Source organism: Phoenix dactylifera, chromosome 2 (genome assembly GCF_051530095.1).
Source record: "Phoenix dactylifera cultivar Ajwa chromosome 2, Ajwa_hap1_PhDact_Kaust_v1.1, whole genome shotgun sequence".
Lineage (NCBI taxonomy): Eukaryota > Viridiplantae > Streptophyta > Magnoliopsida > Arecales > Arecaceae > Phoenix > Phoenix dactylifera.
Window position 1 is genome coordinate 36,614,068 of NC_143191.1, and position 56,827 is coordinate 36,670,894.

Below are 56,827 nucleotides of genomic sequence, written 5' to 3' on the forward strand. Positions count from 1 at the left end.
ATTAGAATTTGGGGACGGCGGGATTGAGGTTCACAGAGCTGAAGTCGGCTCGGCTTCGGGCCGAGGTCGGACGGGCTTGGAGGTTGTGGCATGCGCTTGACGAGGTCGGCTCGGTCTCTGGCGGAGGGCGCCTCAGTTTCTGGCCGAGGTCGCCTCCTTCTGTCGAGGTCGGTTCGATCTCTGGCTGAGGTTGGTTCGTTTGGTGGGGTTTGGGTGGTTCCGTACTGGAGTAGAACGATCCATTTTACCTCCCATCAGTACACAAACACATTTTCTGCGATTCTTAAGACTTAAAACACAGCAAATAATGGCCCACTCAAAATCAAAATGAGGTTAAAGTACCACATAGCTGGTTTATAGTCTACTCTCTTCTAATCTCTGAGGAAAAAAAAAGACTAAAGAGGATAGAAAAAAAAAAGAACCATAATAATTCTTAAGTAACTACAGATAGGACATGCCTACAAGCCTTTTTTTTCATCCTCTTTCAACGCTATGCTTAGAATGGGGTGCCAAGGCCTTCAACTTTTGGGCAATGGATCCATTGTTCATACACTGAAGGACCATTCAGATCATGTCAATTTCATCACAACGACATCCGCGATGTAGAATTTGTAACGATTCGATGTCCTTGAGCACCTCAATGAAAGTGATCTAAAGAACCTCCTCTATAAAAGGAGGGTAACACGCGGTTGCTCGCCTAGAATAAATGTTTAACTTCTCTAACTTGAATTTTTTGAAATCAGAAGCAACTCCCAATAATTAGTTTTCAGGAGCTAGGAGAAAGGACATTATCCAAGAGAAAGCAAAACATAGGTCTTGTTTTCACCATATTCTTGCTTTGTCTGAGAATCTTGGAGAGCTCCACCTGCGATCACTTGCTCATTTCCTTAGGTTGGCATGGCTTCAAGGTTTTTAAAAAAGATTTGTTTTCTCGTTTTTTTTGTTTTATGTCTTCTTCATTTCTTTGTTTGTAAGATGTAGTCCAACGTTCAAATTCTAGTGGTGGCATCTCGCCTTCATTTCTTCCTCCACCATTTTGGATCAAATCAATCCTCAGCTTGTGATCTTCGCAGAGAAAGAAGGAATGGTTTTGAGGCAGCCGGCATCCCAGTCAATACGGCATAAAACTTTTCAATTCAAACTTTTTGACCGTTGCTCATTATTCTTGGGAGGACGTCCGCATATATATATATATATATATATTCATTAGAAATTAGAGTTACATTATGTATAACATGATCCTGATCAATGTATATATGCTGGTTCCCATCCTAGTTTAAGAAGAGGGTCAAGTGTTTGACCCATAAATAAACCGTTTATCTAATATTTGAATGATATTTGTGTTTCAAATTAGTTCAGCACAAGATTTAACCTCCACCTAATGAACTGCTTTGTGATGTCATTTTTTCGCATTTGATGCGGAATATAAGTTACTTTTGCAGCCTTGGATCCAGCAACTTTGAATGGAATCGAAAAACTGAGCTCCAATTTCAAGCACACTCGAGTCCTGAGCGCCATGCGCTCAAACCTTGGAGACAAGGTGTGTTGATAGTAATCTCCAATGAAAAGATATTGTTTTGTTAACATGCTAAGGTGAAATCTAATATTTGGTGCATTCCTAATAGTCTGTGATCTCAAACCAACAATTTTCACATTACACCATGATCACTAATATAAATTTGCAAGCTAGTGTTCTCATATAGAATGAATTGCCATGCAGCTGAGGCCTCCTCTGGCTCTCAAAAGTGAGAACTATGACCAACCAAAATGACAGCTCTGAATTCTTAGTTGGGGATGGCCTATGGTTCTGAGCATTTTAATGCACCTTATACATTGTATCTGATATATGTGGGTCATTGGAGGATTGCACATCTCTATCCATTTCTTGTATCTTTTGAGCGGAGTACTTGAGATTGTGACGAGTACTGGATTATGATTCAGTCTTGCATTTTTTGAGATTTAAAATCGAGGATAAATTACAACCCACCTACCCTCAAGATTAGAAGTAAATTATACTGACACCCAATAGTTTAAAAAAAGTTATGCTTATCTCTCCGAGGTTAATTTCTTATTCAATACTTTAATCTATAACAGAACATTAATCAAATTGGTTAACCTTAAATAGAACCCAAATGTAGCACAAAAAAAAAAAACCCAATAACCTTAAATGATATAGTAGCCATCCAAAAATATAAGAATATGTGTGTATCCTCCTCTCCACTTAAGAATAATTTTGACTTTTCATATAAGGTATTTAGTTTCACTAGCGCCGTTAATTTAATTGGATGTAAGTGTACATTTTATAAACTATTAGATGTAAGTGAAATAAATGTAAATCTCAAAAGGTTTCTATAATTTATTCTAAAATAAATATCGTTCAAAGTTGAAAGTTGGCACCTCTTGATGGCCACAATTTCATTGGCATGGCATGTGTTGCTCCAAGAACCCAACCATGTTGTTAGTTTTAGATGGTCATGATCCAAACTAGTGTTGGCAGAATCGGTACCGGGCACCATACCGGTAGTCCGATGGGACGAGTCGGTATGGGCCTACGTAGTATCATGCCGAGTCCGTACCGACACAATAGAGGATGCAAGGGAGAGAGAAAACGAGAGAGAGGAAGGAAGAGACAGAGAAGGAGGGAGGCTGGTGGAGGGCCCTCGAAGGCCGACAACTCGAATAGGAGGTGAAGAAAACCTCTGTGGCAGAAAAATATGACGGATCCCCTATTTCGTTCGAAACAGAGGTCTTGCCCTTTTTTTTATTTTGAAATTTTTAAGTAAAGTCAGCAAATCGCTTGCTGACTTCACTTAAAAATTACAAAAGATAAAAAAAAACCGCCGGGACAGCTTAGAACGGCCGGAATTGTCGGGTTCAGAAAGGTTACCCTGATCCAAATTGTGGTATGCATGCTGGTTCCATGGATTTGCTTAATAATTGCCCAGCAATTGATCCTCAAACGGCTATTTTACCGGACGGATCATTAATGAAATACATGCCGTCGTACTCGAATACTGTAGACATGTATATGTTGGCTTCTGAAATAAATTTCTTCCAGTAAGATGATTCATTACCGCTGAGCAAAAACTTAATTTTGAAAGAGAAGGATGCTGTGGATGAAATAAGTTGTGTCCTGTAAATATGTACAGAGTTTATTCTAATGATCATAGGTGTAAAAAGATGTACCTGTTCGTCTCGTCGCACTTTTAGTTTTCTCTATTGATTTACAGATCTTGATCAAGTTATTGTTTAAAGTGAATGCATCAACAGGATTGCTGGCTTCGTTATGGCGCTGGAAATTAATCAACTGTATGGATTCATATTTTACAAACTCTTTTTTTTGGGGGGTAAGGAATAGTTAAACTTTGCTTACAGTTGATATTATCATGAGAATTCACGTTAATCAACTCCTAGTTTTTGGCAGAAGAAAATGGCTACGTATCATTTCCATTCTAAGAATATATATGGAAGATGCTCCTAGCACATGTGGTGAAGCACAAACATGCGTACCGGATTACTGGTATAGATCATGTTGCCGCCAAAATCCAACCTAATAGAGATGGATAAATTGACAAACGATAGTTGGTTAGCGTCCAGGAACAAGATTTACCATATTCGAAGCCAAATCGCGAGCCAAACTTTCGAAGACCATAACTTGATCATACGACACTAAAAAAAGATGATTTTTATTTGAAATTAGATAATATTTTGAGATCTATAACTTACATCCAACTCCTAGAAAGTTAAAATGGGCCAAAATTTTATTATTTGGGCCTAATACGGGCTGGTCAAATAAAAGTTTCCTTTTAAGAAGATACTTTAAACGAAAGTATCTTTCAATGTGAAAAAAAATAGGTAAATTACTAGAAGGTAAAGTTAATGTAGAAGTCAAGATCTATCTCTTGTAGGATTTTAGTTTTTTTCTTGATTATTTCTATTAGTCGTATTTATTTTTGGAATCTAGTCCTATTAAAACTAGGAAAGAAATCCAACTTGAATTGAGCAAGGGAGTGATGCAGCGAGAAAAGAAAGAAAAAGCAATTTGATCACGAGGTTATACTTCGAAGATCAACACACAAATAGAAGAAAACTAAATTGAAGAATTCTTCACTTAGTTAAAGAAATTCTCTGGAAAATAACTTTATTAGTATCTCCAAGGTTGTCCCTTATAATCTATTACATGCATATTTAGGATATGGTACTCTAACCCTAATTCGAGCATTAAATTCGATGTAGAATCATACTCAAAATAAGACTTGATAATAAAAAAATATACTAGAATTATTCTAGTACAAATATGGCAATGTGACTAAAATTTGATAGTCTTTAATAATAAATTTGTAAGCAAATATGTCAAAAACCTCTAAAACCCATTCACTTGCACGCTCGCTCATGGAAGGGAAATAAATCAAAATTTTGCTTACTGTAGTTTTTGACCATGAATCCGCTGGCTCCTTCAATGCTTGGAATGGTCTAGTTGGTCATATACTCATTGATTGTACCTTGTAAATAGAGGCTATATACCTTAGTTTATGATGTGTAGATCATCAATGAAAAAAAAGAGATATAAACCCTACTTTTATAATTTTTTATTTTTTTCTAAATTTCTTTTGAGAGATTCGATCTAAATGGGTTGAGGGGACATAACATTAGTGGATATACCAAGGAAGAATGTTGAAAGCTTCATCCTAAGTTGCAGTCGAGGAGAAAAAAGCTGAAGAATAAGAATTCCAAGAAGAAAGGGAAGGCGGTCCTCAATCATACAGAGATTAAGAAGTTGCTTGAGCTTGAGCAAGCAGACTCAAAAGTGAGCTTAATGGCGAGAAAACCTGAGACAATAATTGAGGCAGACCTAGTGGCACAAGAGCTACTCTTCCACTTAAAGATCCAAGTGAAACAGAGCATCATCAGGGCTATTGTAGATCTTGAAAGCCAAAAGAATCTTATCTCTAACAATCTAGTTCAGAAGCTAGGATTGCAAACTAAGACTTTTTCACATCCCTACTTCTCTATTGGATTCAGAAAGATGTCAAGTCGAAGATCACTAAATAGTGTATCTTCATATTTGCAATTGCTAAGAAGTAGAAGGACAAGGTAACATATGAAGTAGTTCCTTTGGATGTTTTCCATGTTATCTTTAGGAAATCGTACCTTTGGAATCAAGATGCAGTCTTCTACGGGGGACAAAGGAAAGAGTTCATGATCAATACCTCTAAAATACAAGAAAGCATACATATTGCAGCCGCAAACCCAACAAAGCGACTTGTTCATGCCTGCAACAAGTTTGTGATGATGATATGGAAACCGATACTACTGATGAGAGGCCACATTCTCATTTCTTAGTTCCATCCATTGAGATCGAGATAGAGGGGAAGTCGCCTTCGTTATCGTCAACAAGGATGACAAGGAGCATCTCTACCACAAAATCTAGATATGGAAATAGGATAAGCGATTTGTTGAGATCTAAAAGCAAAGAAGATTAAGATCGAGAAAGGGCACTGGACTGTGTCATCAAGAGGAAGGTCCTAGAAATCAGGCATGGAAGGATCCGGTCATTTCGGATTGGCCAAAAGGATCAGTCGCGAGATGGGGAAGCAGTATTTCTTCACCTTCAATTTTGATTTAATAGAAGCTAAATCTCCTAAATAGGAAGAGCCCTAATCCAGGAGGATCACTAGACTTGATGTAGACCATTTTGGCCACTACACAAAGGGCTAGATAGGGTCCAAGAGCAAGATCCACCACATTGAAAGCCAAATCATGAGCTAAACTTCTTAAGGCCCTAACTTGGTTCTATACCTTCCGAAAAGATAATCTTTTCATTGAAATTTGGTAAGATTTCAAGATCTATAACTTAGGGCCGACCCCTAAGGGGTTAAAATGGGTCGAAATTCGTTCATTTGAGCTTTGAAACGGGCTTGTCAAACCATTTTTGTTCAGAAAAGATTTTACCCAAACATATCTCTCAATCCATGAAAAATTAGGCATAGAAGGCAAAGTTGATGTAAAAGTCAAGATCTGTCTCCTATAAGATTTTAGTTTTTTTTTGCGATTATTCCTATCAGTCATACTTGTTTTTAGATCTAGTTCTACTACAATTAGATAAGGAATCCGACCCAAATATAAATACGGGCATGTAACAACCCCAAATTTTTTTTTTTTTTTTATATAAAAAAGGGATAGAATAGTCCTTTAAAATTGATATAAGGGGTAAAATTGGAAGGAATCAAAAGATAATGGCATAATTGCAGATATATCGAAGTGGCGAGGGCAAAATGGGAATTTAATAATATTAAACAAAGGATGAATAGTGCTTTGATGTGATTTAAAGAGGGGTTTTACTGTGGCGTTGGAATGAACCGAGAAAGAGAAGGAAGGGGGGAAATCTCAGGCGGTGGAAACACAGAGAGAAAAGAAAGAAAGAAAAAGAGAAGAAGAAGAAGAAGAAAGAAGAAGAGGAAGGGGATTCAAGGAGGAAAGGGATCCCGGTTGCACTTCCAGCTGAAGGGAAAAACGTAGATCTCCTTTCCCTCTACGCAAGGACCTCGATTTTCAAAAAGAAAAAGGTAAATATCCGTCCCTATCTAGTCTTTTGATGACATTAGGCTATACAAAGGGTGGATATAGTCTAGAGGGGTCGGATAAGGGTTGTAGAGGCGGTTAAAAGAGGAAGAATCGGATTTTGACAAATTTTTCCGGCACTACGGAAAAACTATGTCGAAGTCCCAACTTCGGCGAATTATTTAGGGGGTCAAACGACCTCCGATAGTAATGCATGTTACCTCTTTGGAATCCCCTATGAGTGTAGAATGTTAGGTAAAAATTTCATCAAATCTGGAGTTTGGAAAGTGGATCAAACCCGGGATGAAGTAACCGGCTGTCGGTCCGGGTTACTGTTCATCCGAGTGGGAAAATAAGAAATTTTATGCCAAAATAGGGTATTAAGCCTAGATTAGGCTAAGAGAAACCTTGTACTCGTGCAAGGGAGTCCCTAATACACATAAATGATGAGTTAATTAATAGAAAAGGAAAAAGAGAAAGAAAAGAAAAGATTTAGGGAACGGGGGAGTTGAATCAATTAAAGTTCTCTATATTATAATTGGCACGTAGATTATGGCCCTTGATACAAGACTAAATGTATTGTAAATGCATGTCACAGTTGGGCAAGAAGCTAGGGAACAAGAGGAAGAAGTTCTCCACTGCCTGCTGTAGATTTTTGGAGGCGTATCAGGGCTGTGCCGGATTGACAGGTGAGTGGAAGTCATGTACTTTGCACCATGAGCTTCCTTAATTCATTTTCATGAATGTCGCTAAGTGTGAATTGATTCCACTTGAGCATATTGATTGATATTGTAGTAGATTCCTCTATAATCTTGATTCTCCATGCTTGATTATTCTGTACATGCATTTGAGGAAACATTGAGAGGAATTACGAGGGGTTGATGAGTAATCAAATTGGATCTGAATTGTGAAATGATTTCTTTTGTAAATTGATTTCATTTCCTCTATTTCAAAGACTTGTGAGTGGTAGCCTTGATTATACTCTTTTATGAGTAGTTAAATTGAATCTGAATTGTGAAATGATTTCTTTTGTAAATTGATTTCATTTCTTCTATTTCAAAGACTTGTAAGTGGTAGCCTTGATTATACTCCTTTATGAGTAATTAAATTGGATCTGAATTGTGAAATGATTTCTTTTGTAAATTGATTTCATTTCTTCTATTTCAAAGACTTGTAAGTGGTAGCCTTGATTATACTCTTTATGAGTAATTAAATTGGATCTGAATTGTGAAATGACTTCTTTTGTAAATTGATTTCATTTCCTCTATTTCAAAGATTTGTAGAGCCCATTTCAGTGGTATATTGAGTTGCATTGTACATCCTTGACCCCTCACTCCCAACCCTGATGTTAGTTTATGATTGGGTCGGAGTCGAGTGAGCGGTAGTCTTGATCATACTCCTTTTTAGTAGAGTATTGGGAGGGTGCATTATGGCATTTATGCATGGCTTGGCAGTATCTGCAGGACACCTATAGTCGATGGGGGTTGAACATCGGCCTTTGTGCACATAGTAGCCTTCTGGGTGGGCGGAGCCCAGTCCCTTCCTAGGGGGGGACACGGCCCTAGGCGTAGGATCGGCCGGTCCTACGACTTATATTCTGCTTGCCGCCGGGCATAGTAAGACCCCGCGAGGTGCAGTATGGCTTTCCGCGGATGTAGAATTCCCGCGAGGTGCCGTTTAGTATGTAGATATGAGATGGATTTCTGTTCTGGATACTGGCCTGTATTTATATGATCAATGTGGTGTCTTATCCTGCATATGCATGTGACAGTGGGGAGTTGTTGCTGGTTCGCCTGGGGCGTAAAACCCACCTTCCGACAGCTGTCTAGCATTTATGTTATCGGTATGGTATCTTATCCTGCATATGCATGTGACAGTAGGGAGTTGTTGCTGGTTCGCCTGGGGCGTAAAACCCACCTCCCGACAGCTGTCTAGCATTTATGTTATCGGTATGGTGTCTTATCCTGCATATGCATGTGACAGTAGGGAGTTGTTGCTGGTTCGCCTGGGGCGTAAAACCCACCTTCCGACAGCTGTCTAGTGATGATTTACATATTGGTGTGGTGTCATATTCGATGTATGCATATGGCAGTAGGGAGTTGTTGCTGGTTCGCCTGGGGCGTAAAACCCACCTCCCGATAGCTGTCTTGTTGATGATTCAGCCTATTGACACCTGATTTATATGATTCAGTACTATGACCTGTTGAACATATTCGTGAGTAGCATATATGTTGACTTGATTATTCCATATATGCTTCAGATGAGTTGATATTGATTGTGGTGATATTGATGATTTACTCCATATTCTTTATGTTGAGTTCATGTTCATCTTGTTATTGATCTTGAGATTTCATCTCGAGCCATGATTATATTCTGTCTCATGTGCATAGTACTCTCTACTCCACTCACTGAGTATTTATATACTCACTCCCCAGTTTGATGTTTTTGATTGCAGGAATGGTATTGTATAGAGAGGAACAGGATTAGTGGTTGCCTGCTAGCTGTGCCGCTCCATAGTATAGTATAGTATAATGTAGATAGAGGTTTATCCCCTTTTGGTGTATTATAAACCTTCTATTATATATAGTGCATAGTTACAGTCATAGATCCTGTTGTGGATATGGGTTTGACCATGGATGGATTGGGAAGCAGGTATATATATATGTGTGCAGATCAGTTGTGTGCCTGTGATAATGTATTGCTATATATTGTCCAGGTTTATATGTGACAGATTATGTGATTGCTGCTCTGACAGGTAGTGTGTTGTATGTATTGAGATAATCCTGACAGGTCACTATAGGAAAAGTGATCATTTTGTGCGTGCATCATGCTAAATTTTTCAAGATTCATTGATGATTGATAGGTAGTAGGGTTCTACGCGGTGGCTGGTGGCCTTATGCCTACCCGCACCCTAGGACCGTCGCGGCGGCCCGCCGGGAACGGGGCGGGGGTCGTGACACTTAGTTTATAGTGTTGTGGATCGTTAATAAAAAAAAAAGAACGTAAACCCTACTTTCACAATTTTCCACCTATTTTCTAATTTTTTTTGAAAGATTCATGGTGATCTTTCTTTCTACCTAATTGGATCATCCAACGTTTAAGTCAGAGAGCGTTTCTTGGTAGGAGAAGAGGAAGAGGAATATAAAGATAATAGAGAGTTTAGGAATGTCGATATTAGAGATGCTTCAGTCAATAGAGGACTCATATCTTTCTTATAGGGGCTCATAGCCTATTTATAGTTGCAGGATTCCAAATATTCTGCAAATTGTATCTTAACAACTTCGAGTCGTGTTGTAATCGTCTAGGATTGAAATGTAATCACCCAAATATTCCGCATAATCTTCGGAGGTTATTATGATAATCTTCATCTATGGCTTGATGGAGAAAATAGTTTCCTATATAGGGCTGGAAAACTGCTAGCCAAGGTGAGAGGATTTAGATCATCATGGAGCTTATGCCGGGCTAAAAGAGTGTTCGAGTTATGAGGCTTCGAGAAATTATTGGTTGGACCATATCTGCTGCTGAGCTAATGGACCAGTCCAATCATGAAGCAATATGAACAAAGACAAACAAAAAGGAAATAAGCACAATACCAGCGCATTTGTGTAGGTTGCTTCGTGGTTGGACTGGTCCACCAACTCATCGGTGGATGTGGTCCAACTAAAACTTTCATGTGAGGCTTTATCACGAAGGTCTTTTTATCTATTCATCCGCCTTCACGACCTGAATGAAGTCAATTTAGTTCGAGGGAGTGCCACATCAGCTTTAAGTTGAACCAACAGGATGATGCCATGTCATTAGGCTCGTTTTCCCGGCACAAACGTATACGCCGAATAAATGCGGTACATGAATCGGCCGCTGCCCCATGATGGGTGGCAATAGATCTCTTTGGGTTCCGGAGTCGGGTTCTGGAGTTTTCCCCACACAAACAGTCGATCACATGTATGGTGATCCAACGGTCATGATGAACCTACCACATCACATTATTAATGATCCCTCCCGCGAAATACTCTTGTTTAAACTTATTCCTCTAGGACACTACAACGAGGTCGAGAATTCTTAGATACACGCCATTTTATGACAAGAACTCTCCTTTCACCCTATTTTGCTAGGAGACAGTTTAAAGTGCGTGTATTCGAAAAAAGGAGTACTTTTATCAACTTTCTTGTTTTAACCTCTGCGCAATATGAGGAGGGCGAGGGAAGGCTTGGAGAGGAGGTGGTCGTTAGAATAAAACTCGCGGTTACCATCGCCGGAGAGACCGGCTGGGGCTTTTTCTCTCTCCTCTCGTCCTCGTCCTCCTCCTTCAGTGGCGGTCTCAGAGGGCAGGAAGGTAGGGCTAGGGTTTGGATTTTGGTTTCGACGGGCGGGGGGATGGGCACTCTCCAGACCTGGCGGAAGGCCTACGGAGCCATCAAGGACTCCACCAAGGTCGGCCTTGCCAAGGTCAACAGCGAATTCAAGGTTCGTCGCATTCCTCCTTTCGATCTCTTCTTCTTCTTCTTCTTCTTTTCTCTAGTTCTTTGAATTTGATCGGTTTCTGGCGTCTGATCTGTTCTTGCTCGTGTTTTCTTGATTGATTTGATGGAAGGATCTGGACATTGCGATCGTGAAGGCGACGAACCATGTCGAGTGCCCCCCGAAGGAACGGCATGTTAGAAGTGAGTTGATTTGGTGCCGGATTGTCGATTGCTGGTTTATTTTCTTTATTTACCAATTGGAATTTGTCATTTTTTGGTCCATGATGGTGAAATTTGGTTGGTAGATTATTAATTTGTTGTGATTGATAAATTAATCTTGAAATTTTTGAATATTTGTTATCCGAGTTCTTCTGTAAATCGGAGTATGATTTCAAGTTTCAGCTTTTTTGGTAATTAGGTAGATATCTATATTTAATGGTTTTATTTTTTTTAATTTTTTTCTCCAGAAATATTTGCTGCTACATCGGCAGTTCGCCCGCGGGGTGATATAGCTTATTGCATATATGCCCTTGCGAGAAGGCTATCCAAGACACGCAACTGGACGGTATTTTTATTCTTCTTCGGAAAAGAAAGAATCGTTTTAATTTAATATGTATATCGCTGCAACATATTGTTAGTGATATTTTATTTTGTTATTGGGGATGTGCTGTAACTATATACCCATAGCCAGTTGATTAACTAGCTTTTTTTCCCCAATTCTGTAGGCTATAGATCTGATCATCTGAAAATGTGTTGCTTGTAAAAGAAGGTCATTCGTGTTTGTGGCTGATGGTTAGCATAACAAAATGGGGAGGGAGATGGTGTCTGGCATGACAAGGTTCAGTTTAAGTGAAAACTCGTCTTGGTCTTCCTATTTTTCTGCAAAACTGTTTGCAAGAATAATCTTTTTAAAATCTTCTTCGACAAATACAAGGCAATTTATTTTTCAAATCTTTATGCTTTCTCTTTGGAAGAAAGAATACCGATATTAAATGTGCAAAATAGGTAGAGTACAGGCATTATGTTAAGGTGGTTTACAGAACAAAAACAAATATAAAAGATAAGGTGCCTGCTAAGTTTTACTTGTTTGAAACTATGCTTTTGGTGCACAATTGTTTCTTATTATTGAAAATTTTCTTTTACATAGTATTTTAATCATGCTACGTGATTGATAGAAATAGACTTCATAAATATTTAGACCTTGAATTTGTTGAGGGGAGTGTTTGGGGTAGGAGTGTTGGTGACAGTTTAATATAAGTCTTGGAATGAATAAACTCCTCGATTTGGATCACAGTTGCCAGGAAACACGTGTTCCATTCGGCCCAGTGTTTTCTGGAAAAATGACTAGGAACTAGATATAATTCAGTTTCTCCAGGAGGAATGGACAAGAAACACACTGTGAAATGACTGGAGTAACAAAGAAAAAACTCATGGAATTACAGGAAATGCGTGCAAATATTTAGGATGCACCTGATGCATCAAAAAATTATAAAATTCTGTGACTTTTACATGCTTTAATGTTGCAAGTTATGATTTGATAATATGAGGAAATTGTGGAACTAAATTTCATAGAAGCCTTAAAACCATGAAGTTAGGAATTTTGCACTTTGAGAAAAGTTTACCAAGTTCAGATTTTTCTCTCCTGGAAACTTATATATGTTTTTTTTTTTTTTTTTTGATGAAAACTTCTACATGTTTTCCATTTTTCATTTCTGAACCTTCTCTTTTTGACAACCAGAAAGGATGAAGTTGTGATTTTGATATTAAAAACCTTCAAACACAGCCTTGTAATTATTGAAAAACACTGCAATGTACCCACTCCCACATATTCTGATAAGCTGCTCTGATTCCTTGATGGGACCTTTATTTCCTGCTTCTCATTGATGTAACGTTTTCCATACCTGTTTCCCTTGGGGTATATTTGATTACAAGGAAATACATGGAAAAAGAAAAGGAAAAAGATAATATGTTCTATGGAAAAGGAAATATTTTCTAGAGATCTATAAATAAGCTTTCCAAAATTGTCATTTTTTGTTGAAATAAAGTAATGGAAAACTAAATTTTTCCTAGAGAATTAAGTTTTTCTGACAAGCAATTGAACTTACCTGTAGTGGTAGTTAGTACATTATTAGCATAGTTTGACCTTTTCATTAGCATAGCTTTTAATAGGAATTACAGTTGACATTATTTTAATTGTGCATTGATGAATTTGTTCATTCCTGTCAAAGTCCTATGCAGCTTCATTTCTTTCTTAACGATAGTTTGTATTTTAATATTTTTTTGACCATTGTTAACTATTCATATACAAGGTTGACAATAATCAATATGATAGTTGTTGCTCTTGGCTTGTCATCTAAGTTGGATTACTTTTGGGTCTGCAAGTATCTTGGTACAGATATAGGTTTTAGGAAAAGATTATGTTATTCTCTAAACCGCTCTTTACTGAACTCTTATATGGGGTATATGATGTTTATATTACTAACAGTTAATAAAGAATTATAATTTTTTGATATACTTTTTAACTTTCATGGTGGTCAAAGCTAACTCTTTGATTTCAATGGGTAAATGATCTTTCACTGTGCTCCATCATCCTTTAACATGACTTGTTCCCATTGCAGATGGGATGAACTTACACCAATTAAATCTTTAGTTAATTCTAGAGCTTTAAATCAGTTGAATTTGAGCTTCATATAATTATCATGTGTAATGAAGTTTTAGCAACTATCAGATTTAGCAAAGTTAGTATAGTGTGACAGTGTCCATCTCTCTTCCAGATGAATAATTATATGTTGATGAAATTCCACAGGTTGCATTGAAAGCATTAATAGTTATTCACAGGATATTGAGAGAGGGTGATCCTACATTCAGAGAGGAGATGTTGAATTATTCTCATAGAGGAAATATTTTACAAATCTCAAACTTCAAGGATGATTCAAGTCCTTTAGGTTAATTTCTATGACTCTGTCTGCTACATATATATGTTTGTATTTACCAGAGAAACTTTGGTTTTGTTCATGCCATTTTTTCCCCTTGTAGCTTGGGATTGCTCTGCATGGGTCCGAACTTATGCGCTCTTCCTAGAGGAACGGCTCGAGTGTTTTAGGGTTTTAAAATATGATATTGAATCAGAGCGCCTGATGAGGTCTCCTCAGGGGGCTCCCAAGGTGCTTTGGATGTTTTGTATTTTTCCTGATTTTATGTGATGTAATAAAAATCATTATAATTTTATTCTTCTGTTTTCATTTTCAATGCAAATTTTCAGGGGCATAGTAGAACAAGGACTTTAGGTTGCGTGGATTTGCTAGAGCAGTTGCCGGCCTTGCAAAAGCTATTATTTCGCCTTGTCAGCTGCCAGGTGGTGATTCATGCATAACCATTATATTTTAATATTAGTAAAATTGAAGAATTGTCAATTAGTTGTATATCTGATACCTGCTTCTTCACTTCATTCTATTTATCTCTTTTTCCTGATTTACCATCTTCATTTATTGTAGCCTGAAGGAGCAGCATGCGGAAACTACCTTATTCAGTATGCACTAGCTCTGGTATGCATTCCTTTTATCTTTTTTAAAGCAATCTAATTATTGTGATAAGCATTAGATTATGCATCACTATGATCTAGAAGTAGGTTTTTTTAAAAAAAATTGAATTATCTTTACTAATTTTAATTGTATTAGCAGTCCAACTGTAGTTTAGGTATTCTATTACTCAGTATCATTCTCTTTTCAGTTGATTTTTAATGTTATTTTGCAGAATGAGTTTAAAACCAGACCGTGGCTTTCTAAGTTGTCTTATGACTTTTTGGTGATTTATGTGTCCTTTAGTTTTTTTTAGGATCAAGAGTTTGTTTTAAGTAGGAAGTGTGAGGATTCGAACTTTGATAATACAATTAGCTAGGAAGATTTAATTGTATATTTGTATTATTAGTAGCATGGTTGCAAGATTAATATCAGAAGTCTTCAGATGCACGTTTAAAGGAATGACAAATCTGAATAAGTATTCAGTAGTGGTCTCAGAATTTCTTTTTTCCTATTTTCTTATGGTGTCGGACTCCGTGTTTTGAAGTGATGACTCCAACAACAAATAAAGATGTGTAGACTGCTGTGGATGGTGAGGATCCAAGCCAGTTATTTCTTTTCTTCATATTGTATTAACATTTTGTTTTATTTTTTAATTTGTCTTCTGTAATTCTTAAACTAAGCCCTTTGAAACCATTTTATTTTCTGGAGTTTTAAAATTTGTACCATAAAGTACCTTCTAAAATAGCAAAGCCGTTAGTTGCAATCCCTTTACACTTCACTTTTAATTGAAACTCAGTTCCTTTCAGAAAATTTCAAAATCCTGAACTTGTGTTACATTTTTTGCGAGTTTTAGAAACCTTATTCTAATCTTTTCCCATCCCTATTGCGGTCTTAATTCTAACCTGGGTCCTTACATGGGAAGTACATGTGACATTAATTAAGCTTTTCAATCACCTAAACCTCAACCCTAGCCCATATTTCCTTATTTTCTTTTATAGAGGATTTTTTTTTCTAATATGTTAGATTTCCATTTTGATCTCTGTTTTCTTTCTCATTATCACGAGGCTATGTGTGCCAGGATGCTGTTTCCATATCTTTTCTGGTTTATTTGGTAGGAAAAGGAAAAGAGTAATTTTTCAAAGATCAAGAAAAAAGTGCCTTTTCTCCTTGATATAGGCTTAGAGAGTGTTTCGATCTTTCTTCTCTCTTAGCATTGGTCTGCCAAATAGTCCAAGGATTTCCCTGTTACTAATTTTGCCTAACGTTTGCCAACCATTGTCTCTATCAACTGAGGTTGGTCAAACTTTTGTTTGTCCATTTCATGTGAATGTCGGGCAAATCATGTTCTTTTTTATCCTTTCTTTATACTCTTCCTCACTTTACAGGTTCTTAAAATAGCTACTCCCACATTATACCCTGTGAAAAAGAAAAGGATGAAAAGAAGTAATCAGGATTGACTAGGATGCACTTACTATACAAAGGAATCATTTTATTTCTCAGATATAAAAATGAAACTTATGGCATTTTCCAATCTTTGTTATTTAGGTTTTGAAAGAGAGCTTCAAAATCTACTGTGCGATTAATGATGGGATCATCAATCTCGTAGATATGGTATTATCATTTTAACTGGTTACATATCTTTTTTATTGGTGCTGGGATCTCCAATCTCTAGCTTTCTTTCTCCATTCAACCTCTTAATTTGATGCAGTTCTTTGAGATGTCAAAATATGATGCCATCAAAGCCCTAGATATCTATAAAAGAGCCGGGCAGCAGGTATCAGTTTTTCTTCTCAAAAATCTTGTTGCATTTGTGGCAGAGAAATGCCATCAAAACAGAAGTCTTAGTTGAAATTATCTCATTGATGATTTTACTTGGCAGAGAAATTATCTTTTATTGAGCTTTGTCTTATGATTCTTCACAGGCAGAAAATCTTTCTGATTTCTATGAGTTTTGCAAGTGTTTGGATCTTGCCAGGAATTTTCAGTTTCCAACTCTCAGACAGGTTTTACTTACTTCCCTTTTTTCATGTATGGTTATATACATTTCTTAATTAACAAGCTCCAACCCACTTATATGGGGTTTATATAAGGCTGAACTAGACTCTTTACGGTTAAGTATTCTAGAACTGGTTCTAAATGTGATTTCAACCATTGAATTGGTGCCATGTTCCGATTAAGGCATCTTTAGACGAGAGAGGAGCTTGCAGTGAAATTTAGAAGGCCAGTTGGCAGGTCTGGAGACCTACTTGCCAATTGATGGGTAGATTATTTTATTTATCCACCATTTTGCTGCTTATGGTGATTTCTTTTGCGGATTGACCTTTTCCACAGCCACCTCCTTCATTTGTAGCAACAATGGAGGAATACGTTAGAGAAGCACCTCGAGTCGGTTCTGAATCAAGCAAGGCACTTGTAAGTACATTCAAGTTTGGAATGTATGAAACTTATTTTAGATTTCTGTACTGGTATTACAGTTTTGAGCTGCTAGTAGTTTGATGATATTCTTTAGTATATTTTCCATGTTTTGCATTTAGAGTTTAAGAATGCTACTGGTGATTGAGATGTCAAAGTATTTATTTTTCAACTTAAAAGGGAAACCAATTCCTATTACGGGTAGAAAGATACAAATTGAAACAAATAGTTCTCGTGGTCCAGAATCCAAAAAATTAGAGTGTGGAACATTGAATAGCTTGTATCCATAGAACATCTGACGTGACATAGATAATAAATAAATAGGAGTTATTTACATATATATCCTATTTATTTTATTTTCGGGTTGCTAACTCAACGGTAGAGTACTCGGCTTTTAAGTGCGACTATGATCTTTTACACATTTGGATGAAGCAACAGATTCGTCCAGACTATTGGTAGAGTCTATAAGACCACGACTGATCCTCAAAGGTAATGAATGGAAAAAACAGCATGTCGTAATAAAATATTATAATTTTGTTTTAAGTGAAAATCTTCTCATTCTTCCTTGCTTCTTGGTCATGGATTGATGAAGATAGCTTGATCATGTCCTTTCTTTATACTATTTCTTTTGCCTTCTCAGATACTTAGATTTTCCCATTCAACGGCTTTTGTGTGATCTCCTTGATTAATGTTTTTAGATATAGATTTTGCAGTGAACCTAATTTTTGAATTGTTGGCGTCAGTGAGTTTATTAATAGTTTTACTAGACGTGTAGTGTGTGTGACGGAATCAAGAAATTGAGTATTTGATAGATGGATGTGATCCCACCAATGAAATCCTTGGAGACCAGGTTTTTTATGGATATTATATTATATAAATTAATTTATACACCTATTAGTGGTGGTTGTGCTTTGTGTTTTCTTTTTGAAAAAATAATATGGAGCTACAGCATAAAGAGAGCACCTTGACATAAGATTTCATTTTCATATTTATTACGCTTATTGGACTGGACTGTTTAAATTTTCTCATTCTTAAGGTGTTTGGTCATGGCTTCATGAAAGGCCCATATATCAGTCATTAACAATCTGTTCTGGTTTATTAAGTTCTTTGGCATTCATATTGTCTTTCTTTTTTCCCGCCTCTGCTTATTTCTTCTGAGAGAAGGCTCAGTTAAACTAAGGTGCACTTGATATGGTTAATTGTAATAATGAACCTTGAAGTTTGCAACTCTCATACACTTTTTTTTTTGTCTTTCTTGATTAGCTTGCTGGAAGGATTATGTCATTTCAATTCATAATTAGTCTCTCTCCTGTTACTATCAGTAGGAAATAAAGTAAAAAGAATATACATATGCGTATTTCTTACATAATGGCATTCTTCTGATAGAGGCTTTTCAGGAACATGTATAAATTAATTGTAACTTAATCTTCACCAATTTTGAATAGGAATATCAAGAAACAAACTTACTAACTTACAATCAAGAAGAAGAAGAAGCTCCTCCTCCTTCAGAGAGTGAAAAAGCTCCTGTGGAAGAGGAGAAAGAGCCTCCTTCAGAGGCCGAAGAACCACCAGAAACTACCCCTAAGCCTGAAACTCAACCTGCGACTACTGGAGATTTATTGGTGGTTTTCTTATCTCCTTTTATATCTTATTTTGCGATGGGTCTACGATTCAAGATTTAAAGTCATCTCTCCTGTCATCATGCAGGGTTTGGACGAAATTAATCCTGCCGCAGCTGAGCTTGAGCAAAGCAATGCATTGGCTCTAGCCATCATCGAGCCTGGTAGTTCTCTGCAATTTTTACTGATCTTTAAATCAAGCCTCGATTTTTGCAGTCATTGATGTGCCTAGTGTTAACTATGTGCAAATGGAGATCTGTTTCCGTTTTGTTATACTTGAATATGAGGGCGTGCCTCAACCAAAGAAATTCATGCGCAAGCACAAAAAATCTTTTAATTTAGATATTTGATCCTCTCTGCTTTTCACTAGTAGATGAGCAGATCTATTATTCTTTTCTGCATAATTTAACATTGTTTTGTTTATTTGCAGGGGATGGTTCAAAGCCCACAGCAACTCGTGACTTGCTTGGTGGTGGAACTGATTCTTCAGGATGGGAGTTAGCACTGGTCACTACTCCAAGCAGCAACACCAGCTATGTGGTTGAAAGCAAATTGGTTTGCAATTCTTGCGCTTTATCATACTTCATTCCATTTATTGAAATTTCACTCAAACTTTTCTATAACGATTTACCAAATTCATCATTTCTGTGCGAATTCAGTTCCATAGGAAATAGAGATCATTTATTTAGTCTAGTTTACGAAGCTGGTAAAGTTTCCAGGGACATGAATCCCCAATTCTGATTCAGTTATATTGTTTGGCGCGAACAGGCTGGTGGGTTTGACAAGCTCTTGCTTGATAGCCTGTATGAAGATGCATCCAGGAGACAACAGATTGGGGCAGATGCCAATCCATTCAACTCCAGGGACCCGTTTGCCATGTCCAACAGCATCGCACCTCCGCCCAATGTCCAGATGGCTTTAATGGCGCAGCAGCAACAACAGTATTATTATCAGCAGCAACAGCAGCAACAACAACAACAGCAGTACCATCAGCAGCAGCATATGATGATGGTTCCACACACTTCTCAACCTCAATATCCTTATCCCCAGATGGGCTCTGCAAATCCTTTCAGCGATCCATTTGGCAGCTTCCCTCAAGGTGCTCCACAACAAGGAAACTCAAATTTGATTTGAGAAGGTCATTTCCTGTTTCCCCTTCCCCTTCCCCTTCCACCCCCCCCCCCCCCCCCCCCCCCCCCCCCCCCCCCCCCCCTTCAAAAGCATTGTATTTTTTTCCCTATTTTTTATAATATTATTCTAAAAGGTCACCCTGTGGTGCATTGAGTGGAGCTTCTTGTATAGTCGAGCCTGTTATAGAGGTTTCTCATGGCCAAGTATTCTTTCATTCTTTGTAATCGGTAAATCATTGTCTACCGATCCAGGACTCCATTTGGCTGTATTCATGATACTTTGGCAAACATAATAGTGCACTTTGATATATGCCGGCGTCTGACAGTTTTATTATCATTCATTCTGTTCTAACATAGCAAGACCATTCAGGATTTCACCTCATTCATCCGCTTCCTCGTCTAGCCTGGCAAGAGGCTTTCAATAAATTCATCCCAAAAGTGTGCAACAATTACTTGAGTTTTTATTGTTTTGAGGATCGTTTTTGTTGTGTGACAAAAGATATCTGTTCTACCGACCCATGAACAAAATCTGTTGACGTTGGATGTCATGTTACCATCACACTCTGTTTTCTACTAACATTGGTCGCAAGATTAGCCGACTGACGCATGTTTCCTAGTCCGTGGTGCAAGTTTTAGTAGAGCAGAGTGAGTGGTGATTGGGACATGTTCTATTGATGGTTTTTCATTTCTATGACAAAACCATGATGATACTTGATGATGCTGTCCTACAACACAAAATGAGCATATATGATCTAATCTTGATGGAATCCACCCAATAGGAACAAAACTTACTACTTGGCATTGAAGGGCAGGCTCATATGTGACATCCATGAACTACATGCATCTCAATGCCCCTTTTCTCTTCTCATCCAGCAAATCCAATGGTGCTAGTCTTACCCAAAAAAATGATCATATATGATCTAATCTTGATGGAATCCACCCAATAGGAACAAAACTTACTACCTGCCATTGAAGCCTTGTGCAGGCTCGTATGCGACATCCATGAACTACATGCACCCTCGTTGCATGTGAAAGTATCGAACAAGTGCATAGATGTACATCTGGAGACACCCAGCGACATAATGTCACGAAGAGAGCTACCGTACGAGCCATTCATATCAGATTTACGCATTTCTTTTGAACCATCTTTACAAAAACAAGCTAAATTCATTAGCGCAACTAGATAATTATGAATCATCATACTCAAATTTAGTTTCTCTTCTAGATCAGGCACTACATTCAAAATTCAGCCAAGTACTAGAGATGGTAGTGTAACACGGATCAAAAAAAAGTAAAAAAAATTGCACGTCAGCGTATAACTTATTTGTATCACAAAACCATTATTCCAATAATACGGACACATGAATCAACAACCAGTTCATGCGTATGGTAGGGCCTCCTTTCCCGCATACATTTTGTATACGGGACAATCCGTACGGGAGCATTGGAAAACACTGGGCGCCGGATACCATTACCAGCTCGCGACCCACTGGAAAGACTGGAATCTCTCGTGCCCCCTTAGAAGAGCCGCGCATTATTCCAACCACCGGGTGACCCAAACCCAGGTGTCTTACACGCTTCCTTCTCGGAACCAACCACAAACTCGAACCCTCGAGATCGCCCATTCCCTATAAATAATTAAATACCTCCCTTTCCTGTTTTTGGCCTGTCGTTTCTTCTCCATATCCCCCTCTGTTCTCTCTCGCTCTCTCTTGCCCGTTGCAATGGCGCGCATCCTTTCTCAAACCCTTGCCCGGCAGTCCCAAACCCTAGTCCACGATCCAACCAGAGCGCGCCTCCTCCCGCCGCCGCCCAACCGCCTCGAGGGCCACCGCGGCCGGGCAAGCCGGCCGGAGAAGGCCCTGCTCGTGGAGGTGGACCTGGAGACGGAGGCGGCCGGGCCGGATGTGGAGGTCCTTGGGATGCGCCGCCTCGAGGACGCCATCCACGGGATTATTGTCCGCCGATCCGCCCCCGACTGGCTCCCCTTCATCCCGGGCGCCTCCTACTGGGTCCCGCCGCGGAAGCGGCCCTACGGCGTGGTGGAGCTCATCGGCAGGCTCGCGAATCCGATGACGGAAGAGGAGGTCCTCTCGCTCACTAGCGTCCGCGGCTGGCCCTCGTCCGCCTTTTTCGTGGAAGGTAGCGTTGCGAGATGTCAGATCCCTTTCTTAGATGGTTTCGTAGATTGGCTGATTTCTTCATTGATGATTTAATCATAAAAAAATATTTTTTAGCTAATTATCTGTTAATCTATTCAGTATAAGAATTTATTTCATTATTCCTGGTGAAATTGACAACCTTTTTCTTGAATGGCGTGGGACGTTATTCTGCGATTCTATTTTGGAGTTTCTGCTGGTTCATTTGGACTACTGATGGACGATAATAATGGCTTTTGGTTTGTGTTTGGTGACCATATTGATCTATAGATTTGAGGAAAAGAGTGGTGTTTCAGGCAGGTCTCTGGGAAATCCTATTATTTGATGCTACAATTCTGTTTACAAGATGGGTTTGTAGCGTTTCGTTTTGGTGATTATAAAGGTCTAGATTTTCTTCATCTCCAAAAAATTGTGTAATGGAATATTAGTTGAATGAAATATATCCGGACTTCCTACAAAAAAGAAAGAATAGATTCTTAAAGTCGGAGGTTCCTCTTTTTCTGGGCAGAAATCTACTTATTTGGATCTTTGTATTAGATTTGCTTTCTATAATATCATTTGGGAGCAGACTAGGTCACCTCATGGTGCAATGTTGTGCTGATGCATGCATGTTGAGTATTACCCTGTTTATATTGGATGTGTGTCATGATAGACATGGCTCTTTGAACAACATATTCAGTGGCTGTTATCAATTTGGCATATATTTATATATATAAATATATATAGAATATGGCCTACTATTTAACTACAAGGCAGCTGTTTTTCGTTTTTGGTATATATAACTGCTTTGGGCAATATGTGTTAGGGGTTGTTATTGCTGTTTCTTGAATCATATAGCTTGGGATTTGTCTATAAATTTCCTATGTTCCCCAAAATTCCTGGTAAACTGTAGAAGGGATTGGTTCATACCTCTTAGCATTAGTCTCTTGTGGCAATACTGCAAGGTGATCGGTATTTCACCAGCTCAGTGAGTATTACGAATAACTCATCTGAGGATATATCTGTTTCAATCTCATATTTGAAACTTACACAGGTGATGAATCTCAAAATGTCTTTCACAAATGGTGCCATTGGAGCTTATCTATCAAGACCACTTGGATTGCTCAAGTGGAAATAGGGCCGTTTGAAGCTATGAAGTTCGACCATGCTGTCTTATTCTAAAAAGCTGTATAACTAAAAAAATTTCTTTTTTTTTTTTTGTCTCTCATCCCTAAATTATTGAGGATACATTTTTGCTAAATGCTTCCCAAGTCCCAACGTCTGAATACTGATATGAAGAGTAGATACTATTTTTATTGGTTCTCTATCTTTAACCTATGACAAGTTGCAATAAATTCTTTTCCTCAATTTGCTCTCCTACTTTTCTAGATGTGGCAAGCACCACAAAATTATCCCGGTAATTTAAAATTTGGAATTTATGGACTCGCGATACATTGACCATCCTTGTTCTGTTATCCACAAGTTATCTTGGTAACAACTAGCCTGATGTACTTTGAGGACCTATACAAGCATGTGTTTAGTCCAACATTGGTTATTTGCTTGGTAGATGTTGGATACTTATACATGATAAAGAAACTCAAATAATACCTTTCGGCTAGCCTTTTTGAGTAAGGTCTTGGGTTATGACAAATGGTATTAGAGCGGACCAGCCTATGGCTTATGTGGACAAGAGGACGCTGCAACATAGATATATTTGAGCTGACCATGAGCTGATCATGATATTTGTGATTGAATTTGGATTTTTAGTCTGGCGAGGACGTTAGGGCTTAAACGGGCATAGTATGTGATGAGCCATGTTGGCGTGTGTTTAGTCTCACATCGGTTATTTGCTAGGTAGATTTTGAGTACTTATATAAGATCAATGAACCCAAATAATACCTTTCGACTAGCCTTTTTGAGTGAAGTCTTGAGTTGTGATTAATGGTATCAACCTGTGGGTTATGGGTCCACCATGCTTCCGCTGCCCCACTCTGATAATATATAAGTACCCAAGATCCCGAGACTTGTGGATTAATCATAACTCAGAACCTTACCCAAAAAGGCTAATCAAAAAGTATTATTTGGGTTCTTTGATTCTATATAGGTACTCAAGATCTATCCAGCGAATAACTGATGTGGAACTAAACACACGCCTGCATGGGTCATCACATGAGGCTGGTTAAAAATAGTAGGGTTGCTTTTGTTGGCAAGTTGGCATATCTAATTCTTTGTGATGTTTCTTTTATCATTCTTGTAACTTAATAGTTATTATGATTTTATTCTTCATGAAGTTAAAGTTGATTGTTATGGAGTCCATCATCAGTATAAATTTAAAGATTTTGGGATTTAATTGAAATGTTCCAATAATATGTCTTTCTTTTTTTGGGTGGAAAAAAGTTCCAATAATATGTCAAGAAGAAAAAGAAAATTAGAATTACATGATTGTTTGGTTGTAGTTCGAAGTGAAACAGGTAACTAAAACTTGGGGACATGTTCCAGGTAAAGGAAGTGTTTGATGCAACATAGGCCATGCATAAAACATGCTCGAGGGAAGTAATACAGCCTATAATGTGAAGCACCATTTTTTCCCTAGGGGTTGGGGAAGGGAGAGGAGTGTTATTCATTCATTCTTTTTTTTTTGTGTGTGTGTGTGTGTGTGTGTGTTTGGGTGGGGGGTTATTTATTTATAATATTTGGGGAGTGCGGAAGGTGGATGCTGGGATGAGGTGAGAGTTTCTCAAAATCAAGATGAATCATGATTGAAATATACAAATTCTTGGTTCGAAATTGAGAAAGAGGATTTAATAATTTAAATTGTCAGAAAGATGATTCATTTGTTGTTTCATAGCCATGCACAAAGCATGTTTCTTTCTTGTTTCTTTTGTGCTTAGAAAAAAAACTCTACTGTTACAAGGAATCACCTTTGATTCATGTGTTCCATTTGTAAACATTAAAGAACAAACGAAGAGGTGAGATGTTTATCCCATCCTTCTACTAGTAGTTACTTTTTTGTTGTAGGTACTTTGACTCATTACTTCATGAATTACAGGCGTGTCTCCACATCCAGCGAAGAAGGGCCTGGAGAAAGCTTCTGCACAGTCTGATGATGAAGAAAGCTGACTGGTATCGGACTGAGAAGCAGGGTGAGTAATTTTTGTTGGCATCCATTAGGATTAGCCATCATCTTATTTTTAGTTCCATGGATTTGACGGGGAGATAACTTCCCTGCATTGGATTTATGGCAGTACAATGATGATATATTAGCGTTGTGAATATAAATGAGCGAGTTAGGGAGTCATCAATTAGTTGTTTCATTGTGCATTCCTGTCAATCTTTCTGGTTTGCGGACAATATAAACAGAGACAAACTTGTTCTTCTGTGCAAGTTGAAATTGGGGCATATCAGAATTCAATATCTGGCATTGGCTCTGTTAGTTCTGGTTGGCTACCAGGAGGTTGAACCATCTCTCTCTAATGTGCAGGCTCTGCGGCAATGTAGATTTTGGATAATGCTAAGCCCTCCAGAAGCTCAGTGCAAGTTGTACATATAGGGAGGAAGGGAGGCTGACGACGGATGGGATGCCCATGAAGATCACCCTCCTTTACCTTGATGCCCGATAAAGATCAATAATGTAATTTAACTGTGTTGGTGTTCTCTGAATTTAATGCATAAAATATCTGATTTTTCTTTATTTGTCTTGCATGATATAGTTGAGATTGGCATGTGAGAAGCAGGCAGGTCTTGGATTCATTATGTGATTTGGAAAGTATGCTTTGCTATTGTATCTAATGTTGGGCGTTAGGAAGCAACCATGATTAGAATAAGGAAGCTTATGGCCCATGTTGTTAATTTTTCTATCAGTGAAAAGATGATCGGTTAGTGATGTAGCTGGCTGTGCTTATGCGAGAGCAGTGTGAGTAATCGATGTAGAAAAAAAAAACAAAAAACAAAACAAAAAACGGTTCCTTAATTTAATGAAAGTGAAATTTTGTTGCTAGAGGATCTAGGACATGATGCTGTGTCTGTTGGGGGGTTACAACTGCGCAATCCAACAGAAGATCGGTCATAAGTTACAACTGAAGGATAGGGGTGGGTTGATGGAGAGGAGCGAGTTGGTACGGTCAAAATTCCAGATGGCAAGAATGATGCGTGTTATTAGTTGCGATCAAAATTCTACACCATTTGGATGCAGTCGTTGGGACTCTATTCTAGAAGAGATTGTGGGTTGATTGTGACTTTATTTTGCGTTAAGGAGTTGGCTTGTGGTGTCCTGCAAACCGGCGACACCATGCACGAGCTTCGTGCTGACCATGCAAGGATGTGCCATGGAAAATATTTCTTTGGTTTGGCAGCGTGTCATGACCTAGTCTCACTACAGCTCGTTCGATATCCTGGCTGCCTCGCCGAGGTTTCGGTTTGAAGTTAAATGCTACGTTCTTCCTCTTTGGCGACATGAGAAAAGGATTGTTTGCACCTGTTCTGCCATATGAAACGTTTTACCTATCAGGTGGCATGAGAGAAACCATTGCAAACAACTTATGATAATTAGCATCATACATTTAGAACTTCTCAATACATTTATAACTGGAAAAAGATCGAACTCGATCGCTTGGATCCTTTCCATTGTTCTCACAAGAAGAGGAGAAGCCACCGGGCGACTAGCATTTTGCTGGATTAGCCTCCAATATGACAGGCATCTGGCACATTCTCTGCAGTTCTCAGGGCTCCTTGAAAAATGTTGTTTCATATTCACATGCAACACTAATCAAAATTATAAAACAAGGCAAAAGAATTACTTTGAACAAACACCTGGAGTAAAGGACAGCAATGCTGGAAGAAATGTGCAAGTTTATTACCATGTGGATCCTTGATCCTTGACATCCCAAGCTTGATACATTTCTGCAAGTTTTGGTCATGAAGGTCGTCATTCTCCATATCAAAAGCAAGAAAACAGGCAATCCTGGGCTTGACAATATAATTTAACTTTCTATAACTTGCTTTATTGCGAAGCGCATGTAGAATTAGCATATTTTTTATATGCATGAGTTTAAGAAGAAATCGTTCTGCAATGCACTCTGTAGTTGATGCTCCTTGTTGCTTTAGATAATTAGTCTGATCTGAAGTTGCTTTTACGTGTTAGTTCTACTTAAGGAAAAATTCTAATCAAAGGTTGCTAAACACTAACTACTGGTTTTTACCGAAGAAAGACTTTGATTGCATTAAGTAGCAAATAATTTTCTAATATGATGGCTTTTTATGAAGGAATTGGTGAATTTTTGTAGCTCTTCCAAAAGCATCAATTGTTAATTACTCGGCTCTCTCTTGGTGATTTTGTTTTCGTTTCCCATGTGCTGCCGTGATCGAGCGGGAGTCGAGCTACAATTGCTCTCCTAATTCAGTATCTCATTAGTATATAATGTCTACAATTTCGAAGCCGGGAGTCGAGCTGCAATTGCTCTTCTAATTCAATATTTTAATAGAATATGATATTTGCAATTTCGAAGCTATAGATTGGATGGTTTCGGACAATTTTGGAGATATCTTGTTAGATTGAAAAAATAACAATGTAAATATAATGTCGGTTTATTAGCCTGGGTATGAGAATTTTTTTTCCAATATAAATTTTTATTTGCCCGCAGAAACCAATCGTAACCGTCCAATCACAGCCCCTCTCGCCCTCTGAGAATCAGAGTCCCAGTTCCTCGTAACCGCCTTTCTTCCCCTCGGGTATAAATAAAAGAAGGGAATACCGACGTGCGCGTCTTTCCATCTCCGTTGGTCTCGCGGCGGCGGCAAGGAGCGATCTTGGATACCGATAGGGGAAGGGTAAGGGAAGAGAAGGGATGGCGGCGTACGACGAGGTGGAGATCGAGGACATGGAGTGGAACGAGGAGCTGCAGGTGTTCACGTACCCGTGCCCCTGCGGCGACCTGTTCCAGATCACGAGGGAGGACCTCCGCGCCGGCGAGGAGATCGCCCGCTGCCCCAGCTGCTCCCTCTTCATCACCGTCATCTATAACCCCGAGGATTTCCCCGATCCCGAGAGGAAGCAACCCCCGCCCTCAAGCGTCAGCCCTAAATTGGTCGTCGCTTGAGCTGCATCGGTTCTAGTCGGCTCTCAGGTTAGGGCTTCTTGGACTGATTTTGATGTTTTCCTGGGATGATTAGCGGATTCGGTGCTTTACCTTGTTCTATTCTCTCTTGATAGGAATCAACGGCCTTAATAGGCGTTCTCTATCCTCCAAACACAAAATTACTTTACAATTTGATTTTATCGAAGCGTATAATATTAGATTTGATGGAGAATTTAGTTTGAACTTGAATTTATACCATCTTTGTCTGCATAAATATGGAGATTGTACTAGCGTTTATTGGCTTCTGGAGAACAATGGTATGGAGGCCTTTAAGGAGGAGTACCTCCTATAAACAACATAACAAGAATCTCTCCTTGTAAATCTTACATGTTTTAAGTGTAAACGAAGTATAATTTGGTCTCCATTTATCTTTGTTTCAGAGGACACAGGGTTTTGTAGACAAGGGTTCTTATTTCAGATAAGAAATAAGGTGTACTGTGAAAGTTGCTTTCAGAATATTGGACTGGGTGGTCATTCACAATTTCAACTTTATAGAATTCTTTCGAGTTTTCACTCAAGATCACTTAAAAACTTTTAAAGGAGCTTGTTTACTATTATTACTAGGAGTTTGGGTCAAGCAAAAGGGAACAACACAATCAATTGTGAACCAGGAGAACCTTTTTCCATCCATATGGGTCATGGTTCAAGTTATATTTCACCAAGGTCTAAAATATTTTATGGTTGGCACGCACATCTTTCTTGCTGAGGTAGCTTTGTACAAGAGGAGTGCTTTCCATTAGATGTCGGAGCCAGTGAGGGGTCTGCTTTATCAGTTCTGGGGTTTCGGTTTTTGCATATTGTGCAAGCATAGATATACCTGCGGAGTTGAAAAGAGCCTAGATAGTCAGACAAGAGAGCAAAGATTTATCTAGGGAGACATAATTATATCCGCAGGATAAATTATAGGTTAGAAGTTCCGCCCAAATGTCTGTTTCTAATTTACTAATGTGCCTAGTCAGTAAGTTGCTGCCCTCACCTAGGAGAAAAGATATTAGCGAACGCTGTTGTCTATTTTTGTTCCAAGCCACATAGTTAGCTTGCTACTTGATATCCACGCAACTAATTGGAAAAATGTAATGTTGGAAGTGTATGTAATTTTTTTCCGTTATGCTATGACTTATGTTCTGAAGCTTTACCCCATTCCTTGCTTACTCCTAACCTAGCTATTCTCACATTGGATTTACCTCTTTCTCAGAAACAATGCAGGCTTCTTTATTAAACTTTGATAATGAGAAAATATTTTGAATATCTTGATAGAGTGGACGTTGATTTGTAGTTTCAGTGGTCGTTAAAATTATTTGATCTTAGCTTACCTTGTGAACCCTTTTTTTTTTTAATGAATAATATTGAAGCATGAACTGAAATCCTGCTGGCCATGATCTGGTAATTGATAATTATTAAAAAAAATATTAATTAGAACTCATAGGGTAACATGTATTCTCTCGCCTGATCATTGAGACTACATGCTAACATACATTTCTAGAGCACGATAGAGTACTGCAAGGTTTTTGAATGATTAACCCCATCATAATTTTTTAGAAGTTGATGTTATAATTAGATGTGCAGAATAAACTTTTTCCCTATGAAGCTGAAATTTTTTTTCTTTGCATCATATGTGTGGTATAAATCATATATTACTTTTTTTTAAAAAAAAATGACATGCATGGGCTTTTTTTTAAAGGAATGTGCTTTTAGATGCACAATCTTTCCATTTGTGAAGAATTTAAAGTTTGAACACACGCAATTTTTGGCATGTAGACTGAATCTTTTGAAGATGAAACAAAATTGAAATCGCTCTTATGAATGTAGTAGGAAATACACAATCCCCATTACGACTAGGTTGGCTCACAGAATTTATAACATAATTTTTTGTAACCAAATGCTCTTTCACCGACTTTGAAGCAGTGGTACTATCTTTGTTATTTTTCTTTCTTAATGCAAATTATTGTCAATGAAAGCTGGGGGAAGAGGAAATATAATGAAAGATAAAAGCCATTTTTGCTTGAAAGGAGGTTATGATGCTCTTCGCACACATGGTAATTGGAATCATTTGATATAATATTTCTACATCATAAAATCCTTCCACTGACTGTTGCTGATAAACCTATATATTGAAGCTTAAATGCAATTTGCATGTTCTGTTCTGACTTTTTTTATTTTTGTTGATGTAATATTCTGTTCTCGTCAAGATACCAGTTAAATAAAGTTTAGGATGTAATTGACCAATCTGTACCTTGCAGGAAGGAAAAAATGTGATGGGGCACTGCAGACATAGTGATAATTGGATGGATTTTTGACCATGAGGATGAGATCAAGTTTTTTTTTTTTTTTTTGCTTTTTTGAAATCTTAAAGTGGATCTAACGCCTTTTATTCTACGACCTATATTTTCATTTCAAACACATTATTGAAGGAGACTCAGTATGTATATCTACCTCTATGAAGTTTTGGAAATGTTTGTAAGAGTGGATAATGCTCTTTTTTGTTGAGTTGATAATATTGTTGTTTTTCACATGTCTTTGCTCGTCTATGCTTTTCTGATCCATATAGGGAATGGATTGTGAGCTATTTTCATGTTCGCAACCAGTCAAATGTGAAATTGTGGTTTGTCTCGTGTTTTGTAAAGTTATATATGTGAACTTTTTGAAGACGTGGTGCACTGATTTGAGCAAAAATATGATTTGATCGAGACGCAAGCATGTAAATTGCTTCCGGGTGCATGTGTTGATCTTTTTTTCCCAGAAAAAAGAGGATCTAAGTTGGACTTGTCTATCAGAAAGAAGTGCAGGTAGACTCACCTTAATGGTATTTGTTTTCCAAACCACGATCATTTAATCTTGTGTTCCTGATATCAGAACCTCTGATTGCAAGGCGGAAGGGTGTGAGAAGTGGGACAAGCCCAAGTTTGCATTCATCATAGACAAATATGCGTGATTATTCAGAAGATGATACTCACCTGTCAACATTTTACAGACAAAAACCTTCATATCTTGTTTTATTTGTTTGTCTCAGTCTTAAAGCTTGTGTTTATTACAGGCTCCAGTCTTACACTGTTTGCTTGGACTTCATGGTCTCACGGTTCTTTGTCAATCAGCAACTTTGACAATTTGTCAACTACGATTCGATGTTTGACAGTTGAAGTAAAATCCCAGGTTACCGTGCCTCAAGTAGATATCAGCGCGTGGGCGTGGCGTACAAAATTAATTTTGCAAATAGTCAACCTTTTTTTTTTTTTTTTGGCATCTGATTGCTTTTTCTCTGAAGAGCAGATCGTCCCCGACACAGCATGTAACGGTCAACTTTTCTGACTAAAGCAGAACTTTTTTTTTTTTTGTGATTTGTCAAAACTTGGGCATATGATTTTGTAGAACGAAAATAGAATTTATTTTTTAAAAAGTCAAATAAATAACAAATTATTTTTAATTATTTAACTTATTATCACTTCCATGACGTTAATGATGAAAAAAGTGAATAATATAATCTCTATAATGTTAGGCTTTGATCAATCAATCTGCAAGCCACCAATATTTTGGCACAACGAATCAAGCAAAATCGATCCTGGTGGACATGTTTTTAACTGCAGTGCTACAGTATTTTTTTTAAAATTATTTTGGTCAAAGATACTAAATTGCAGATGGGAGCACCCAATGGGTTCCGTAAAGTTTTAGCTTTTGCTGCTCAACAAATATAATATGATGGTTGTTCATACACTGGCTTATAAAGGATTAATATCCATCAACTAGTATATCTCAAGTTTTTTTTGAATACAGTTTTCAACTAACGTTTCTGTTAGGGGTGTAAAGGAGGCCCACAAACTTGTAGTCTTATACTGCTTAAGTAGTGGAAAGAATTGTGCTTATAAAGGATCTCCATTCTCTTTTCCTCGCGGGGCGCCTTTTGGACAAAGCCATAAGGGGTATCTCCCATCCTGAAAAGACGGAGGGGTCTCCCCAAAGTGGACAATACCTCGTGACAAGATGCAACCCCTTGTTCTGCTCTAACATATAGGGCGACTCGGGTGCGTGGACCTTCCTCCGTACAATCCTTCCCACTTGGGGGATAATTTTAGGGGTGTAAAGGGGGGCCACAAACCTTTAGTCCCATATTGCTTGAGTAATGGAAAAGATTGTGCTTATAAGGGTCTCCATCCTCTTTCTCTCGCGACGCACCTTTTGGACAAAGTTGTGAGAGGTATTTTCCGTCCTGGAAAGACGGGGGGTCTTTTCAAAACAGACAATACCTCGTGACGGGATGCAACCCCTTTTCCTACTCTAACAATTTCTATGGAGTTATTAACTGCTAAACATCACAGCGAGTCCTTCAAGTGCAACTAATCTCATTTAACTATTGTAGTTGATATGATACTCAATCATTATAAATTGCCCAAGATCCCCTTTATTCTAAAAATTCTCCTACCTTCCATCTTTTGGCTCATCCTGGATAAGATCCCAAGAGTTTCTAAAACTTCAATAGTACCAAATCTTTTCTTTCAAAACCCACTGCTGCTATCTGTGCCCTCTATAACACCACCAACATCAACATACCAAAGTTTCCTCCTTGCCGATAATGAGATATTTGAATCCTAAAACACATTAGGCAAGGACATACAAGTTTGAAGGGCTCAACAGATGAACCGTGGAGGATGTGCTTTATGTAGTTCGCATATGAAAGGATGATTTTTTTCAGAAACCTAGAGGAAAAAAAACAAGGATTTTTCTTATATATATTATACAATAATTCTAATATATATTGCATGAAATCATTATAATGCATATGCAAATGTATCTGAATATTGAAAAATTAAAATTAATTTAATTTAATCAAAATTCAAAATAGTCTCTTAATTATTTTTTTTATAGTGTGTTATATTTGCTCTCCTTTGCCTTTTGCTTGAAAGTTCTTAAACGTCTAAATATACTTTTTCTAGTAGTTTTTGAATTCTTTCTTTTAGCTAAATTGAGATTTTTTCTCATACTCCTCTCTTTCTTGTTCTCAAAGCCTAGTGACGTGAGAATTCGTTATTCTATCAAGTCTAGTATGTTTAAATCTTTTAAGAGGAAAACAAAATGAGGGTTGTTATACAAACATTTTTATCTTTGATAGAATATCTGATTATGGTTACATTTGAGTTATAGGTAAAAAACTTAAGCCTCCTTTTAATACTATTGAGGAGCTTAAGAATGTTTACATAAATTTACTATTTGCTAATACAAATTTGTATAATTTTTTCGCCGATCATACCATATGATCGATTAATTATTTATTGTTGCGTATGGATGCATGAAGTGAATTTCTGAGTGCAAAAAAAAAAAAGTAATAAGATTATATTTTTAAATATGTTTAATAAACATCGGGATGTATTTATGCATATCCTATGATTCTCTTTGTTCCAAATCCATCTTTGCTCGGTATGGATTCGATTCTGGATTTCTAAAACAGCTAAAATAAATATAGCATAATGGCAATCTTGCAATTTGAGTCATGCCTAAACAAAAGTTTACAGTTGTTAGCCCAAAGGACAAACCACCGCTGGATTTCAAAATAGAGAGTAATGCTGCGGCCCCACCATGTTTGCGCCTCCCTTCCAATCACACGCTGCCATGTCATGATTTTTCCAATGGCGCGCAGCCACGTCAGCCCGTAGACGCAGTGCTTAGATGGCTGCGTTTGGGTTCGGCACCGCTGGAAAAGGAAAACGGAAACCTTATTAATGTTGTTCCTCCTCTCACTGCGGGAGTAACAGACCGCACCGCACCGCGCCGCGCCTCTGCCGGGCGAGAGAAGGGTTCGAGAAAGAAAGGTCTCTCGCTTCTCATGGCCAACGAAGAAGCCGAAGCCCGTCTCTCCGACCCCCTTCCCTCGCATCCCGCCCCGACCGATGACGGTCTCGCGAAATCTCAGGTGCGCGGAATCGTTAGATCCTCCGAATCTCTCTCTCTCTCTCTCCCCCCCCCCCCGCCGATCTCGATACCCAGTTAGATCGATACGGGGTTGGGGTTCGTATCCTTCCATCGAGGGCATCAAATTCCCCCTTTTTAACCTTGCTTTCATTATCTATTGCGTCCGTCTAGGGATCTCAGTTGCTGCGTATGTTTCTAATGATTCATAATCAGGATTTTTGGAATAAATTTCTACAAATTTAGCCCTAGAATTAATTTTATAGTGAACAGGTTGATAATTGAAGCTACTAAAATTTTCCAAATCCATTTACCATGATGGAATGCCCGCGGTGGTGTGATCATCTTTACTAATTTCTCTCTCCTTTTTTTGTTTTTTTATAGTTTTTTTTCTCCCTTTGCATGTCCTTCTCTTATATATGAGTTGACATGCCACGGATTGGGAATGAAGGTTTTTATGAACGAACGATTTATGACAATTCTGACCGGTGATGAGCAATCTGAGGCAGGTGGCGTTGTGGATGATCAAGAATATGAGGTCACAATGATGGGTTTCGTTGAAGTAGAATAGGCAGACTAGAAATTAAATTTGCGTGGTAGAATTGGAGCTTATGGAAGAACTCTCTCATTTTGATATGTTCTCAAAAGGCCTTTGCAATGTCTTTTTTTTTTTTTTCTCTCCTTTCGCTATAAACATTGGTGTGATATTTGAGCTAATTAGAGGTCTTTTCCAATAGTTTACAAACTATTCCGTCTCCCAGCTAACCCATACGGACATTCTTCGTTCTTTTAGCTTTCTAATCAAGTGTTCTCAGGCTCTATCTACTTTCCTTGTCTTCTGGTTCTTATCGCATCTAGTGATTGTTGGCATGTTGCTTCAGATACCAAATGCATCCAGTTACCAACGCTCTCCAGATGCTGCTCTCCAGATGTTTCCCATGATGTATCCTGCCCTCATGCCAGGAATGTTTCCTCTCCAGAATACAGAAAACAACGATCATGGTCCAGGGATCTATGCTGTTCCAGTTCGTCCATTCATGGGGCCGATGGTTGGGTTTCCTCCCAACACTCTTATTCCGCTGAAATATAATATACCCACGTAAGCTTTTCCTTCTAATCTGTTGAACCCTGATTTTTTTTTTATCTAATTTGTTTTCATCAGAATGGAAGCGGTTTGAAATTATGCCCATTTCTTTCTTCATGCTTTTATTCATTTCCTTTACATGTAAAAGTAAAATTAAGTTAGATAAAATAAATATTTAGTGCACATTAATGAAAAATCACCTAAGATATGTAGATTGTTCATTAAGTAGACTTACAACATGCTACAAATCTCCTCAGTGGTTCTATATTATAGTAGATGCCATAGTTAATGATCGTTCGCCTTGAAACTTCATGACATCTTGGCTTTTACAATCAATGGCTTGTTTGGGCAAGACAAGCTATGCTAGCATGCCTTGATTCCCTTGAAGTTCACAGAAGATCCCCTTACCATGCCCCGAGGTTATTGCCTGCTAACACAATATTTTGTTCAAATGAGATAATTTGCTTTAGATTGTAAACTAGACTAGCGAAACTAAGAGAGACTGTAAGTGGTATTGTAAGTTTATACCCTTCTGAACTTGTTCATGAATGGAACAAAGTTAGAACTCTGGATCTACTTTCCCTCGTGCACTGGAAAAGGGATGTTTTTACTAGTTCTAAACACGCAATCGAGATTCTATTGTGAAGAAAATCCCATTCGGAAAACTAAACAATCAATCTTTTTGTTGAAAATTGAAGGGATAATTAATGTTAGGTCAACTGGTGGTTAGAAAGCACTTCGGGGTTTTTCCTAGGCTTGCTAAAGGATCTAGGTCTGATTGTTGATCGGCTTAATGATCCAATCAGCTGAAAGAAAGCAGTTTATTGCAGCCAGATATGCGAGAAGTATATGTTAGATTCTTTTTTTTCCTGTTAGAATGGCAGTATATGCTTGTACGTGGGACTGGTTTTAACAAGTTATTGCAATTATTGGTTCCTTTTCCAGGTCATATGTCTGGATGTTTGGTCTTCCTGGGCTATGATGTAATGTCTATATTTTGTCATACTGTTATTTGTAATGTAGTTTTCAGCCTCTTTCTACCAAAAAAAAAAGTTACTGCAATGCTTGGACCAGGGTATAGCAAGTTGTAGCAAGATGATTGTTCCATTTATGTCAGCTAACAAGGTAAGAAGAAACAAAGAAGAAAAGGGAAAAGGAAAGAAAGGATAAAGTGGGCGGGTTTGTATGGGTGGGTTGAGAGAGAGAGAGCAAATGGACCTTGATTGCTTTTGCATGCCAGTTTTCCAAGGATGGGGTTGTCAGACAAGTTGTAGACAAATCATTATTGATGTTGATGTGAATATGTTTCAATTTTATTTTATGGGTTCTAGCTATCATATTGATTTGGACTTCATGCTCTTTAGGGCTTGCAGTCATTCATCCTTTAATGTAACAATGCCTTTCGTTTAGCGTTAAATGTCTCTCTTTTTTTTTTTCTACAGTTTATGCATGTTCTCTTCTCCAATTAAAAATAAATAAAGGATACTGTTATACTATCCTTTGTATAGTTTTCCTTTTCTTTTCCTCCCTATCTTCATAGTAAGAAGTACATAAATATGTGATGCAAAGAATATCATGAGCTAGTAAAGTTCTTTTTCTTTTTTCATCAATTGTGCTCATGCATACTTTCAGGAGGGAAAATTCTGGAGCGGCTGGTGAACAGCAAGGACAAGCTAGGCAGCAACAGGGGCCTCAGAGACAAGTAGTTGTGAGGAGATTTCACTTTGCATTTCAGCTTGACTTGGTTCTCATCATTAAGTTAGCTGCAGTAGTTTTTCTGCTCAACCCGGATGGATCAAGACAGAGGCTCTTTCTTCTCATGTTCTTTGCTTCACTTGTGTACCTGTGAGCACTACCCAGATATGTTGCCCTGTGCATTTCCATTGATAGTACTGATACTAACAAATTTCTGAAAAAGTATTTATTTTAGTGCCAGTTAATCAGTGATGATCTAGACTTTTTTTCTGCTCTTTGACCTTGTTCTCATTTTTTACTGTATAAGAATTTTGGCTGGCCGCTTCCTTTTGACTTGTGCTGGCCTTGTTTATTCACTACTTCATTCTACAGGTATCAGACTGGAGCCCTTAACCCTGTTATAAGATGGATTAGACGAGCAGGAGCTCCTCCCCAACCCCGGCCCCCTGTCCAGCCAGATAATGGCCCTCCAGTTGCCCGGGGTGATGCGAATAATCCTCAGCCTGGTAATTTCTCTATCCACAATTGCTATATAATGCCAATACAAATTTAGATGCACATCTGCAAGTTTGTTAGTTTAACACAGAAATGGTGCCGCATTATGACAGTTAACGGACCTAAACGTGCATTGTCAAAACTAATTTCACAAAAAAGAAAAATCAAGTACTGATTACAACATTTGCAGGGGAAAATCCTGCAGTTGAGAATGAGAACCAAAACCAGAATTTGGATCAGCCTATGGAAAACCAGGACCCACCAGCAGCAAATGAGAACCAGAGAGAACCAGAGGGGGGGAATGGTTTCAATTGGTGGGGAATTGTGAAAGAGATCCAGCTGTTTGTTGTTGGTTTCGTCGCTTCTCTTCTTCCAGGTTATCATAACAATGATTAGGTTCCATATTGTGATCCCAAAGCAAGCAATCTATTGGATGTAGCTTTTTCGCAACTGAGACATAAGCAGAACAATAAGAAGTTCTTGTTTTACAGGAAGTAATGTCTTTTTTGATCAATATGTTTGTATATACTCATATTTGTTAGCAACGGCATATCCATTTGCATGGTTTTTAACTCGAGTGATGTCGCTTCTGTGTTGGTCAGCAAGATCGTTGTTCCTCTTGTTCACCTTGTGTTACGAAATATGATTTTGGTTGATGATCAAGTCCTCCGGTCATTTTGTATTTAACGTATTCAGCATGTTTGAGGAGTGATGCCTGTAATTATATTGCTTTAATTTTTGGGTGAAAATGATCTTAATGATGTCATCATGCCGACAAGTTTGCTTCTGTTATCTAAGTTAGCAAGGAAAAAAAACTTTGCTCTTTTTTTTTATTTTGAGAAGTAACTACTACATGTGGACTCGACAATGGGTATAGGGGATGTCATGAGCGAGCCAGATTCGTCTTCAGTAAAAAAAGACTGAATCATTAGTTCTCTGTCCTAAAGCTTTCTTATTGACTGGTAGGAGCTTTCTGTTGGATTTTTTTTTTTTTTAAGAAAAAAACAATTTGGTGTTCTAAACAAATTTAGCTGAAAAGACTGGAATACACAAGGCGATTTTGCATTGGAAAAAAAAAATCTTTTTTCATATTTGTAAAGATATATTTTTGAAAAACTAAGGTGCGCCATTTTTATTCCTTGGGAATTGGTATTTTTTGTACTTTATTTGACATAATCACTCCCTCAGGTGCTTGCACTTTATTTTTTGAAAAAAAAAGTTTCCACATAATTATTTCTGTCAATACATACATGATGACTATTGGCAGGCTTTATAAAAATGATGCTATAAACGTTCATGCGGACCACCATTTTTTTTTTTTGATGTAAAATTGATAGAGGTTCAGTGTAGTTAAAAATAGACCATCTCTGCAAATCATTTTTTTTAAGAATGCTACTTTTGCAATTAGAAAGACACTCTTAATTTTTTTGATTTAAAAAACAAATTGTCAACAAGGAAATCGATAATGCAATTCAGATTGTGGTGCTCCTGTATGGCTTGCAAGAGGATATCTTAGAAGGGGGAGAATTTAGATACACATGTAGGTTTTCTGTCTAGACGTGCTATCATGGCAACACCCGTCTTCTATACCACATGTACTTAATGTAATTTTTTTTCCCTAAATTAACACCCCCTCTCTCTCTCTCTCTCTCTCTCTCTCTCTCTCTCTCTCTCTCTCTCTCTCTCTCTCTCTCTATGTATGTGTGTGTGTGTGTCTATATATCTATGTATGTATGTATGTATGTATGTGTGTGTGTATCTATATATATATATATATATATATGTGTGTGTGTGTACGTATGTGTGTGTATCTATCTATCTATATATATATATATATATATATGTGTGTGTGTGTGTATGTGTATATATATATATATATATATATATATATATATATATATATATATATATATATATGTGTGTATGTGTGTGTGTGTATCTATGTATATGTATATGTATAGATGTATATGTATATATGTATGTATAGATATATGTGTATGTATAGATATGTGTATGTATATATATGTGTATGTGTGTGTGTGTGTGTATATATATATATATATCTGTGTGTGTGTGTGTGTGTGTATATGAGGAATTACTGTTGCCATTGTAACTTGTACTCTTTTTTTCTTCTTTTTGATATTTTTTACTAGCATCTATTGTCGAGAAGAAAACATTTTCTATGGCCTATGTAACTGATCCTTTCAACTCACCATCCAACTTGTGCATGTAACCATTCTCTACTTGCTTCAATCCTGTTTCATACCACCATTTCTTCACAAGATTAACCAAAGAGATTGACTTCCTGGGAGTTGCGTTGCATGATACATTTTGTTGACAGAACAAATAGGCATGGAAACAGCTGCATGCCTTTGCCAGACTAATTGATGGACCAGCTTTGCCAACTTGTTTGCAGGAGTTGATGAATCTCAAAGAAGATTTGAATAGCTACCCCAAGGAATGGGGAAAATATTTACATAATGTAAGGCATGGCAAAAAGGAAATCCACAAACTTCAATTATTTATCGAGCATGGCGCAATGGCGGTTAAAGTTGTCTTAATACATACAACAGACCTCACATCTCCAGTAGTAAGCCGCTTATTTTCCGAAGCTCCTCGAGAGCAGTGGCTATTTTGACTTGTCCTTGAGCTTCGAGAATGGTGCTTGATGAGTTATCCGCAACGCCGACCTGGCGCTGTTCTTGCTGGAAGACTGATTCAATGACCTACGGCAAGAGATATTTACAACAATTAGCATACTTGGATGGGAAGCAATTAGTACATACAAGATACAACAACATGATGATCTTTCAGGAAAGGATACAACAATATGAGAGCAAGGTCTAGACCAGCAAGTGACAGGCCAAACACCTAAAGAACACTATCACTTTCTGAACAAGAAATCAAACAACAGGCTAGCACTGTTTTTAGTATCTCAATGTTAATTGAAGCCATGGTACCTAATGATATGATCCATTTTGTGCCTTGGCCTCACTATTTATTACAAGGTAGACATAAAATTTAGAGTTGGTAGTAGCATGTATCAATTCTAAAAGGAATCATTATAAAACCTCCAGTGAAATCATCATGCAAATCTTAAAAAGTCGGTATGTCACAACGGGGAAAAGGAAAAATTTGACAAATGCTCTGTGCGCAAATTTTTGACACCTCGTACTGGAGCTGAGAGTGGAGGTTTGTGGTGAAAATGCATCAGCAATAAATCAACTAAACATATCTAACCTGGATATTTTCAAGCATGGATTGCCCAAGAGACCTCAGAGTGCCCGGCACCTCCTTGTGTTCCGCTTCTAATTTTCTGCTGACTCCACAGGAGTTACAGCACCCATCACAAGTCAGAGGCTCTGATATGTCCTTGCAGGTTCCTCCAACATCAGAGAATTTTTGTTGCTCTACACATTTTCCATCATCCAAGTTCCTTTCACCAGAGACTCTACCAAACTTCCAAAGCCATTGAAATTTACCAGATAGAGGTCTCTGCTCTTTTAAAACTGCTGCATGTTTCTGTGTGCTACTAGTTCTTTGTCCAAGTTTGACATCAGTAACAGAAGTAGCTTCAGAGTCTTGAAGTAATTTCTTGCGGCAATTGGAACTGCATAACTCCTCCTTGTGGCCAGTTTTGCAGTCATTATCAGAAACAAAAGAATTTGAAGTGACGCTGCTTTTCTCTGAGTCATGCTCACTGGCCATTCTACGAGGACCAGCGGCCGTGCATAAGACTGACAACTGCTTAGCACTCAAACATGCCTCTTCAGCCACACCTGAACTCCCTCCCATGAAATTTTGATCAGCCTGCTCCCCAGGGCTATCTCTCCCAACTTCTGCATCCATGTAGAAAGATTCTTTGGTGCCTGAGATATCAGGATTTTCATTGCATCCAATCTCACCAAGATTCACCCTAGGGTCTCCTTCTTGGCATGCATTATCTAAAATCTTATGCCTAATGGAAGACTGAACATCCTTTTTCTCACTCGCAGTCTCCATCATAGAGGCATCCAATTCGACTCGAAATAAACCAAATTTTTCTTTTAACGAACCATTTCTAATCTTACTTAAAATTGACACACCATTTGTTTTGTGAGTTTCTTCTGCTCTATGCAACACTCTCCATTTCTCTTCCCAGTAACTTTCCGGTAATGAGCTCGGTGAAGCTCTAGGAGAAGCTGAATCAAATGAAAGACTATGTGCTCTTCTTACTGCTCGCTTATTCCTGACCGTTCCTCCCCAGGGTGAACATGATGAGAGATTTGTTTCAAAAGCAAGAGTTTGCAAAGACTTGGCCTTCTCTATCAGCTTCTTCACACTCATATCTTTAGGAAAATTTAACAACCTCTGGAGACATGTGGTTGCATGCTCAGTAGCTAGCAGTGAAGATCTTAGATGAAGAAGCATGGAGACAGCCATTGCTGAAATAAAGGCTCCACGAGGAGAGCAAAGTAGACTTAAGTTAAAGTCTGCATCATTTGCTATATCTGAAGGTGATACATGATTAGGAGAAGAGAATATCTCATCCCAAATTAGTAGAAGATCTTTGAGTGAAAATTCACGTCCAAATAAAACACGAAGCCATCGGAGTGCAAAATACTGAGGTTCTACCCCAAGCTCAACAAGATGATTATGAAGAGATGAATCCACAATATGCAGCAAATGGTAAAATGTAGTTGACGCTTCGACTACAGGAGGTAATTCTGTACCAGATCCCATAGCAGGAGAGGTAGAGAAAAAGTCCGCCATGGCAACAACACCATGGGAACCACTCATTACAGCATCGAACATGCAGTAGGCATCATGTTCCATAAATTTCTCAGATAAGATAACACCCAACTCACCCTCTGCTCCATAAGCATCATTCATCAAAAATAACTCCCTTGTATCAGGATCAAGCTTATCTAGGCAACTTACTTTGGCAGCACCTCCATAAAAATGCTTCTCACTGTCAGTCCCTCTGTTCATGTTTGCGGTCTTTTTAAAACTGCAATCAGAAACCATGTCACTTTCGGAAAATGAGGTCCCATCAAATTCATCATTAAAATGGTCTACATAGAGCTCTTGAACTTGGGAAAGGTGCTGCAAATCAACATGAAGTACATAAAGCAGAGGAGCCAATAGTTCATGCATTCCTGTGAAATACAAGTGGCACCCTTTGTCATGAACAAGCAAACTTCAGTTGGATCAAATATTTATGAATAGCTTATCCGCCATTCTTTATACTCAGAAAAGTGGCATGTAAAGCATGCTATGTCAACAAATAAAGGCGTATATGTGTTACTTAAAATATGGCAATAACCAAAACGTATCACACATTAATATGTGATAACACTGTTAACCACTAAAAGGTTTTTTTATTTGACACAAATAGTCAATCAAGGTACAAATCCATATGAACCAAACCAAAAAATGTTTTTCCTTATAACTGCATTCCTGTAGTTTCTTGAATGCATTTTATATTTTTAAAATATATTGGAGCAACTATTGGAGAGGAAGCAAAACAATATAAAAATTTATTGGCCTCTTTCATAACTTTGAAGGAAAGATTCTTGAATTTTATCCACGCAATATCAAAATACCATTAAGAAATAACTAAAGAAATATTTACAGAAGTATCCACACGGCAATATATAACTATTATGAAATATTAGCTCAGGCTAGTAAAGAATTGGGTACGGGGATCCTATTTGGAAATAGGAACTTTCATATCTTTAAAAAAGAAAAAAATTGCAAATCACAGTACCTTGGTTGTTTCAGTTTCAGAATTCCAAAAGGAGGGATTGAGTAATACTTCTCAGTGTTGAGCCAATAAGAAATGCATGCAAATTATCCAAACAAGAAGGAGAACTCGCCTTTTCTGTATCCATACTCTGGGTGCTTGAGACACCACAGAAGCAATATTTGTCTCAACATCGACTGGCATGCTGCTTTCTGGAAGTAGCTCCCAAGTTCGGGATACAGCCGTGACAAATCCTGATCTAGCATTTTCTCTAGTTCAGCATTCCGGAAAAAGCGACCCCATTTGCTGTCTGAAAAGAAAGTATGCAAGATTACCAATAATAGCTCAGACAAAGCTAATCTGACAGTGATAAACTTTTAACAGTCGAAGTCTAACAGATTGGGTTGGGTCATTATGAAGCATATGATCGATAGAAGTGGTTGGTGGTAAAAAATTTTGCATCTAAATCTAATTAAACCATAAAAGAAAGAATGATATAATCAAGCTTTGCATATTTAAATCTAAAAGGTGAACAGATGTTAATGCTGAATGTAACATAAGGGTGTCCAGTTTAAATTTGCATTTTTTTCTTTTTCTTTTTTGAACTGTTGAAATAGATTGCAAGGATTTTGTTACGCTAATATTACTGTTGTTATTTGTAGCTGGTATGGTGAAATGTGTGTCTCAAGATGTTCTTTATCTTTTACTATGAAGTAGAATTCTTGACAGTATAAGATTCATGACCATGAAATATAAATGCATGAAGAACTGTCAAATTCTTAGAAAATGAACTGTCAGATGGGCAATAGAAAAATGAAAAAAAACCCTGAACAATTTTGGTTATGGTGGGACCTTAAAGCAAAATGTGCATTGAGATAAACTGGAAAGCTATGAACATTCCTCAGAAGGAAATAGAAACACATATATTTACCTGGACTCTGCGATAGCGGATCATCCATGACAACACCAGATGATCTATTCTCATCCTTAGAGGGATGAGAATTGACTAAAAGACGACGCTTCAATTGAACATATCTATCCGAGGCACAAGCATAGATTAATAGATTAGATAAAAATCGTGAAGTTTCCATCAATACAAAGTAAATTCTTCTTATGAAATCTGTGAAGAAAAATGAATAGTGTATACAGAACTGTATGCTTTCCATAGCATTTAGTAATCGAGGTCTTAATTCAGATGCATGGAACAAAAAGAGAAAAATGATTGTTGAGATAAGCTAATTTAGCTCATGTACGAACCATAATCGAATAAAGAAAACATTTTTATGCTTCAAAGCAAATAGACCCTAGAATTTAAGGTAATAATCGATAGAGATTTACATAAAAAGGATATTTTTACATGAGAACGAGAAAGGAGGAAATTTTTTTAATTCATTTGGACATTTAAATTAAAAAAATCAATCGAAATCGCAGTAAAATTCAAGGAAAAAATAAACCAATAAAGAAAAAAGTTTCATCGATTTAAATTGTAAGCTCACTTCCTCCTGGAATCTGCAGCAACGCGTCGGAGATCATCTACCGAAGCAGGAGAATTCGGCAAAATCCCAAGATCGATCCGCCATCGGACTCCCCGGAGGTTGGAGAATCTCGACCCGGAGGACGACGACCGCGACGGAGACAAGGGCTCGGGCAACGCGGTCTCACCTTGAGACGTGGCCATGGCCTTGTCTCCAATTACCGGAGGCCCAAATGCCGAATTTTTGATTCCTGGGAGAAAGAAACTGAAGGAGAATTTGGGAAGGAAGAAGAAAAGAAGGCGTATTTTGTGAAAGAATTATGGGGTTTTTGACGGGGAGAAAAGGAAATATCTAGTGATTATTTTTTCTTTGCTTTTGGAGAACTTCTGTCGGGAAGGGGAAAGTCATGATAAAGATGAGGACGAAATAAGAATAGAAAACAAGAAAGACGGAGATTGGCGGTAAAAGAAAAAGAGAGTCGAAGGGTATTGCTATCTTTGGAATGCGTGCAAGCAGAAATCTATCAACGCCGATATTATTAGATGCGCTGTCAAAGCGTCAACGCTGTCATCCTTTTTACTTTTTCTCGGGACCAAACTTCTGTCGCTGGACAAATGCATGGAAGGGAAGAGAAAAGACACGAAAATAGCAAGGATGCGGCCATGGCACGAAGTAAATTGGGCATACGGTAACGGAAGCCTCTTGATCCCTCCACCTTTCTTTTTTTCTTGCTTTCTTTCTTTTTTTTTCCTTGCTCTCTCTCCCTCCCTCCCTCCCTCCCTCTCCCTCCCTCTTGCATGAGCACTACCTATAGAGCTCGTTTGATTCGGGGAAAAAAAAAATATCATTAACAAAAAAATAATGAGATGTCTGATTGGAGTTTTCACACAAAAAAAAAAAATAAAAAAGTTATATTTTCATGAAAATATGATTCCCACATTTTATGGAAAAGTCTTTTCCATGAGAAACATGAAAAAGTTACTTTCCCATGAGGCGACGGGAATCACTCCATTTTTATTTTTTTCCCAAAAAAACCCTTCAGCATTAAAGAAGTCTTAAACAGGCATTAAAGACCTAATTTTTATTAGGAGTATAATAGGAATTATACATAATTTTCTCAGGAAAGTGAATGGTCAACCAAACATAAGTACTTTGGAAATTTATCATTTTCCCATGGTCAACCAAACATGCCAAAAGTACTTTCCTAGGTATCCTCTTTCTAAGAATCTGCTTTTCAGAAATCATATTCCTAGGAGGAAAAATGTTTTTCGCAAACCAAACGAGCCCATAGAGTCAAGAGACAAAATACTTCGTAAAGTAGCGGAACAGATACAAAACAAATCCAAAGAACCTCTTCAAAATGATGAGCAGTAAAGAGGTGACCAAGTCAGAAGCTTTATTCGCCTCTCGAAACACATGCCTAGCCTAAAAGACGTCACACTCTTGCAGTAGCCACTAGCCGTCTTCTAGAAACGGATGGTCGAAAACCTCCGGCTCCTTCTGTAGAATCCACTCAAACTCTAGAACTCGGCTCGTATTAGAAACACCGTCGTAGACAGCCCTGAGTTCTGTCCCAGAACTGATGACTTGAAGATACGCTAACTTGAGCTGGAACACCTGCAGCCACGAGGGGCCGTTGTCACCAAAGCTTGGCCCGCGCTTATTCCCTTTGGGCTGCGTTTGGTAGGGGGATAAATGGGGTTTATCTCCCCAAGTAGGGATTATCCCCTAAACATCCCAAAGGTCATGGAATAATTTTATTCAAACAAATTCATTTATTTGGATAATTCTGTTCCGTCAAAATAGTGAAATAAATTTATCCACGACATGAGAGGGACTTTTCCCTTTGAATTATAATTTTGCCCCTATCCATTTTTTAAACACACCAAAAGACGGAAGATAATTTTGTTCTTGTGATGAATCCTTTCACTTATCCTTCGACCAAACGCCAAAAGATAACTTATTTTATAGAATAAATTACCCCTCCTAAATAAATAACCCGAACGCAGCATTTTTGTTGGATAGAACAATAGTCTTTGAGCCCTAAAACAACATCCTTTGCGCCTAACAAAACGATGATTAATTTGATAAAAAAAATTGAATTCTTTTAAAAAATAAGAAGGTTTTTTTTTTAAAAAATACATGAATATTTTTTGTTTTAAATTTAAAAAAAGACAATCACAATTTATTGGAACATCAACCAGATTGTATCAAAGGTACTATCTTGAAAGAGCAAAGGATATAAAGAAGAGCAGAAGAGCAAGTATGTAAGGATTCATTTGGTTCGCGTAAACAAATTTTCTTCATCGAAATATTTTTTTTGAATTCTGGTTTTTAGAAATATGATGCTTAAGAAAATAATTTCGGCATATTTAGTTGACCACAAAAAAGTGGTCATTGCAGAGTGGCTTACGTTTGGTTAAGCATTTATTTTGAGAAGATTTTGCGATATATTTATTATATCCTTAATAAAAAAAAGTCTAATATATAAATTTTGAGAATTGAAGGGTAGTTTTAGAAAACAACATCCCAATTTCCAATCGATGGAAAATTATTTTTCGATGTCCCTCCTAGCAAAGTAGCTTACATAAGTAATAGATGCCTTTTTCTTTTTCTTTTCCCCTATCCTTCCTTCCAAGTAGATTGGGTTTACGTCAAGTCGATTATCTTTTTTCATTGGTTCGATCCACATTTCTAAGATTCAATCCAAAAATTTTCTCTCCTTTTCTATTTGTAATTAAAGATTGCTTCTTCCTAACACCACTCCATTTGCCTGCTGCTACCAATCGCCGTATGGGGACAATGGAGTGGTGCAAGAATTTTTCTAGATCAAGTGAAATCTATATTTGGATTGTTCTAGGTTGGGGACCAATTGAATATTAAGCCCTCAATTAAATTCATGGCTAACCCTCTTCAATTTGGGTACGTGCCGAGCCGCACTGGCACCGAACGAAGCGGGTCTAACCCCGTTGAGCGGGTTTATGAGGTGCTCTCACTCTCGCGAGGGGTGGGAAGGAGCGAGAGAGGAGGAAGGGGCGCCGTAATTCTTCTTCTCAAAAAAGAAGCTGCACACCAGGTGATCGATTAAATCCTCTTTTTTTCTTCAGATATTTTCTCAAATTAAACCCATATCCGAGTTAGGGTTCTTTCTTAATCTCTGATATATGGGTGAAATATAATGTAAAAAGAGGTTTTTTTTTTCCTGGATTAATAACAGCTGAGAAAGGGAGAAGTGGGATCGAAGGAGGAGGAAAGATGGTTGTGCGGATTCGGTTGTCAAGATTTGGTTGCAGGAACAAGCCATTCTATCGAGTGATGGCCGCTGACAGCAGGTCTCCAAGAGATGGGAAGCATCTCGAAGTCCTCGGCTACTATAATCCGTTACCTGGTATCTTTTAGGTTTTTTTTACTTCCCCCTTTGCCTAGATTCCAAGCTTGTAATCTATCTATCCCTCACTTCTTGGATCTCTCACATAGAATCACATTTTTCCCAAAAAAAAAAAAAGAAATTGTTTTCCCCTATTTCTTGGCTATATTGGTAAATTTCCCTTAGTTGGGGTAGAGGTGGTGCATCGGTTGTAACAATCACGGCATCACCCACTTATTAGATTTCTCGTATGGATGTCACTATGACTTCCAGAGATGAATTCCCCTCCTCCCTCCTGTGAAATCACTGAATGAACAAATATATTGGTGGCTATTTCAGGGCAGGATGGTGGGAAACGAATGGGGCTGAATTTTGACAGGGTGAAGTAAGTGTTTTTTTTTTCGTTCTTTTTTTAGCCAACGAGCTTTCTTGACAGCTAACACTTGTGTCGCTATTGATGTTTAATAATGTTTGATTTTCTTTTCAGTATAAGTTCTTAGCCCATGAATGTGAAGACTTAAGTTGTTATTGTTTACAAGCAATATAAGTGTATATGAAATAAGTTTTGTTTGGATTTTAGGATCTGCTTCTACTATATTTTCATTACTTATCGTTCCATTGGCTAATCTGCTTTGCTCTATGAAGGTATAATGTGTGTATTTTCAAAACTTGTCTGCAGAGTGCTTTATGCAGACATGTATATGCTTATGATGGTTTATGTTTTCTAGTGACAAAATACTGTCAACTTCATTTCATTTATTACTATAAAGTCCACAGAAAATGAGTGTTGCTGCAAATTGTTGCTCTCTGGCTAACGCTGGTAACTCATGTACCACTTCCATCAAATTGGAATAGGAAGTCACTGTCCGAGAGAAAATGTTAAGTAGAAATTTCTTTCAGAAAGAGATTGAAATTAGGATTGGTCAATTCTCAGTCATATTGTCTATCCAAAAACCAAGCCACAAAAATTATGTCCATATTAAAACAATTGAGCTGAGTGCTCAGTTGGAGAAGGAAAAGCAGAGGCAACATCAGTAGTTTTTTCTGTTATGAAATGAAATACATGTACTGAAGAACATTTTGTTGATGCTAAAACCCATAAGAAACGGTTCAGGTGATGCTCTTGTAGATCCATTGCCTCAATATATACCCCTAGAGAACATCATAAAGATTAGATGGCAATGCAATTTAGAGAATAGTTACAAATGCAGTATAGTTAATTTGGCATAAAATCAAAAGCAATGTGCTTTGAGTGACGTAAGGTAAGTTGGAAAAGACAAATCAGTTGATGTTATGAGAACCAGTTGCCCTTCTAGCATGTTGTATGTTTTTTCCTTTATAGAAAGCCACATTGAATCTACGATTCCAGGATGTTGGGCTTGTTTCCTGACATGTCCAGGTGACTTGAGCTCTCATTATGCATTATGGCCTCTCCAGACTTTTAAGACTTTACTCCTGTTCTCGAGACCTTCTCCTTCCACTTTTCTTAGCCATGATAGGGATTTACAAGGTCTACCCTTTGATGAACCTGTTTTCTTTTCATCACATTGACAATGCTACCATTTTTCATTGTTTGAGAAATTAATACCCTGGTATATGATGTTCTCATAGGAGTTAAGAAACCTGCAGACTTATGGTTGTACGGGAATTGCTAGGGTTGCAAATTCTTTGTCAAATTTGATGTAAGCAATGAGACATTTGGGTATGATGTATAAAATGCTAAGGAGTATGAGAGTTGGGTAAGAGAAAAAGACATGTGACAACTGTAACAAAATCCTTGCCATTATGATGTTAGATGTTTGCTCCATGATCTTAATATGGGCTTATTCTTGTCATAACATTTTTTAAACATGCATGTAAATTTTGCAAAGAAATGGTTTAATAACTTACAGATTAACTATTTAAAGCAATTGCCTGGCATAGCTTACATCTAGATGGTAAAACATTGTTTGTTAATGCCTTGTTCTAGCTCATATTCTTTCTATTCTCGCTTCCAAGCAATCATGTACAATTATTGCACCATATGGAATTTGTTAACCCCCAAAAGCCTCCATTTCTATGAGCTTGTGGTTAACATTCATCAATGCGTACCAGCCTCTACTGGACCAACTCAAGCTATAGCTACCTGGATGGCAGTAGGTTAAATAGCAAATTACAAAAGTGTGCTATTTAGGCCACTTCTGAATTCTTAGCAATTTAATGGAAGTAAGAAGGAAACTACTCTTGGCATCGCAGTTTCTTATATTTATGAGATTTGTCTTGCTATGGTTGTCATGTTGGTTTATGTCATAGGCATTTTCATACCAATTGTTTAGTCACTTTGATTGCAATGTTATTTGCTATCATTTCATTTGTAATTTCGTACAGGAGTAATAAGTTTTTTTTTATCTTTTGTAAGTTTTCATATTTCAAGGTTTCAACACAGTTGAGGTACAGTTGGGAGGATAAATAGATCAGGATGCCTCGCTCCCATTCTGGCTACCGATTACATGCTAGACACAACAATGACGTTCTCTGCAAAATCCTATAATCAAGACTCTGTCTTACAGCCTTGATAACTGATAAGTTTTTTATTCCTATGAATGGGAGGGGCAGGAGTGTGAAACAACATCTATGAATTCTTTTTCAAAGTGTCCTTTTTCGGTCACCCAGGGGTGTGTGACATTTCAGAGACTGATTCTAAGGCCTGTTTTTGCTTTTTTTTTTACAATTTTATCGTAGTAAAAAAAGGAATTTCATTTTTCAGATTCCAAATAGATGGAACCGTTTGTGTTTATCATTTTTTTCATTGTCATGTTGCTTGGAATTGTCTGATACCCATACATCTGTTTTCAGCAAATGTGCCTTCACCAATTTCGTCATCCGCAGTGCAGAACGATATCAGTTTTCCTTTTTTCTAAAAGAAAAAACTAATTAGTACATCATTTTTTTAACTTGCATATGATTCGCAATGTCTTAGGGACTTCCTGTGGGATTTGAATGATAAGATCTTACTATGTCCATATATGGGTGATAAGATACACCACGTGCAGTCGGTGTATCTATTTACCAGTCAGATACCTGAGAACAAGTAATTTGCTGACACCAAAACCAGATATGCACGTCCTTGTGATGAAAAGATAAGGAGTCGTGGTCTCAGAATATATTATTACTTTTGGTGATGTTATGGACTATTTAAAAAATGGCACCGTGATGATCGAGTGTCTATTGAAGCAGTTGTATGCATTTTCCTCACAAGTTAACCATGAATTATGTAGAGATATACAGGAAATACACAAAATGATTTTAGTCATGGAATATTGTTTCATACTTTAGAATAATGAATAAATGCATTCCTCAATCAGGCTTGCAAGTCAGCAATTTATTTATTTATTTATTTGTTTCTGCTGCTGTAGGTATTGGTTATCAGTTGGTGCACAGCCTTCAGAGCCTGTCCAACGCATACTCTTCAGAGCAGGTGTTCTACCACCACCACCAATGCTTGCAATGACCCGCAAAGGTGGGCCGCGTGACACCCGTCCTGTTGATCCCCTGACTGGCCGTTACTTGACTCCCGAGAGCCCCGAAACTGCCGATCAATCTGAATGTGGAGAAAGTGAGGTGGGTGAAGATGGTGATAAGCCAAGTCCTTGAAAAGAATTGCAGGATCATATGCCGAAAAAACAAAGAAACTGCAGCATCTGGTTTTGAGTTGGATGGCAGTTGAATATGTCATTAGGATGTTGTGGATCTATAGATTTGGTTGCCTTGAGACACTGGTAGCACTTTGAGGCTTAATATTTATGGAAAATAATTGCACAGTTTATTTTACTCGTGGATTCAATACATGTGGTTAAGTTTTGAAGCAAATGGTGGTGTCTGCTATGGTCTCTGAATTGATTGTGAATAGGTGGCTTATAGTTGGGGATGGCCTCATGTTCTTCTTAAGATTTTACGATTTTCATATGCCTGTGAGGTGCTGCAACTTAATCAGATTAGGTTACTGCTTTTGCTACCATTAGTACCACAACATCGAAAATAATGTCCAACAAACAAAGGGAAAGGCAAAACCATGGTTGTGATTCGAATCACGACGATCCGAACTCCACTTTGAAGAGGACTTGGAATCTTATGGGGGCACAGTCGGATGACCTCGATCAACTTGAGAGAAAATAAAGGGAACGACTTGTACAGGTGAATTCAGCATATATTAAGCTTTTAATAGTAGGTTTTATCCTGTTCTAATCCACGCTCGTTCCAGTCATTATTGATTGTTGTTTGTGTGTATTGTGAATTTATAAAATAAATTGAATAATAAATATATGAATAAATAAATCTGATCTCAAATGAAGATTCAACTATGTTAGATCAAGGTTAGTGTTTGACACTATGTCCTTAAGACAGATTTCGCCCTCCACACAGGTGCTTTGGATCTCGTGAGCATCTGCCTCCCAGGATACAATGATCTTCACAAACAAAAGGAGCACACCAATTTGTTTGTACGGCGAACTAAAAACTGAGTTTTTGTACTCTCTATGGACAGTGGGGGAAGTACGTACCAACGACGGCGACTCGGCCTCTTCTTCCGAGGTAAGCCTGGTTGACCCTCCCTTTATTACTGAGTCTGAGCCGGTCCAACTCGGCGAGTTGGCTGATGGGCTTTCGGGAGATAAACTGGGTCGAGTGATGGAGGCCCAGGGGACAATGGTTCATGAGGCTGTGGGCCTTGATGCTGGGCTATCCAAACCCACTGCTAGCCCAAGACACCAAGGGGAGATGGGGCTTGCGGGCCCGAGTCGGGCAGACGGGGGTCTCTCAAGTTTCCTTCCTCTCCCTTTCCCTGAGACTAATCACTCCGAAGCTGGGGGAGACAGTGCTGACCACCGGCGATGACACTGCCCGAGCTTCATCGAGCCAACCCTGATACCCCCCTCCGATCTGTGGGTGCCGATGGTGGGTGAGCCGATAGCCACGAATGGCAAAAACAGGGGTTGTGAACGGTTGCAGCAAGCTGCAGGGTCGGAGCCTCGGAAGGACTGGGTGGCGGCTACATCCCAGGGCGGCGCCGGAGGTGATCAGGGTCTTCGGGAAGATGAGGCGAAGGCTATTAAGGAGGAGCCCACTGTCCCGGATGACATTGGCAAGGGGGTTGGAGGTGATCACCGAGTGAAGCAGACTGACAGCACCTGGAAGAAGGGGAAGAAACTGGCATCGCGGAAGGCGGGGGAGAAGGGGCTGGTGAGGAAGGAACCATGCGGAGGAGCGGGAGAAGGTGGCTCTGTGAGTGGTCGACTGGGTGAACAAGGTGGATCTGGTGCTGAGACGGAGAGTCTGCAAATCACTGTGGCGGCCCATCAACGTGTTGCTTCTAAGGTGAAGAAGGCCATGCGAGGCTGGGAGGCTTCTTTTGAGGGATCTAGGCCAGGGGAGGGCTGTCACTCCCTCTCTAACAATTGATATGCAGATTCTTGTTTGGAATTGCCGGGGTGCCGGGAAACCGTCATTTAGGCCGGCTTTTCGGAGGTTAGTTCATACACATGAACCAACCGTTTGTGTAATCCTTGAGACCAGACTTTCTGGTAGAAGCCTGGAACAAGCAAGAAGGAGGATTCCCAGTTCATGGGGATTTTATGCTATTGAATCACGTGGACTGTCAGGAGGTATTATTGTCATGTGGCGGTTGAATGGTTGCAAATTAGATGTCTTCAATGAATGTAATCAGAATGTTGTGATGATTATATCGGAGGGGAATGGGCAGCCATGGGTGTTTTCTGCTATCTATGCTAGTACTGACTATCAGGAGAGGAGAATTTTATGGGATGAGGTAGGTAGTCTTATCCAGCATGGTTATCCAACACTAGTGGCCAGGGATTTCAATTGTATTGACAGCCACTTGGAGAATAGGGGAGGTAGACCGTTCACGAATAAACTGGAGGTAAGGGAGTTTCAGGACTTCATTATGGGTAATGGATTGGTGGATCTGGGGTTCTTCGGGCCGCGATTCACTTGGTGCAACAACAGACTGGGTCGTGCTAGGGTATGGGAGCGTATTGATCGGGTTTTCGCCACAGCTGGGTGGGTTCAGAGCTGGCCTGATTTCAGGGTATGTCATCTGCCACGGATTGCGTCAGATCATTGCCCCTTATTGGTATGTACTTCCCCCACTGTCCATAGTTGTGGCCCATTTCGGTTTGAGAAATTGTGGCTCTCATACCCACAATCTTGGGAGGTGGTGAGGGAAGCTTGGCAGGTGCCCGTTCGCGGGGATGCTATTCATAGGGTGTCACGTAGGCTTGAGATGACCAAACGACGCCTGCGGAAATGGAATAAGGTGGAGGTGGGGAATATTTTCAGGAGGATCGAAGGGGCTGAAGGTTTGATTGCAGCTATTCAGGAAATGGAAGAGCAGAATGGTGGGCTGTCAGAGGAGGAGCAGACTGAGCTCCGGGCGCAGTTGGCTATGCATCATTCATTGCTACGACAGCAGGAGACCTTTTGGAGACAAAAATCGCGAGCTCAGTGGATTATGGAGGGGGATCGTAACACCAGGTTTTTTCATCAGGCCACTATTATTCGCCGGCAGAGGAACAGGATTTATAGCATCAGAGAGAGCGGTGGGCAGTTGACTGATGACCCTGTTTTGGTTAGGAGGATATTAAAAGACTTCTTCAAATCTAGATGGACTGAGCCTACCGGTGGGGGGGAGCTGCCCACCCAACCTCCCCCGTCCAGGAAGGTTTCTAATGAGGAGAATTATGAGTTGATCAGGCCGGTGTCAGTATCAGAGATTCAGGAAAGCCTTTGGTCCTTAGCTGAGGACAAGGCCCCCGGGCCGGATGGCTTCCCCCCTCTTTTTTTCAGGAGGTACTGGCATATAGTTAGGACAGATGTGACAGAGGCTATCATGTTGTGTTTTAGCTCAGGCACTGTTCCTAGTGAGTGGAAACAGACTCTTATTACTCTCATTCCAAAAAAGCAGGATGCTACAGAGCCGAGCCATTTTCGGCCCATTAGCCTTTGCACCACCCTCTACAAAATCATAGCCAAAATTCTGGTAAGGAGAGTGAGAGGGTTACTGACTGACTTGATTAGTCCTGAGCAGGAGGCTTTTGTTGGGGGCCGGAGTATTTCAGATAATATATTGATAGCTCAGGAGTTTATGTGTGATCTCAGGCAGGCCCCACGTAGGCGGGGGTTGATGGGCATTAAGTTGGACATGCAGAGGGCGTATGATAGATTGGACTAGCACTTTGTGGCACACTCCTTGGAGGCTTTTGGGTTTCATCACCAGTGGATCAGATGGGTGCTGAGTTGCATCAGGACCCCTCCTTTGCTATTTTAGTGAATGGTACGCCTACGAGTTTCTTCGGGTCCTCTGTGGGTTTGCGGCAGGGTTGCCCGCTGTCACCTCTGCTTTTTATTCTTTGCTCGGATGCTTTATCCCGTGCTCTTCGACATGCTGCTGAGACCCCTGAGCTGGAGCCCTACTCATCGAGGTTAGGTACTTTCCAGTTGTCCCACTTGTTATTTGCTGATGACTGCTTCTTGATGTCACGTGCGAGTACGAGGTCGGCAGGGACAATCCGGAGGATCCTTTTTGAGTACTGTAGTGCTTCCGGGCAGAGAGTCAACTTAGCAAAGTCGTCCATTTCCTACAGTCCGAGGATTGATCCTCAGGTGAAGGCAGCCATCGCGGAGATTTTGGGGATTGAGGAGCAGGACGGTTTTATGCGGTATCTAGGGGTTCCCATCACCGGTCGGCGACTGCGCCGAGCAGACTGCTCCGGGGTGGAGCTCAGACTCCGACAGCGACTGGAGGGGTGGCAGGCGAGCGCCTTGTCCATGATGGGCAGAGTTTTATTGGTGAGGTCAGTATTGAGCTCTATTCCCTTGTTCCTGCTTTCGAACACTATGGTTCCGATAGCATGTCTACGGCATTTGGAGCAATGGATGCGGAGGTTTGTTTGGGGTGGGCGAGCACCGGGAGGCGGCATTCATCTGCTTGCTTGGGAGGTTCTTTGTCAGCCGACGGCTATCGGGGGGCTGGGCATTCGCTCCCTTATTACTAGACGGGAGGCATTGGCATCGAGGCATGTGGTTAGATTCCTTCTGGAGCCGGATGGGCTGTGGAGCAGGCTGATGAGAGCGAAGTATGGGGAGCGGTGTGCTGGAGACTCCTTCAGACCAGGGCGCCAGTGCTCCTACATCTGGCGTGAGATGTGCACCCGAGCTCCTCGGGTCCTTCCTTGTATCTCTTGGGCGGTGGGCGATGGTCGCAGTATTGATGTGGTCGAGGATAGATGGTTGGCCGGATTATCGCTATCCAGATGGCCCACTATGTTCGATCCGGGAGCTATAGCCGGGAGCAGAGTGAGCGATCTTCTAGTGTCCGGGGAGCCCAGATGGGATGTTGATCGGATCCATCTCCTCTTCGGTGACGACCTAGCCGAGAGGGTACTGGCCACACCTATACCCCTTGAGGGGATGACAGATAGGAGGGTATGGAGCTCGACTGGGAGGGCGAGAGCTACAGTTAGTGATCTCCAGGCGACAGTGGACATAGGTTCTGTACGCCGGTTGGAGGGTCGCTGGATTTGGCGATTACGTGTGCACCCACGGGTTGCCCTATTTCTGTGGAGGGTGGCATGGGGCATTCTACCTACCCGAGGGACCTTGGCAAGGAGGGGGGTGCCGATACCAGCTGATTGTGAGGGATGCCCGGGGGAGGAGGAGACCATCGGTCATGTTCTGTTTACATGCCCGCGGGCGCGTCAGGTGTGGGGCCTCGTAGCGACTCGCCGGCAGTCCTTCATCTCTACTAAGGCCTTTTTGAGTCAGGTGAGGGACTCAGCTCGGAGAGTCGACATGGCAGACAGGGGAGTAGTATGGGCTCACGTGGCATATCACATCTGGCTGGATAGGAATGCGAGGATATTTGAGGGTAGAGGTTTCTATCCGCGATCGGTGGTTACTAGAGCTTTCGCACATGCAGCTGAGTTGGTGAGCGCTGCAGCTGACTCTTCATCTGGAGAGGATAGGGATACCTGGGGCGCCTTTTCTTCCCCGCATAGATATGCGATGATACCACTGGTATCCTGGGCGCCCCCACCCCCTGGTTCTCTCAAGGTGAATTTCGA

General features: G+C 39.1%; 5 protein-coding genes and 1 pseudogene across 9 annotated transcripts; 5 read left to right on the forward strand and 1 right to left on the reverse strand.

Annotated features, from left to right (window-relative positions):
• Window positions 1-10,668: 10,668 nt before the first annotated feature.
• LOC120108620 (putative clathrin assembly protein At5g57200) lies at window positions 10,669-19,759 on the forward strand. The gene is made up of 15 exons (XM_039122278.3): window positions 10,669-11,025; window positions 11,153-11,222; window positions 11,489-11,586; window positions 13,828-13,966; window positions 14,058-14,185; window positions 14,284-14,376; window positions 14,516-14,566; window positions 16,088-16,153; window positions 16,251-16,316; window positions 16,465-16,545; window positions 16,874-16,954; window positions 18,400-18,576; window positions 18,662-18,737; window positions 19,004-19,128; window positions 19,342-19,759. Exons 1-15 carry the CDS (start codon window positions 10,936-10,938, stop codon window positions 19,705-19,707), a joined length of 1,707 nt encoding a protein of 568 aa, XP_038978206.3. The 5' UTR covers window positions 10,669-10,935; the 3' UTR covers window positions 19,708-19,759.
• A 1,554-nt stretch (window positions 19,760-21,313) lies between these two features.
• Window positions 21,314-25,532, forward strand: LOC120111554 (uncharacterized). 2 transcript variants are annotated; one of them, XM_008783542.6, is made up of 3 exons: window positions 21,329-21,845; window positions 24,891-24,984; window positions 25,323-25,532. In XM_008783542.6, exons 1-2 carry the CDS (start codon window positions 21,428-21,430, stop codon window positions 24,959-24,961), a joined length of 489 nt encoding a protein of 162 aa, XP_008781764.1. In that variant the 5' UTR covers window positions 21,329-21,427; the 3' UTR covers window positions 24,962-24,984; window positions 25,323-25,532. The 2 variants fall into 2 exon arrangements, with proteins under 2 accessions (XP_088572348.2, XP_008781764.1); XM_088716222.2 differs by lacking the exons at window positions 24,891-24,984; window positions 25,323-25,532 and adding an exon at window positions 22,896-23,157 and having other exon boundaries at window positions 21,314-21,845.
• A 2,047-nt stretch (window positions 25,533-27,579) lies between these two features.
• Window positions 27,580-30,487, forward strand: LOC103701478 (diphthamide biosynthesis protein 3 pseudogene; annotated as a pseudogene). The gene is made up of 2 exons (XR_015975431.2): window positions 27,580-27,963; window positions 30,216-30,487. The product of XR_015975431.2 is annotated as a diphthamide biosynthesis protein 3 pseudogene (transcript).
• Window positions 30,488-33,439: 2,952 nt separating this feature from the next.
• Window positions 33,440-37,716, forward strand: LOC103701477 (uncharacterized). 2 transcript variants are annotated; one of them, XM_008783539.6, is made up of 5 exons: window positions 33,440-33,874; window positions 34,752-34,969; window positions 36,587-36,799; window positions 37,022-37,155; window positions 37,335-37,716. In XM_008783539.6, exons 1-5 carry the CDS (start codon window positions 33,455-33,457, stop codon window positions 37,538-37,540), a joined length of 1,191 nt encoding a protein of 396 aa, XP_008781761.2. In that variant the 5' UTR covers window positions 33,440-33,454; the 3' UTR covers window positions 37,541-37,716. The 2 variants fall into 2 exon arrangements, with proteins under 2 accessions (XP_008781761.2, XP_088572350.1); XM_088716224.2 differs by having other exon boundaries at window positions 37,258-37,398.
• A 1,847-nt stretch (window positions 37,717-39,563) lies between these two features.
• On the reverse strand, window positions 39,564-44,985 carry LOC103701476 (uncharacterized). 2 transcript variants are annotated; one of them, XM_008783536.6, is made up of 5 exons: window positions 44,366-44,985; window positions 43,801-43,904; window positions 43,003-43,179; window positions 40,385-42,282; window positions 39,564-39,870 (listed from the first exon to the last, which is right to left on the reverse strand). In XM_008783536.6, exons 1-5 carry the CDS (start codon window positions 44,545-44,547, stop codon window positions 39,721-39,723), a joined length of 2,511 nt encoding a protein of 836 aa, XP_008781758.1. In that variant the 5' UTR covers window positions 44,548-44,985; the 3' UTR covers window positions 39,564-39,720. The 2 variants fall into 2 exon arrangements, with proteins under 2 accessions (XP_008781758.1, XP_008781759.1); XM_008783537.5 differs by having other exon boundaries at window positions 42,894-43,179; window positions 44,366-44,807.
• A 2,294-nt stretch (window positions 44,986-47,279) lies between these two features.
• LOC103701474 (small ribosomal subunit protein bS16m/bS16c-like) lies at window positions 47,280-51,560 on the forward strand. Its single transcript, XM_008783535.6, has 4 exons — window positions 47,280-47,420; window positions 47,562-47,732; window positions 48,051-48,096; window positions 51,107-51,560. The coding sequence occupies exons 2-4, from the start codon at window positions 47,600-47,602 to the stop codon at window positions 51,342-51,344; spliced, it is 417 nt and encodes a 138-aa protein (XP_008781757.4). The 5' UTR covers window positions 47,280-47,420; window positions 47,562-47,599; the 3' UTR covers window positions 51,345-51,560.
• The last annotated feature ends 5,267 nt before the right edge of the window (window positions 51,561-56,827 follow it).

Coding starts and splice junctions, on each gene's coding strand:
- LOC120108620 (XM_039122278.3), top strand. CDS start 10,936: ATGGGCACTCTCCAGACCTGGCGGAAGGCCTACGGAGCCATCAAGGAC. Junction 14,186..14,283: donor CTCCTCAGGGGGCTCCCAAG/GTGCTTTGGATG, acceptor GCAAATTTTCAG/GGGCATAGTAGAACAAGGAC. Junction 18,738..19,003: donor TCTAGCCATCATCGAGCCTG/GTAGTTCTCTGC, acceptor GTTTATTTGCAG/GGGATGGTTCAAAGCCCACA.
- LOC120111554 (XM_088716222.2), top strand. CDS start 21,428: ATGGCGCGCATCCTTTCTCAAACCCTTGCCCGGCAGTCCCAAACCCTA. Junction 21,846..22,895: donor GTCCGCCTTTTTCGTGGAAG/GTAGCGTTGCGA, acceptor AAACTTACACAG/GTGATGAATCTCAAAATGTC.
- LOC103701477 (XM_008783539.6), top strand. CDS start 33,455: ATGCCTAAACAAAAGTTTACAGTTGTTAGCCCAAAGGACAAACCACCG. Junction 33,875..34,751: donor ACGGTCTCGCGAAATCTCAG/GTGCGCGGAATC, acceptor ATGTTGCTTCAG/ATACCAAATGCATCCAGTTA. Junction 37,156..37,334: donor TGCGAATAATCCTCAGCCTG/GTAATTTCTCTA, acceptor CAACATTTGCAG/GGGAAAATCCTGCAGTTGAG.
- LOC103701476 (XM_008783536.6), bottom strand. CDS start 44,547: ATGGCCACGTCTCAAGGTGAGACCGCGTTGCCCGAGCCCTTGTCTCCG. Junction 42,283..43,002: donor AGAGTATGGATACAGAAAAG/GCGAGTTCTCCT, acceptor TGTATTTCACAG/GAATGCATGAACTATTGGCT. Junction 39,871..40,384: donor CCATGCTTGAAAATATCCAG/GTTAGATATGTT, acceptor CTCTTGCCGTAG/GTCATTGAATCAGTCTTCCA.
- LOC103701474 (XM_008783535.6), top strand. CDS start 47,600: ATGGTTGTGCGGATTCGGTTGTCAAGATTTGGTTGCAGGAACAAGCCA. Junction 47,733..48,050: donor CTACTATAATCCGTTACCTG/GTATCTTTTAGG, acceptor TGGCTATTTCAG/GGCAGGATGGTGGGAAACGA. Junction 48,097..51,106: donor CTGAATTTTGACAGGGTGAA/GTAAGTGTTTTT, acceptor CTGCTGCTGTAG/GTATTGGTTATCAGTTGGTG.